This window comes from Arvicanthis niloticus, chromosome 7 (assembly GCF_011762505.2).
Source record: "Arvicanthis niloticus isolate mArvNil1 chromosome 7, mArvNil1.pat.X, whole genome shotgun sequence".
In the NCBI taxonomy this organism is placed as follows: Eukaryota; Metazoa; Chordata; class Mammalia; order Rodentia; family Muridae; genus Arvicanthis; species Arvicanthis niloticus.
The window spans coordinates 55,471,353-55,543,178 of record NC_047664.1 but is presented as its reverse complement, the minus strand read 5'-3'; the positions used below and the strand labels follow the sequence as shown (position 1 = coordinate 55,543,178).

General features: G+C 42.4%; 1 protein-coding gene and 1 long non-coding RNA gene across 4 annotated transcripts; one reads left to right on the top strand and one right to left on the bottom strand.

The window, feature by feature from the left end:
- Positions 1-26,327: 26,327 nt before the first annotated feature.
- LOC143443103 (uncharacterized) lies at positions 26,328-29,501 on the bottom strand. Its single transcript, XR_013111842.1, has 2 exons — positions 29,368-29,501; positions 26,328-28,903 (listed from the first exon to the last, which is right to left on the bottom strand). It is a non-coding gene; the product is annotated as an uncharacterized LOC143443103 (long non-coding RNA).
- A 98-nt stretch (positions 29,502-29,599) lies between these two features.
- On the top strand, positions 29,600-59,159 carry Sepsecs (Sep (O-phosphoserine) tRNA:Sec (selenocysteine) tRNA synthase). Of its 3 annotated transcripts, none has more exons than XM_034509351.2 (11): positions 29,600-29,732; positions 30,258-30,412; positions 33,337-33,455; positions 34,065-34,223; positions 35,202-35,355; positions 38,866-38,968; positions 43,511-43,640; positions 43,773-43,864; positions 51,602-51,695; positions 53,269-53,359; positions 54,971-59,159. In XM_034509351.2, the coding sequence occupies exons 1-11, from the start codon at positions 29,619-29,621 to the stop codon at positions 55,272-55,274; spliced, it is 1,515 nt and encodes a 504-aa protein (XP_034365242.1). In that variant the 5' UTR covers positions 29,600-29,618; the 3' UTR covers positions 55,275-59,159. The 3 variants fall into 3 exon arrangements, with proteins under 3 accessions (XP_034365242.1, XP_076794614.1, XP_076794612.1); XM_076938499.1 differs by lacking the exon at positions 29,600-29,732 and adding an exon at positions 29,812-29,941; XM_076938497.1 differs by lacking the exon at positions 29,600-29,732 and adding an exon at positions 29,958-30,140.
- Positions 59,160-71,826: the final 12,667 nt, after the last annotated feature.

Here is a 71,826-nt window from a genome sequence, read left to right as displayed (position 1 = left end):
TTGATTTGTTTCTACAATGGGCATGTACTAATTTTATGAACAGAAGAAATTATTATTTTTGTTTTTTGAGACAGGTTTCTCTGTATAGTCCTGGCTGTCCTGAAACTCACTCCAGCTGGTCTTGAACTCAGAAATCCACCTGCCTCTGCCTCCCAAGTGCTGGGATTAAAGGCGTGCCCCACCACTGCCTGGCCAGAAGAAATATTTTTAATGATGTCTTGAAAATAGGCAGAAATATCCTCAGTCTCAAGAGATGAACTTTGGAGCCTGGTAGTAGGTTATACACGACACAGGTAAATCATATAGTACAAAGGTTACCTCAGATAGCAGGGTTGACCATGCTTACTTCCTGCTCTGATTGACCTAGCTAATTAGATCCTGGTACTGAGGTTTCCTGTGTTACATAGAATTTATGGGGATTCCTAAACCTGACTACTAGAATATGATTCTATGTGGAGATAGACATTTATTTTTACTCGTGTGTGTGTGTGTGTGTGTGTGTGTATGTGCATGTGTATACTTGTGTATCAGACACATGAGTGCAAGAGCCTGAGGACATATGACACAAGTAAATTTTCACAAGAAAATAGTGATTATCTTTGGATTCACTATTTTCAATGTTTGTCTGTTGAAATGTGGAAATGGTCATTGTCACAAGTGGTGTCTCTTCTCTATTCCAAATACCTTTTTTCAACAAGTATCTTTAGGGCTGGAGAGATGGCTGAGTGGTTTAAGGGCACTGACTGCTGTACCAGAGAACCCAGGTTCAATTCCCTGTACCCACATGGCAGCTCACAACTGCCTTTAACTCCAGTTCCAGGGGATCTAACATCCTCACACCATATTATAGTATGATTTATTGGATTATATCAGTATAATATCACATATTACATATTTAATATATAGTATATGATATATATAAAATTAAATAAATTGTTATGAAAACAAGTATCTTCTAGGCAAAACTATCTCAGTTTATGATTTTATGTAATTATATGCCTCCTCCATTCTGTTTGAGAACATGAATTTGTTCAGTAGGAAATAGGTGGTTAAGACAATGATTCAGTGATTCAGCCTTGAAGTTGTGATAGGCAGTAACATGATGCCAACATTATATGCACCCAGTTGAAGAGTCAGCCTTTAATTTGGTCCATATTTCCTATACCTATATTGGGCAAGCCAGGGCTTATTTCTTTTGTTTTTATTTTTGGGTGATGCCTTGAGATTCTAGGTAGTCACTATAGCCCTGAGTTATATCACCAGGATGCAGCTTGTTTCCCTGTTTACAAATCATGTTTGATTGGCTATTTTGGTACTTTGTCTGCTGAGTAATTGATAGGGAAAGGTGTCAGTTCTATTACTTATCAGGAAAATGACAATTCAGACTCACAGTATCACTACACAGTAATGGACAAGTCATGAAGACTGACACTTCTAAATGCTGACAAGGATATAGTACAACTAAAATCTGTTGCATGTTGCTGGTGAGAACACAGAAATGGCAGGGACTAGCAAACTGGATGACATCGGTTTCGTTTGTTGGGTTTGGCCTGGGGATTGAACCCAGAGCCTTGTATGTGGTAAGCTAGCACTGTGCTACATCCCCAGCCCTGACATTATTTTTAAAAGTTAGATTTGTTACTATTCAGTCTTGAAATTCTACTTCCAGGTATCTAGACATGGGAGATGAAAACATGTCCAAACAGGCATGCATGCATAGCAACTGTATCATAACAGCCCCAAGTGGAAACAACCAAACATCCATCACTGTTGAATGGGTAAACCAAGTGTAATAGATCCACACCATGGAAAACCACCCATCAGATGCAGAGAGCAGCTCAGTGGCTGATCAGGTGCCTAGCAAATTCAAAGCCAGGCTCCAAGGTCAGAACTGCAAACAAACTGACAGCAAGAATCTATCTCATAAATAAATAAATAAATAAATAAATAAATAAATAAATAAATAAATAATAAAAGCTGTATTGATATAGATAAAACAAGTACATCTCAAAGGTATGACTTTAAGAAAAAATTCAATCAGAAAAAACTCTATAGAGTATAAGTCTATTTATATGTAAAACTATAATAGCTAGATATGATGATATATTGGAAGTAGAGGCAAGAGAATTAGGAGTTCAAGGTTACCTTCAGCTACATAGTGACTTTGAGAGCTTCTGGGGCTATATAAGACCCTGTCTTAAAATTAAATTAAGCCATCAAGCAAACAAATCAAAACCTATGATAGCAAAAAGCAGATCAGTGGTTGCCCACAGCCAAAGTCGGGGGACTAAATATCTTCTAGTCAGCTTTTTGTCACTGTAACAGGTTCAAATAAATTATCAAGAGGAAACATGAGGCTCACAGTATTGGACGGTCCAGTCTATGACCAGTCATTGTACATGAGAACAAAGATGAAGGGACGATATCCCACAATTCCCTTTGAGAGGTTTTCCCCAAATGACCAAAACCTTTTACAAGGCTGCTGATTCCTCCTCCTCCTCCTCCTCCTCCTCCTCCTCCTCCTCCTCCTCCTCCTCCTCCTCTTCCTCCTCCTCTTCCTCTTCCTCCTCTTCCTCCTCCTCTTCCTCCTCCTCCTCCTCTTCCTCCTCCTCCTCCTCTTCCTCCTCCTCCTTCTTGTCCTCTTCCTCCTCCTCCTTCTCCTCCTCTTCCTCCTCCTCCTTCTTGTCCTCTTCCTCCTCCTCCTCCTCCTCCTCCTCCTCCTCCTCCTCCTCCTCCTCCTCCTCCTCTTCCTCCTCCTTTTCTTCCTCTTCTTCTTCTTCCTCTTCTTCTTCTCCTTCTCCTTCTCCTCCTTCTCCTTCTCCTCCTCCTCCTCCTCCTCCTCCTTCTTTTAAAGGATTCTGAGGAAAATAAAAAGCCAAAAATAAGGAACAATCCCCTCCACTCCAATCTGACCCTGATTGGGCCTGTCCCAGTGTCTTGTGATACCCTATATGATCAATTAAAATCTAACTTCCAATTGCTCCTAGTGCCTCACCCCAAATGGTCAGTCTCAGGAAAGACAAAATGGTATTAGAAAATTTACTACCTGGCAACAGAAACTTGGGAGTCAATGACATGTAACTTCATTTAGCTGCTGTAAAAAGGACTCCATTCCCCTCAGGCAAGGTTCTCTCTTTCTCTAGCATCTTCCAATAGCTAGGGACCAAGCATTTAATACATAGACCTTTGAGGAACTGTCTAGATCCATATATATACATGTTGCCGCCTGCAGCAACAATGTTGAACCGGGTTCACCTGTAAGAGAGGCTGAGAAAGGGAAACGGGCGGGAAGAGATGAAGCCAAGACAAAGTTCTCTGATCAAGGCTTGAAATTTAATAATTGGCTTTCACATATAAAGGGAAAGCCCCACCCCCAGATTCTCTTCTCGGTTCAGCCCAGGGGCTGGGCAAGGAGATAGCAGTCCGGAAGGTGTCAAGGCTAGCTCAGCAGGCAGTCCATTCTTCTTAGCTCAGGTAGCAGGCTCCAAGGTGCCAAGGCTGGTAATGCAATGCCTCTCCTAGGTCCTACTGTTGCTTGATTTCTAGTGGTAAACAGCAACCTGGACAGGTTGGCAGCGTGGGGGAAGGGCACATATACAGATGTAAGCAAAATTTCTGTGTGTGTGTGTGTGTATGTGTGTATGTGTGTGTGCGTGTATGTGTGTGTGTGTGTCCATAAATGTGTGTGGTGGTCAGAAGCTTAGCTTCTCTCCTTCCTCTACGTGGGCTTCAGAGATTAAACTCAGGAGATCAGTCTTGGTGGCAAGTGACTTTACTTGTTTGAGCCATCTTGCTAGCCTGGAAGTATATTTTTGTATGCAACATCAGTACTGTCACAATAGTTGTTAATTCACTCATTCTGCATATGTATAAAGATATTTACAAATTTTTTGCAAGTGAAGTTTGTTTTGGGTAGCCAGAATTATGGTTTCTGACAGAATGTAATTATGACTTAGGTATGTACCACATTTAATTGCAGACCTATCTTTTTAGTACAAACACCAAGTTTTTCAAAATTTGTATTTGTATTGAAACCACAAAAAAAGCCTCATTTTCTTCAATCTTGACTCCATTTATTTAACCTTCAAGAAAACAAATTTTAAAAAAATGATTTTTATGGACTAGATGGGAAAAACACAAACAGTAATCAAGATGAGCTGGTTTTCTATCTGAGGCAAAGGACAGTGACATACATCTGACACCAATAACCTATAGGGATTTTGTTGTGCTTATTGTTTTCAGACAGGATCTTGCCATGTAGCCTAGGCTGGCTTTGAACTCATGATCCTCCTGCTCCTGCCCCCAAGGGCTGACATGTGCTATCATGCCCTCTAGGTTTTTCTTCTTCCCATATTCTTTATCACTTTTTCTACATACCCACAAGAACAAAACCATCTATCACTGAATGACAGACAAGTTCTCCCTCTGTAGCTATGCATTCTGAATGTCATATTGGAGGTCTTTACATTTCTGCATACAAGTCGTTGTTAGATATGTGTTAGAAATTTTTCTCTAGACTATGGCTTCCTGTTCAGTTTTTTAAGAGTAGGAGTGTAGAATTGTGATACAGTCAAATATATCAGGTTGTTTTTACACTTAACACTTTTGATGTCCTGTTGAAAATGAGTTATTTTTTTAAAAAGAAATATTTACTCTTTATGTGTGTTTGTGTATGTGCACACCCACGTGGGTGTACGCTCTAGCCCCCAGAGCTGCAGGTGGTTGTAGGCTTCTTGACATGGGTGTTAGGAACTGAATTGGGGTCTTCTGGAAAGAGTAGGAAGCACTCCTGATCATTTCTCAAACCCCCAAAGTAAGACACATTCTTAAAAGCACTTGGTGATCACAGTGTTAATTTTGATGGAGTCTGGGGTATAATTTTTTTTTCTTTTAAAGTTAGTGCTATTGTATTTGGTAAGAAATTTTGCCTACCCCAAGACTAAAAAGCCACTGTCTTATCATATTTTCTAAAAGTATTATAGATCTGTTTGGGTATATGTTTAATCTCCAATTGGTGACTTGTTGGTGACTAAGGTGAAGTAGGGGTTGGAGTAGTCAATTCTAACATAGTCCAAGTATCTTATTTACAGTCTGGGACTCATTTACATATCTGCAAAGGGTTGTAAGTCTGCCTCTGAGAGTAAACATGGAGTTAAATAAGTCAATAGAATTTGTTACATAGTAGGTGTGATGGTGTGTATATGCTTTGCCCAGGGAGTGGCACTGTTAGAGAGTGTGACTCTGCTGGAATAGGTATGACCTTGTTGGAGTAGGTATGTCACTGTTGTTGTAGGTTTGAAGACGCTCATCCTAACTGCTTGGAAGTCAGTCTTCCACTAGCAGCCTTCAGATGAAGATGTAGAACTCTCAGCTCTGCCTGTACCATGCCTACCTAAATGCTGCCATATTCCCACCTTGATGATAATGGACTCAACCTCTGAACCTGTAAGCCAGCCCCAATTAAATGTTGTCCTTTATGAGACTTGCCTTGGTCATGGTGCCTGTTCACAGCAGTAAAACCCTACCTAAGACAGTAGGTTTTGACTAAGCAGTTCAATCAAGATCATCTTTGATTTTAGTGGATTTCCCAGGAAAACGATTCAAAATCATGCTCCTGCCCATTTTTCTCATGTTCCAAATATTAGGCAAGACCACCAGTTATTATTAATACAAATCCTCAAGTTTCCCTCTGAGTACCATGATGCTACTTGTATACACTGCACCTGCTCTTGGAGGTTGTACAGTCTGTATTGTTAAGATTAAGATTGATGAGAGTATAGGACCAATGTGCCCAAGGGGGTGGCCAGCAAGTGCTGAGACTTGGGTTGTTGGAGTTCGACACTCACCACCTTTCCTAACTTCATAGTTGGACTTGACATTTTAACCTAGACTTTTGGAATCCTTTGAATGTGCTATGATCTGTGCCTCTCTCTACCTGGATAGTGATGCTCTGTTAGTGGTGGTGTGCTGAGCCTCAAGTGCCTCCTCTGATACTGAGCTCCTCAGTTACATCATTCATCACTTTCCCCCTTTCTCTTCATTACTAGTTCTCACCTAGTGAAGTACAGTCCTTTGGAAAGATTTGAAAAATGCATGGGTGGAGAGGTACAGTTTATACCAACCAGTACTGGGTGGGCAAGACTCAAGGAATAAAAAAAAAAAAGAAAGAAGAAATCATGCGAGACCCTTAGGATAAATCTTCCAGTTCTGAGTGCCAAGAGTTCTCTCTCCAAAATGTTGACTGAATCCTGATTATCTCTAGAACCAGTTCAACTCCACCAGACTTTGGGGGTCAGAAAGCCATTAGACTGGGGAGTCAGTCTGGAGCAAGAATGACATTCAGATGTGTCCAATCCCAGAAAATCTCATCCACAGGAGTAGGACTGCTTCCTCCTTGGTCTGGGCCTGCATGACCCAGAGCACATAAGCCTGATGACCCCCATCTCTGCCGCCCTTGAGGTGGTCACATAGCCCGGTGGCCAAATTACAGGCTAAGCTTCCCTATAAGGACATGGCCAGCAATGTTAAGAGCCGCGTGAGCATGACAACATTCGCCATTACAAGATGGCGCGGGCATCCTGTCCTCCCACAAGTAAACAACTAACTACGCAGGTGCAAAAGGCAAAAAGCACGCCAAAGTCACTGCCCATCCCGGGGCGTATTATGGGTAATGAGTGAACAGCCAATCAGAAGTGAACACGCCACTCTAGGGTACATATAGCAGTGCCTTTTCTGGGCTTGGGGTCTTTCCGCTTCTGCTGATACAAGAATAAAGCCTTGCTGTGGTAACCACCCGAACACTGCCTCACGTGTCTCTTTAGCGGGCGAAGGGGACACGGAGGGGCTCGGAACATCTGGCACCAAAACCCGGGATCTTCAAGGCGCCGCGGAAGACCCCCCCCGAGACTCGGGGCGGGTTAAAAGACTACAGGATCGAGGTACGTCTCTGAGAGATATGTTTGGGGTGGAAGCTTTCGTTGCGGGCGGATTCTCACCTATTGCTGCCACAGCAATAGTTGGCCTCTTGCTTGCGTTGCTTTCGTTTTTAGCTTATTTGTGTTTTAGAGATCCAGCTCACAACACAGCTATTAGTGCAAGTCAAGAGGTTTCAGGAGAGTATCAGAAACAGGGCATGTTAGCCGGCATCAGGCCAAAGAGCCTGGAAAGGAGAAGCAGGCAAAAAAGCCTGGGCAACAGAAGCAGGCCAAGGAGCCTGGTCATAGGAAAGAGTACTCAAAAGGAACAGGGGCCACTGCACGGCCTGATAAGGTTAAGGACCCTTCAACAGCTGGTGAAGAGAGAGTGGAGTTCGGGGGGAACCCCTGTACCCCATTAAGGAGCCTGCTTCCATAGACCTTAGCAGCTCCAAGGAAGACCTAACGCAAGGAGAGGAAGAGAGCTTAGAGCAGGAAGCAGCCGCCTATGCAAAAAATAGCTGTTCTGGGATAAGACTAAGAAAAACCTTGAATCCCTCAGCCCTGCCCTTGCCTCCGGCCTATGCCTCAGGCAGCGCCTCTAATTCATTTCTCAGACCAGGAGATCGGAGACAACTACAGCTTGCATTTCCGGTCTTTGAAGCGGCAGAAGGCGCTCGTGTCCATGCCCCAGTAGAGTATAGACAGGTCAAAGAATTAGCTGAGGCAGTACGTGCATATGGAATTGGGGCTAATTTTACTATATCCCAAGTGGAGAGATTAAGTACAGCTGCTATGACACCAGGAGACTGGCAGGACACAGTGAAGACGGTACTTAACAATATGGGCCAATACCTAGAATGGAAGGCCTTGTGGCACAAGGCACTATAAGCACAAGCCAGGATTAATGCAAACACTGAGGGACAACAATTATGGACTTTTGACATGCTGGCTGGAGTTGGTGTACAAACGAACGACCAGACCGCTCATCCCTGCCAGGTCTACGTACAGATAGATCAGCTGCAATAAAGGCATGGAAGTCCCTCCCTAGGAAGGAAGGCAGTAACCTTTATTTGTCCAAGATAATTCAGACATCTAATGAGTCTTTCTCTGACTTTGTGGCCCACATGACTGAGGCAGCTGGCAGAATCTTTGGGGAACCAGAGCAAGCAATGCCATTAATTGAACAGATGATCTTTGAAAATGCCACAGCTGAATGCTGTGCAGCCTTGCGCCTCGGAGAGCCAAGGGGCTACAAGACTGGTTAAGAGTCTGTCGTGGCTTGGGAGGTCCCCTTACTAATGCCGGACTTGCAGCAGCTAACTTAGAAATGGCTGCAGTCCTCCTTAAAGGTCAGAATCGTGGAAAATTCCCTCACTGCTGCTGGCCCATTACACAGATGACATTATTATGTGTCATAAGGATTTAAGTACTTTACAGACCTCATACCCCTTATTATTAAACACCTTGGAACAGTGGGGTCTGCATGTTGCTACTGAGAAAGTTCAATTTTCAGAAATTGGCTCCTTTTTAGGGACAACCGTCCTAAAGATAATTCCTCAGAAATTGGAGATTCGTAGAGACCATTTACATACTTTGAATGATTTTCAGAAATTATTAGGTGATATAAATTGGTTAAGACCATTTTTAAAAATTCCCTTGGCCGAGCTAAAACTTTTATTTGATATTTTGGAAGGGGATGCTCATATTTCCTCACCGAGGGCCTTAACACTGGCTGCGAGCCGTGCTCTGCAAGTAGTAGAAAATGCTTTACAAGATACCCAGTTGAAACGCATAGATGAAACCAAAACCTTTGACTTATGTGTTTTTAAAACTAGACACTTACCAACTGCTGTATTATGGCAGGAGAGGCCCTTGTTATGGATTCATCCCAATGCTTCTCCCGAAAAAATTATTGAAAGGTATCCAGATTCAGTCGCTCATCTTGCCCTTCGTGGACTAAAAGCAGCCATTACTCATTTTGGAAGGGAGCCTAAGGTTTTGATAGTGCCTTATACTGCCCATCAAGTTCAAATATTAACGGTGACCTCTGATGTTTGGGCAGTGCTGGTTACTTCCTTCAATGGTCAAATAGATAATCATTATCCTAAGCATCCCATCTTACAATTTGCCTTAACTCAAGCTACCATATTTCCACATATTGTGTCTCAGGAGCCACTCCCAGATGGAATGGTAGTTTATACGGATGGGTCAAAAACAGGAGTGGGTGCCTATGTGGTTAATGATAAGGTTACATCCAAACAATACCATGAAACCCCACCTCAAATTGTGGAATGTTTAGTGGTGTCAGAAGTTCTGGAAATCTTTCCAGGTCCCTTAAATATTGTTTCAGATTCCTTCTATGTGGTTAATGCAGTAAAAGCATTAGAAGTTGCTGGGTTAATTAAGACATCTAGCAGACTTGTAGAAGTTTTTCAAAAGATTCAGCTTACCCTGGCTAAGCGAAGATTCTCTGTCTTTATAACTCATATTAGGGCTCACTCAGGCTTACCGGGACCTATGTCCCGTGGAAATGACCTGGCAGATCGAGCCACAAAGTTGATTGCAATTGCCCTTTCGCCAAAATTAGATTTGGCTAAAGCCTTTCATAAAAGGTTTCATGTGACACCTGAGATGCTACGATGCCGATTCAACATCACTAGAAAAGAGGCTAGAGATATCGTGACTCAATGCCAAAACTGCTGTCAATTCCTACCTGTTCCCCATACAGGAATTAACCCTCGGGGAATTAGGCCATTACAGATCTGGCAAATGGATGTTACTCACATCCCATCCTTTGGCAAATTACAATATTTGCATGTCTCCATTGATACCTGTTCTGGAGTTATGTTCGCCTCTCCATTGACTGGAGAAAAGGCGGCCCATGTTATTCAACATTGTCTCGAGGCTTGGAGTGCCTGGGGAAAGCCTAAAATCCTTAAAACGGACAATGGACCAGCCTACACTTCTCAAAAATTTCAACAATTTTGTCGCCATATGGAGGTGACACACCTGACAGGTCTTCCTTACAACCCTCAGGGACAGGGCATCATTGAGCATGCTCATCGTATCCTTAAAACTTATTTGATAAAACAAAAAGGAGAAGTTGAGGAAGCTCTGCCCACGGTGCCACGAGCTACTGTTTCTCTGGCACTTTTACCCTCAACTTTTTGAATTTGGTCAGAGCAACACTGTGGCTGATCGCCATTGCCTAGAACCAACTAGGCCAAAAGAAATGATAAAATAGAAAGATGTTTTGACTGGTCAATAGAAAGGCCCCGATCCTATTTTAATAAGATCCCGGGGAGCGGTTTGTGTTTTTCCACAGGAAGAAGACAACCCATTTTGGCTGCCAGAGCGACTGACTTGGCAACTCTCGGTTCCTGAAAATGACCCCCCCCCCCCCGAAGGATTCATCTGCAGACGCTCTCAGTTCTCATTTGGACTCTCCTAAATCGGGTTCCTAGTATATATAGTGAATTTAGATGGCTATCCTAGCTGCTTTTCCAAAACCTATGCCCTTGCCTTCTTAAAAGGCGCCGCTTCTGCTAACTTGTACCAATATAACTTGCTTTATGTCCCAGTGCTGGTCTGCTCTTGTCTATAAGCAGGCCCTAATAGCCAGTATACCACTATGGATCCCTATCCCCGTTCAGACGTCTGGGACCTTGACTTTATTTCGACAGAAGAGAGATTTTGATATAACTGCAGCCATTATCACTGCTATTACCATCTCTGCAGCTGCAGCTGTGACAGCCGTCACAGCCTTGGCTAATCAAGTTACAGCAGCTACTGTTGTTAATCAAATTTCAGAAAGGACTTCTGAGGCTTTGACCACTCCACAGAAAGTGGATGCACACTTGGCATCAGACATTCTGTTGGTCAATCAGAGAGTTGATTTGCTCCAAGCCCATGTAGAACAACTCACAGATGTGGTTCAAATGAGCTGCGTGTCAGCAACCCCACATCTATGTATTACACCTCTGAGATTTATGAATGATACATTTATTCAAAGCCATAATCTTTCTGCTTATTTACAAGGGAAGTGGACTAGGGAGCTGGACCAGATGCAGCAGCAATTGCAGATCCGGATTTCGAGCCTTAATGGAACACGAGTGGACCCCGTTACCCCTGGCGATTTTACTTCTTGGCTTACCTCTGCCTTTTCTTTCTTTCTTAAAGGGTGGGGATAGGCCTGTTTGGTGCAGCCCTATGTTGTAGATTAGTGTTCATGTTATGATTGGTCTGCAAGCTCAGAGCCCAACAAAAACATGACAAGGTCGCTATCGCCCAAGCACTCGTAGCCTTGAGCAAGCATCTTCCCCTGAAATTTGGCTATCTAGGCTAAGAAAGTATCTGATGACTGAGACCCTCAGTTGATGCACCCCAAGGGTTCAGCCCATTGCACTGGGTCGATGAGAGGTCTAAGTCTAGCCAGCCCTTGCCTGAATAACTGTGATACCTGAATATTTAGAGGTGTTGCGAGTGGGTACTCGACAGGGAATGTTCCACAAGTGTGGATAGATTTCCCAAAAGTATGCCTGATTGCACAAAGGTTTGATGCCAAGAAACCTCCTCCCCTGGTGGCACCCCAGGGTGGAGGCTCCCTTTCCCCGTCAAAAGGCATCGAGATGGGTATGGGAAGTATTACTCATTGCACAATGACAAGAGAAGAAACCCATTACAATATCTCATTTTGCACAGGGGATCAGGCCTCTGCTTTCCCTCACTGAGTTGGTGCCACACTTGATAGGCAAAAGGCTGTTCCATCTTAATAAAATTGATAGGGGGAGATGTTAGGAGCCGTGTGAGTGTGACAACATTCACCATTACAAGATGGCGCGGGCATCCTGTCCTCCCACAAGTAAACAACTAACTACGCAGGTGCAAAAGGCAAAAAGAGCGCCAAAGTCACTGCCCATCCCGGGGCATATTATGGGTAATGAGTGAACAGCCAATCAGAAGTGAACACGCCACTCTAGGGTATATATAGCAGTGCCTTTTCCAGGCTTGGGGTCTTTCCGCTTCTGCTGATACAAGAATAAAGCCTTGCTGTGGTAACCACCCGAACACTGCCTCACGTGTCTCTTTAGCGGGCGAAGGGGACACAGAGGGGCTCGGAACATAGCAAGAACCTGGAATTCCTCTTTATGCAAATGAAGCATCCCCAGCACCTCAGTCCCAGCCAATAATGTACGCTCAGCCCAAAACTCCCTACCCACTCCCCCAGGTTTGTATAGCCCTTGTTCACTCCAATAAAGAGAACCGTTTCACTGAAAACCATCTTTGGAGAAGGCTGTTTCTTCTGCACTCACACAGAACAAGTTCCTGTATCATCCACCTGCCCAGCTAAGCTTCATTCCTTTAAGCTCAGCCTAGTGCACAATGGTACTTGGATACCCTGAGTTGGCAAGACTCAGGGTGCCCCAAGCTCAAGTCACCTCTCTGCAAAAGGCACTCCTGTTTTCCTGCCCTCCTTCTCTTCTTGGTATAAAGGCTGTCAAGGAACACTGGAGGCACTTTGGCCTCAGGAAGCAAGTCTGCAGGTGAACTCTATTCAACATACCAAGAGCACAGTGCTACATTTGCTGAGCCACCCAGTCCAAAAAACAAAACAAAACAAGATTTGGAAAGGCTTCAGTCAGTTGAGCTGTTGAGATTCTTTTAGAGGTTGTATTGAGAGAGAAATGAACAATGGCTTTTCTGTAAGACTGTGTGTGTATGTGTGGGTGTGGGTGTATGCATGTATATATTTATGTATGTATGCTATCAATGCCTGAGTGCCTGAGAGAGCTTCGAGGAGCAGGGGAGGTATGTATTTGCGATTTTACCAGTATCTGATCCTTGCCTGGAGCTCAGAATAACAACAGAGTCAGGAGAGAGTAAAAACAAACCTCTAGTTAGCACTCCATTCTGCTCTGACAGTCACTGTGATTCATGTACTAGGTCATTAATCCAGTAAGAAGTCACCAACCTGGCAGACGAACAAAACCAGGAATGCCCTGTGAGTCCTGTCAGTCATCCCTCCTAGCACTTTTATGTACCTGAAAGTGAAGGGGATTCCAGGGGTATGTGGAGAGTACCCGGAACTCCAGTCTCCAATAGCAACCTGGGATATTTGATTCAACTGCTAATAAATTGAGGACTTATTTTATACAAGTGGCTAGGCTGGCACAGGGATGAATAGAAAGACTGGGGTTGATCTTTAGGAGATCAAAACTAGAGAGAAGGTCTTTGTGTCCCGTTCTTCTCTAGAAGTGAACACCGACAGATTTTCTTTCCTGAACACCGACAGATTTTCTTTCCTATAAGCAATATGATCCTATCATGTTAACTGGTAGGAAGACCTTCCCTCTGGTTTTAAGGAAGAAATTCAAGCTCCTTGCTAAGGCCCTTCACCTTCATTACCCTGCTGGCTGCCCCAGCCTGTCCATAGTGGAACTCTCTCATCCAGAGAGCCTCTTGCTGGTTTCGAGGTGTATTAGCTCCCTTTCCTGTTGCCATAATAAAATATCCTGACAAAAACAACTTAAGGGAGAATGAGTCTCTTCTGGCTCACAGTTCAGTGTCACAGTCCAATATAGTGGGGAAGTGACATCAGGAGCTCCAGACAGCTACTCACCCCAAGAACCAGCAATGAACACTCGTGCTCAGCTCACTTTCTGATTTGTATGCAGCTAGGGAATGGCACCGCCTGCAGTGCCAGTGAGCAAATCTTCTCATTCCGATCAACCTAATCAAGATAATCCCTGAACGAAAGCACATCTGGAGGCTTGCCTCTCAGGTGACTCCAGATTATTTAGTTGACAACAGAGACTAAAGATCACACCGGACCTCTATGTTCCAAGCAGCTGTTCCCACTACAATATACCCCCAACCCTCATCCTGCTAGCTAAGACTTCAAGACACACACCCCAGCCCCATTTTCTTTTACTGCACCCTGGGTGAAGGTGTTTCCTACCTGCTTTCTCCTCTATCACATGCACTATGCCTGAGTCCTACTTGTCTCAGTGAACCAGACTGCAAGAATTCGGATTCCTCTTTGCCCACTCAGCACCTGGTGGAGTCCCAGGCACCTGCTCCATGCCCAGTGTTTGCTGACTGGACTTGAATGAGTGCCCCTGCAAGGTCATAATAAATAAGACAAAAATGGCTTATTCAGGGACAGCTGTAATGTGCACTTATCTCTATGTAATCCCTGCTTTGCTTCTAATACTGCACTTAGAAAAATTGTCATGGGCAATTGAACACCTCATTGTTCCTGACTGATGTATGGGAGTGGTACGTTCTCAGAAAGGAGACAAGATGTATTATCTGTGAGGAAATCAAAATACAAGTCTTTGGTGTCATGCTGCCTTTTAATGACGTGAGCACTGGTGTTCAAGTGGCACTTGTATAGAAGGTGTATGTCCTAGCAGATTGAATATTTACATAAGTACTTGAGTTTAAAACTTTGTGATTTCATTAAACACTTTGCCTTATTTTGACTCAGTTTTGCTTAACAGATTAAAAATCAGTTTCCATGGGCTGCTATAAAAAAGAACGGCACAGGTTTGGTAGTTAAAGACCTATTCTTTGGGGCTGCAGAGATGGCTCAGCATCAGGAGTACTTTGCTGATCTTCCAGAGGACCTGCGTTCAGTTCCCAACATTTCTGTGTAGCGGCTTATTAATCACCTGTATCTCCAGTACCCTATTCTGGCCTCTGAAGGGCAACCGCCCACATGTGGCAGATACTCACACATACACGCAAACAAACTGACAAGTAAACAAGCAAACTGTCCTTTCACAATTCTGGAGGCTGGAGACCCAAAATCAAGGTGCCAGTAATCTGTCATGTCCCGTGAAGGATCCAAGAGAGAAAGTTTCACAGCTTCTTCCAGCTTTGGTGACTTCAGACAGCCTTTGGCCTTTGACTGCGTCAATCCAATGTCTGTTTTACAGGACTTTCTCCTCTTCTTCTCTTACAAGGATACTTGGCATTGGACTAAGGTAATTATCTGAATAGCCCAGAGTGACCTAATCTTGAGACACTTAATTATACCTGTAAAGAGTTGTTTGGTTTTTTTTTTTTTTTCCCCAAGTGAGGTTATACTGATGTAGACATATTTTGAGGGCCACAATCCACCCCTCGATTAGTAGTCATTTTTTTGTTTGTTTTTTGATACATAGTTTATAGTCCAGGTTGATCTTGAACTTGTGTATTTGAGGATGACGTAAGCTCCCACTTCTCCTCTCTACCTCTCAGCTGCTGGAATTGCAGGTATACGCCGCCGCACCTGGCAAACTATTCATTTTGAATAGTATATATCTGCTAAGGCCACCGGGATGATGCCGGCTTGCCTTATTATTCTGTCTTACTTGCAAAGAGCTACCCTTGCTTACTTAAACTTCAGAGTCTTTGGTTTGGAAGGAGCCACAAGTTGGGAAGCATGTAGCATCAATTGTTAATAAGAACGCCACCTACTGGTTGCTAATATTCTCACATAGCAGCACTTAGAAGTGACTGATGCAGAAAAAGCCAGAACAGCACAAGTAAGAAACAGGAGCTTGTGGCACCTGCCAGCACATTCAGCAACATAACTGGCTGCTCGGATGTGGCTCCCTTTCAGCCTTCGGTGGTCAAGGTGGGGCCTCACATATGCCTTTATTTATTGAAACACTATTATTTGCTTCTCCCCTAGGTGACAGCAGCTGGGAATACAATGGCGAGCCAGCAGGATCATGCTCCCTTTCAGCTATTAATCCCCTTTTGTTGAACTGTTGTGTGGGTAAAAGGCACTAATTCAAACATAGGGTCTCCTGAAGCAGTTATGGCTTCATTACTAGCCTTAAACCCTGTGAGATCCAAATGTCTGATTACAGCAAGATGACTGGCACTTGGTCTTATTTGTTGAAGAGCCCCAGCTCTGAGGTGGCTGTGGGACGGCTGGGGCTTCCGTTCTGCTACTTTTCCTGTCCCCGTTTAGCTTAGGTAACGCTTCACATCTCGACAGAGATTTTCAAAGCAAAAAGAAGGAAGCGGAAATTCCAAATTCTGATTCTAAAAAAACGGCCCCGTCAGACCTCAAACTTTCTTGGAAGAAAGCTGCTCTCTCCAATGGTGTTGGGGAAACCATTGTTTAGGTCTCAGAATTTTTTAAAAAGTGTATTCATTTTGTGTGTATGCGTGTTTTACCTGTATGTCTGTTTGTATGTGTACCACCTGCCTGCCTGTAGAGATCAGAAAAAAAAAAAAAAAAAGGTTTCGGGTCCACAGAAACTGGAGTCTTGGGTGGTTGTAAGCCTCCATGTGGATGCTGGAATTGCACTCTCTGGTCCTTTGCACAAGCAGCAAGTGGTCTTAACTGCTGAGCCATCTCTTAAGACCCAAGTTTTAGGATTGTTAATCCCAAACACAATTGTTTCTTTTCCTTTCAGCTAAGATCAAGCATCCTTCCTGCTCCTTATCTGCTATGTCCTCTGTCCAAGGGCAGTAGGTTCAAAGCGCTAGAAAGGCGTTCAGTGGTTATTATAATGTTTTCCTGAATACACAGTACCTATAAACATGCACCATTCTGATGTGTACATTTTGAAGAACCCCAATGCAACACCATTTCACGTGGGCTTGGAATTTTCTTTGATGTTTTTATCACCTGCCAGTGAGCCTTTTGCCTGTGTCCATGCTCGCTCCTACTTCAAATCCACTCCCCCAAGCATCATGAGAAGATGTTCCTAAGCTCTAAAGAACTTGGAATGTATTTTTCAAAAGTACATCTTCCAACGTTCGAGAAATTTCATCCCATGCACAGTCACCTAAGCTAGACACTGATGTGGATGGCTGGAAGTGCATGCTTACAAGAACATGATATAGCTGTCTCCTTAGAGGTCTGTCAGAAACTGACACATTCAGAGGACGATGCTCACAGCTAACCACTGATATGATCAAGGGTTTCCCAATGGAGAAGTTAGAGAGAAGACTGAAGAAGCAGAAAGGGTTTATGACCCATGAGGAGAGCAACAATACCAACCAACCAGAGCCCCACAGGGTCTAAACCACCAGCCTGGGAGCACATAGGGAGGGACACATGACTCCAGCTGTATATGTAGGGGAGGATGGCCTTTTCGGGCATAGGTGGCAGAGGAGATTCTTGGTCCCATGAAGGATGAACACAGAGTGGAGGGGAATGTGAAGGTGAGGAGGGGGCAGTGGGGGTAGGTAGTAGGTGGGGGCACAGCCTCATAGAAGCATGAGGAGGGGGGATGGGATAGGAGGTTCCTGGGTGGTGGTGGGAAGTGGGGTAAGGGGATAAAATCTGAAATGTAAATATAATACCCAATAAAATAAAAAAAAATATTAAAACTTAAAAAAAAAAAAAGAAATTTTGTCAACCCCGCCATTTGCCTCGAGGCAGATGATTTAAAACTCTCCCCTGTGATAAGTGGGGAACCCAAAAGCCGATGTGTGAGCCGAGGACATTGTTATTCCATAGTGCTGCTTCAGAGGAGGAAGCTAGTTAGGGGAATAGTTTCCTTCTAACATTTTATACCTGCCGAAATCAGCCAAAACGCCCAATGTTCTTTGTATTCAAAGGTGACACCGGTACCAGCTCGGCTGTCAGATGCTGTCAGTCCCCAGTTTTGGAAGCAATGTCATCATGCTTTTAGTTTGCTCAGCATGTCTTTGAAGCATGACTGGGCTGTCTCTTCCACAGCTCACTGTTCAGCCAAATTGCACTATTTCAGCAGGAAGTCAGCTAACTACTTAAAAGCTAGTGGGACAGCCTTTTTTCTTGTTGAAAAATTAATCCTGTGTTTTCCAGAGTGTTTCTCAGAGAAACAGCATCAACATCCCCTAGGGGTCACACACAGTACAGAGTAGATTCCTGTACCTCATCTGCACACCAATAGACTGAAAGTCTGGGAACAGACTCAGGTGAACTGCAGTTTAAATAAAGTCCCATGGTGACCCCTCTACCCTGATGGGTTTGATGCCTGAGTTGAGGGGTTCCACACTCAGCACCCCTACTTGGTTGACTCATCTGTCTCCGTTTACACGAGGGTCATCAATTTTCAGATGCCAGTTGCCAGAGTGTCTCCACAAGGAAGGCACATTCATCTGATGTAAGCCTTCCTCCCAACACATTTCCCCTTAAATAAAATCCTGTACAATCAAATAACGTCTTCCTAAATGACCAGGTAGATCCTGAACAAAGAAAATAACCATATTCCAAATGTAAATGTATTTTGAAAGAAGACAAGTTTGAATAGTAGGAGCTAAATTATGTGTAGTCTTCTACAGCAAGAGAAAAAAAAAACCCTTCAATTTGGGGAATAAACAAAACCCTTTCTGGTGTATATTAAAAAACCACAATGACCCGCTGGGATCATCCTTCTGAGATAAGTGGACTCCAGGTCCAGCCAGGGCATGTTGCTCTGATCTATGGTTCCTTAGATACCATCCTTCCAGCTCCAGCTCAGAACTTTTTTCCCAACCAATGTGTGCGTATGTGTGTGTGTGAGTGTGTGTATGTATGTCTGTCTCTCTGTCTGTCTCTCTGTCTCTCTCTCTCCCCCCTCTGTGTGTGTGTGTGTGTGTGTGTGTGTGAGAGAGAGAGAGAGAGAGACAGAGACAGAGAGAGACAGACAGAGTCAGACAGAGACAGACAGAGAGAGAGAAAAAGAGAAAGAGATTTTCTAATGTCCTTGGATGCTTTTGTAAATCTTCTGATTTTGTGCAATTATAGATTTGCAGGGAACTTACAAACAACAAAATCAATAGTGTATAGAGAAGTCTCATATATCCATCTTCTTCAATAGAAACTGGTGTGGCTATAGTATCATATCAAAGTCAGGAAACAGATATCAGTCATGAGAATGATCAATCCACAGGGATTATTAGTTTTTATCAGTTTCATGTGTGTATCACAGCATGGTGTCTATGTGTGGTGTGTTCTTTGCAATTTTATCAGAGGTGTGGATGAGGAGAGCCACCCAAAGGTCTCCTTCATACCCATGCCCTTCCGTTTCCACCCCCCTGCTTAGCCTTAGCAAAGTCTAATCTATTTTCCATCCCTGTAACTCCATACAATCTTTTTAATAGCATTTTAATAGCCTTGAAGCAAACTCCAACCAAGCAGTGCTGCCTGCCTGGACCATCCAAGCATCTCTCAAGATACCAATTACTATTTTTGTTAACACTCTAGTTACAAAGTTGCGTAGAATTTTAGTGGTCAAACTACAATTCCTAAAAGTGTTCTTCTTAATGTATAATTTTGCTGAGTGTGTGGTTTTCAACCATATCAGTTCTGTGTCACGGGAGAAATATTTGCATGGCCACTGAAACAAAAAAAAAGTTTTTACTTGGAAGAATCGAAGGGAAATGTTTAGCAAGCATTTTGTCTTCATTTGTGTTTGTTTGTTTGTTTGTTTTTGACAGGGTTTACTTTGTGTAGCCTTGGCTATCTTGAAACTAGATCTATAGACAAGGCTGGCCTTAAACTCACAGATGGACTTGCTTCTGCCTCCGGAGTGCTGGGATGAAAAGGCATATGCCACCACCACCCACCTAACTTTTTTTTTTTTCAAGTCAGGATCTCATGGTGCACTTGCTGCTTAGCTAAGGCTGGCCTTGAACTCCTCATTTTTCTGCTTCCATTTCCTATGCTGGATTTATAGCCGCACCACTCCACCTAGTCATGGTAAGCAGCTTTTTAAAGTGCTATTTTTGTTCATGAACTTGCAGACACGCTCTTTGTTATTGATGTAGTCCATTTCTGCTGCAATGACAGAATGTAAGAGACTGGGGATCGTGTGTGGAATGAGGTGAACTTCCAAACATGTTCTTTATTGCTGCTGTAGCCCATTTTTCTTACAATAACAGAATATCAGAGACTGAATAACACATATGCAATGAGGTATATTTTAGCCTGTGACTCTAGAGGCTGGGAAGTCAAAGGTTGAGAAGCCATGTGTAGCAGGGACTGGTGTTGACACACTGAAGTCTAGACATAGCAAACAGTATCACATGGGCAACGGAATGCATACAAGAGATAGAGCCAAGTTGGCTTAAAACAGACCCCCACATAGATAACCCATTAACCCATTAATCCATTAATCTTCAAACGGATTAATCCAGTGATGAGGAGCAGAGCCCTCCCAACCTAATCCTCTCTTAATGGGTCCACCTTTTAATACCTAACAATAGGGATTACATTTTAAATATGAATGACGGTGGGGCCATTTAGACCATAGCAGTTATCGTTAGCTTTCATCACAAACTCTAATATTACTTTTAAAACCGTACAGATGAGGACTATCTGCAGTTTTCATTTCAGCAGAAGTACTCATCAAGAATCTGTCTTCCAGAAGAGTGTTTCTAAACAATGCTCTTAAGAAACTTCTAAGCAACAGTGATGACCAAATTTTCCAGGATTCATCCCTCCCGTTGCTACCATCCATGCACCTTAAAATCCTTGTTCTTTATTTAGTTGTTGATTTTGGTGGTGCTGATGTTGGAGAGCAAACCACAGGCTAGTGTGTGCAGAGCACTGGGTACTGCTGAGCTGCACAGGGCAGTCTCTGGTACTTCCTATTAAGCACACACAGCTTCCCTACCTTGTTCCAGACTCTCACTCACTCCTGTCCTTTTCTGGATCTTGCAGAGGAAGCAAGCCTTTGGCCATGCCTCTAACAAACTGTACCCGACAAAGGTAACATTGGGACCTATAGCCTCCTTATCCCACCTCCTCTCAGAGTCTTCTGTAGCCCAAGCTGGCCCTGAATTTGTAGGAGTATGATTCTTAGCCTCCCAGAGTGCTGGCATTTCAGGTGGTGGTGGTGGTGGTGGTGGTGGTGGTGGGGAGCCAGTTTTAAAATGGCTTGGAGCTGGTGAGGTGGCTTGTTGAGTAAAGGTACTGTCTGAGGATAGTCTGGTGGCCTCGGTTTGATCCCCAGACCCATCTTAAAGGTAGGAGGAGGGGACTGACTGCACAAAGCTGTCCTCTGACCATGTGTTCTGCACAAATGTACCTCCACTCTCACCTTCACAAATAAACTGGTTATTTTAATTGCTTAAAAACCTACTTAGGGAAAACAATTGTGTTTGTTGGTTTCTATTAAAAATTTCTAAGAAACACATACACTTTTAAGGATAGAGTAACTTTTGTTTATTTGGGCTTCTGTCTTGTTTTGTTTGTGTTTGAAAGAGTGTCTCTCTGTGTAGCTCTGGCTGTCCTAAAGCTCACTATGAAGACCAGTGTGGCCTTGAACTCAAGAAGATCCTCCTGAGTGCTGGAATTAAAGGTGTGTATACAATGCCATGCCCAGGTTTTTGTTTGCTTTTTGATTTTATAAAAAAAATAATAAAATTACAAGTGCACAACATCCTGGCACTTGAGGCAGAGGCAGGCCACTTACTGTGAGTTTATGGCCAGCCTGGTGTACAGAGCTATAGAAGCCTGAGCAGGGCTACACAAAAAGAAACCCAGTCTCAAAAATCCAAATAAATGGGCTGGAGAGATGGCTTAGTGGTTAAATGGTCCTGAGTTCAATTCCCAACAACCACATGGTGGCTCACAACCATCTGTAATGAGATCTTATGCCCTCTTCTGATGTATCTGAAGACATCGACAGTGTACTCACGTAAAATAAATAAATAAATCTAAACAAACAAAAAACCTACGGGAGGGAACAGGGAGAAGGGAGTACCTAGATATCAAACTAAAAAAGTCTCATGAGAAAAGAGATGAGGGGAATGAGGGGAATACTCAGTGTGGTCCTGATGGTATTTTACAGATTCTCTCTTGCTTGTCAAGATGTAATAATGGCCAAGAAATTCATGAGATCATCATAAGTGAGGTGTGGGGATTGTAAGAGCCAGAGCAAATGATTGTCTGTAGTGAAACAGTATCTGCTGGACATGACAACATGGTTGCACACGTGAACTCACAGACTGCATGCACGAGACATGCACAAGATCAAGCAAGCCAAATCCTAGCAAGGACCGTGGGGGGCTCATGAAGTCCCAGCCCTAACCCATTGGCAGTCATCGACTACTGGGAGAGAGAGCATCTCAATTCCTTCAGGATAAAGGCCCTGAGATGCTACTCCTGCTCTGGTGGACGATCCTACATCCATGCACATACAGGCAGCATTATATGAACTCAGTGGGTGTTAAATTTAAAAGACAAAGAGACAGACCACACGAACTTGGGAGCAATTGGAAGGTAGAAAATGAAGGGTGGAGTGGATCCAAACATATATGCATGTGTGAATATTAAATTAATACAAATAATGAGTGAGGATCGTCAGATCTGGGATGGGGCTCCTACATAAGTTCTCAGTGATGCAGAGACCTTAAGTAGAAGGCTGAAATATCAGGAATTACTGTCATTTATTCTCAGTAATCACCTGTCAGCTTATTTATTTTAGGGCATATTTACATTGTAATTATTTTGATATCTAATATGTGTCTCAAGTTTCCCAAGTGCACAGACCCCTGGGTAGCAGTTACCATTCACTCCTGTTGCTCACCTGCCCACACCTTTTAACAGTTCCCTGCTAGCACCAAGCTTCATGGGTAACTATGTGTGAGTGTGTCTGATGTGTGTGTGTGTGTGTGTGTGTGTGTGTGTGTCCATGCCCATGGAGCATGTAGCATGTATTGTATATGCAGGTGTGTAAAGTACAGAGGTCCAATCAGGGTGTCTTCCCCAAGCGTTTCTACTTTATATTTGTTTTGAGAACTTGTGGGTTAGCAATTAACTCCTCTAGACTGGCTCTTGCCAGCCAGCCCCAGGGATTCCTGTCTCTATTTCCACAGTTCTGAGATTACAGAGGCTAGTCACCACACCCAGCTTTTTACAGTGCTAGAGAACTTGGGTTTTCATGTTGCCATGGCAAGCACTTTACTGACTGAGACATCACCCAACACCCCTCAGCAAGCTTTGAGAATTTTCTAAAGATACCTGAATTTAAAAAGAAAGAAAAAAAGAAAGGGAAAGGAAAAGGAAAAGGAAAAGGGAAGGAACAGGCCTGCCCTTAGGTATGGTGGGGGAGAAAGTTTATTGCAGATATGTGGGAGAGCATAGTTAGAGGCAGGGACATTCGGGAGAGTCCAGATGAGGTCATGACCAGACTGAGCTGTGTCATGTAGGGAGGGGGAGAAGGGGAAGGGGAAGGAAGGGGAAGGGGAAGGAAGGAGAAGGAGGAGGAGGAGGAGGAGGAGGAGGAGGAGGAGGAGGAGGAGGAGGAGGAGGGAGAAGGAGAAGGAAGGAGGAGGAGGAGGAGGAGGAGGAGGAGGAGGAGGAGGAGGAGGAGGAGAAGGAGAAGGAGAAGGAGAAGGAGAAGGAGAAGGAGAAGGAGAAGGAGAAGGAGAAGGAGAAGGAGAAGGAGAAGGAGAAGGAGAGAGAGGAGGAGAAGGAGAAGGAGAAGGAGAAGGAGAAGGAGAAGGAGAAGGAGAAGGAGAAGGAGAAGGAGAAGGAGAAGAGAAGGAGGAGAAAAGGGAACCTAGTGCAGCAGCCAGGAGGCCCAAAGGTACAAAAAATGTGGGTCACCAAAATGGTTGGGAAGAGCATCCCAGAGCCCTGGACTGGAGAGTTCAGGGTAGGAGGCAGGGCAAGCCAGCCAGGGAGGCCCTGTTACAGGTAGAGGCTGTTGCAGGGAGATCCTGGTGGCCAGGTCCACTTTGACATGCTATGTAGCACCTCAGCCATTTGCCCCAGGCTTGAAACCTAAAACTACCCTAAAATTCAGTGGTTTAAAAATGACCACCGTTTATTCTGGTCACAGCTCTGGCCTGGGCTCCATTTAGTGTTTTTAACTGATCCTGACCAGGCTCACCAGTGCACCTGAGGCCAGCTCTAGGAAACTAGGTCGCTGTGACTGTCAGTGCTGGTTGTTGACAGAGACATTACAAAAGTTGGGGGGGGGGGGTGGTCACATGTTTCCCATCATTCAACTGTCTAGATCAGGTTTGTTCCCATGATGGCAGAAAGATTTCAAATGGGTCAGCGTCTGCCCTTAATGTGCAAGCTCTTTGTTCAATTCCACTTTCATCCTCTTGGTCAGACACACTGTTGTGACCAATGTGACAGGATGGGACAGGGAACAGACTTGCCTAAGGACATAGATGCTGCAAGCAGGAAGCATTTGCCTTTGAAATCTGACAACACAAGTTCAAGTTGGCCTTTGAAGCTGGCCCAGAAAGGTCTGCTGGGCTAGTTTGTGCAACACACTGTGGCTCTCTCACTTCCTTCTTGCTGGGACTTTCTCCCTCTTACCTCCAATCTTTGGCCAGACCCCTTGTGTGTCTGAAATGTTTCCTTTATACTGAATGAAGGTTTTTTAGTCATGTACCACAACTCTTTCTTTACTCAGGCCTTGTGAGTTACCCGAATATATTTTCCCACAGGAGACCAAGTGTTTCTCAAGAGCTTTGCTCATTTTTCCGACCTGTAAGGCCAAGCAAATACTAACTACTACTATCTTATTTTATTTTTCACGCAATATATTTTGATCAGGTTTTTCCAATTCTCCAATTCTCCACCAGAACCTCCTCACTTCCCTACACACTGAACTTTGGTCTCCTCTAGCTCTTAAAAAAAAAAAAAAAATCAAAACAAACCACATGCAGGTGTGATAGTGCATGTACTTAATCCCAGCACTCGGGAGGCAGAATCAGTTCAGATCTCTGAGGTTGAAACCGGCCTGATCCTCTGACTGATTTCCAGGACTAAGGCTACAGTGAAACCCTAAGAAACAAAACAAAACCCCCCAAAGGCCAAGAATGAAAGTCAAAACAAACCACCACCACCACCAACAACAAAAAATCAGTAAAACCAGAAATGACAGAACAAAGCAGAAAGTCTATAAAACAACAACAGCAAAACGAAAGCAAAAACTACCACCACCAAAACCACCATGGAGTTCATTTTATGTTGGTTTTATTTTGTCATTTCTTGTCTTCCCTTAGTGCTGGAAGGTACTCTGCATGCTACCAGAGGAGGTCTGTAGTCATCAATATCACCCAGCTACAAAACCTGTGACCTTCAACAGCAGCTTGCTTGCAGAATACCCTCGTACAATAATGGCACAAACGCTATGGGAGTAACAGCGATGGCTGAAGAAATTCCATTTTGTGCTAGGCATCCATCTTGGTACCAACTAGTCTTTTGTCTCTGACTCCAGCCACTGGACGACAAGTTCCCAGTTACCCTGACTTAGTGACCCCCACCCAAAAATTACAGCTATGACTATCTACTTGTTACAATATGACTGACTGCTTTTTTGGCTTCTGTAATGTGTTTACACAGATACCAATGATTGTTTTGCGTCGTGTAACTTGGCAAAACAGACCAGTTTTTGCTTGCTTCAGTGTAGACATTGAAGGTCTTCTTGTGGTGTTCCCCTGTAAGAATCTTTTCCTCACCCTGCTTCTCACAGCAATCACAAATTTGGCTCAGAGATTGTTCCTTTGGCTAGCAGCTGATCAATAAATCTTTTAATTACAATTGGACTGCGTCTGTAGCCTTTTCCCAGGGGTCACAAATTCCTTAACAGTAACCGACCACTTTTTTGCTTGGATTTAAGGCCTACTCCACGAGATGGAACCATACCTGATACTGCTAGAGTAGTCAAGAACTAATTCCCACGATTTATATAGGCCTGTTATTTTATGCATTTTAAACTCCATATCAAGAAGCTATTCCTACTGATTTATTTAAAGGACAAGGTACCAAAAGCCAGAGAAGTGAAGTCAGTTCCCCAAGACAACTAAGCATCCTTTGAACTCTCCACCTAATTTTGACCTTGAGCCCAGCTGTTTCAGTTAGGCGGCTAGTTGAATGAAAGTTTTTGAATAAGCCACATATAGACAATTAAGAGTGCTTTTGTGCAAGTTTTGACTGTAAGTCAGGCTTTGTGGGAGTAGGAGACAATCAGAGGGCAGTGAATTCCCACCTCAACCTCAGATTTTGTACTTAAGATTTATAGTTTAATTAGGGTAAAGCAAGGGGTTAGAAGATTGGGAGACAAAGTCTCAAAAAGCAGCTGAAAACTTTTCAGATGCTAATATGTCAGCAAGCAGTTTGGGCTGAATAGATGGGACACATCTTTGATCTCAGGACTGCAAGAAACAGAGGCTGGTATAGTCCAGGCTCTATAGTTCCAGGGCAGCCTGGTATATATAGTGAATTCTAGGCCAGCCAAGAATACAAAGTGAGACCCTGTCTGAAAGAGAAACAGACACACTCGAGTGTGTGTGCATGAGCATACACACCATCACCACCACCACCACCACTACCACCACCACCACCACCAAAAACAAACCACAAAATAAAAAAGGGCACAACCTTAAGATTTTAAACTGGCCTGGGAGCTAAGAGAAACTGATTGAAGTTGTTCCCTAGGACGAAACAATCCAATTCAAGCCAAATTAAAGTATATAAAGGCAGGTTTATTGGGAAGCCACTCTAGGGCAGGTTTACTGGTCCCAAGGAAGGGCAGGGAAGTCACCAAGGGGAAGGAGGAAGAGAAGTGCGCACAGGCAGGAAGAGAGAAATTTGGAGATAGGCCTGGGGGTGGAGTGGCGATGCAGGATCAAAATGTCTGGATTAAATAAGCAAGAGCTTTTGGAAGAGGGGAAGCCCACTACCCAACATGGTTAGCTTCAACCTCCTGTAACTCCATGGATTAGACTCTTCTGACCCCTTGGGACACCCATACATGCATGGCATACATGCATGGCATACGTTCATGCAAAGTCACATTCATACAAACAAAAATAAATCTTTAAAAAAAGAAAAAAATTACAGCTTGCTCTATGATTAAGCCCATTTGTCGGAGAGAGGGGGGAGGGAATCCCAAGCCCCAGGAAGATGGGGAATTTGGGGTGGGGGTGGGGGAACTACACTATATACTGCACAAGCACCCAGCTAACAAGAAAGAACAGATACAAGCAGATATGACTATCAAAACCATTGTTCCGGCCAATCAGCATACCAGGCAACTTTTTGTCTGTTTGTACTAATGCCCAGTTTCTGTAGAAATACATGCAGGAGAGTGGGAAGATGTAATAGAAGAAAGAAATGTTTTAGGTGTGCCAGGATCAGGGACTGATGGTGGCCTTGGGAAGCTGGAGGACAAGAAGTATGAGCTTGAAGCAAAGGGATTAGGTGTCCTCTCCAAGCAGAAGGTGGATTCGGTGGGAGATAGATGGTGGGGACTATGTGTGACTCACAACACAAGGTAGAGAGTGAGGCTTTACATTAGCTGGGATACATATTTGAATCTCAACTCGTCATTTCCAGGTGGCAAGGATTTGGCCCATTACCCTACGAAGGTGATTGAATTCAAATTCAGAAACACCATTGGTCTGATCAATATTGTTATAATTTTTTTTTTTCCGGGGAGGGATGGACACCAGTGAAGTGATGATGCTGAATCGTTTATAGTCATTTGTTCATATAATTGTAAGTGGGAGCACCAGTGGCGGAGCGTCCCTCTAGTCTTGTTTAATGAGGTTGAAATTGCTTGGGTGTTTAAGTGATGGAAACAGTGATAGATGCCCCTGTAGCAGCCACTGTGCTAAGGGAAGTGAATGGCATTAGAATGAGTATGTCCTGTCCTACACCAACACAAGAATGAAAAGAAGCCAAAAGCCAGGCTCCACTTAATATGAGAAGGACGAGAGCAGATTTTATAGTGACAGGAAGTAGATGGGGACTTTGGTTTAATGCCCCAAAAGGAAGCTGTCTACTTTGACGTCATTTCCCATTTAGCCTATAGCTTTAGAAGATGGGCTGTTTCTGAAAGATCTCTTTAAAACCCTCAGTTTGAAGTATCTTCTTGGGTTAACTTTTCATGCTTACAGAATTCTAATCTGCTTTCTTTTCACTTAAAAAAAAATCATTAGTACACAAAGTAGTGGGTTCCATCCATACTTTGCTTTGGGTCCTCCTTCCCTCTCGCTTCCTCCACCCCTTCCTCCCTTCCTCCATCCTCTTCCCTCCTGCATCCCCTTCCTCCCTTCTTTCATCTCCTTCCCCCTTTCTTCATTTTCCTCTCTTCCTCTGTCTCCTTCCTCCCCTCCTCCACCCCTTCCTCTCTCTCAGTGTTCCTTTCCCTTCTCAGTTTGTGTTGAATGTGAGCATGCACTCTGTTACCCTCCTTTCCACCTCTGTGACAGGGTAAGACAGAGCAGAGGGCCTTCCATCTCCTATTCTTGCTGAGGCCATTTTAGGTTTGAGTAGAGTTTGATCTCCTTGATAGGAGTAAGTGGCTTGGTCATTGTTAGAAATTTTTTTTTTTGACCCAAGTTAAAATAAAATCAAAACTTTCAGAGACTGTACAGGCTGTATCTTTTGGCAAGGAAATACCATAGACCACCCTGAAAATGGACATAGACTATCTAAAAGGCATTTTTTAAAAAAAAATCAATCTAAAAATGGTGAAATGGCCATTGAGGTCATGGTTCAGCCCACTTCTGTAGATTTTTTTCCCCCAGACTATGTTGTAGGCAGGTTACAATGATCCCCAGTTAACCTCAGTGATCTTTGGAAAGCTTCACAGTTAATGTTGACTTGGGAGAGTAACCAGCTTGTCTATGTTGCAATGCTTGGCACCCCAAAAATATGAGGAAGTCTTCTCCCTCAAACATTTCAAAGTCATGTAGAATTTGCAGCCATGTTTGCTCGCTTGCTGACATGCAAGTACATATGTTCTGCAATTGGTGAATTCCTACATTTAGTAGACTGCTACTACATTCTAAAGATACACTATTCATGGACAAATATTAGTACAAAGTTCTTAAGAAAATTTTGTAGATCTAAATGAAGTACAAAAGCTCTAGATCTCAGGTAAGACATGAATGGGGTTCCTCTTCCATAGTATGCTGGTGGATGACTGGAGCTGAGCCTTAGTCATCATTTCTTGAGAAGCTCACACAATGGCCCTTCTGCCTTCTCTGCCGTCTCTTGAAGTACCGGTGGTCTTGATTATAAGAGGATTTTCCTATACAACAAAGAAGTAATCTCAGGCAAGAATCTAAATATTAGGCTAGAACAAAGAAGTAATTTCAGACAGGAATCTAAATTTTAGTCTAGAACAAGGAAGTAGGCTTCAGACATGAAAATGACCTTGGGCTAGGACAGGGAAGTTGGCTCAGATACTTTGGTCATCCTGATAAGCCCTTAGAAACAGTGATCATGGGAATGTCCACATAATTGGGTTTAATGCCTTACTTTTTCTTTGACTATTTGTGTTTATTGTATTGCTTGTTCCTTGACTATTTGCATCTATTGTATTGCTTAGACCCTCAACTTAGAACTGACCTTAATACATGCATGTAATCAAAATGGCATAAAAGCATAAAGGAAGAGGGTATAGGATGGAGCTTCTGGGGAGGGGAAATAGGGAAAGGGGATGACATCTGTATTGTAAATAAATAAAATATCCAATAAAAAAAAAGAGTTTACCTAGCCCAAGCCAACGCCCTTTTCCTGTCTCTGGAAACCTGCTAATCTTGCCAACTCATAAATACTCAAGGTTCCCAACTTCTTCCCAGGTGGTTGTGGTGCTTGGGGTGGAGGAGAACAAGCAAAACGACTCTCCGCATGCGCGGAAGCCGAAGGCGGAGGCCTAGGGTGTTTTGGGTCCACGGCCGCCCCGTACCGTCAGGGCGGCGCGCTGCATCCTGGGCCTCGGCGTGTGCTTAGTGGGCGCTGTCATGAACCCCGAGTGCTTCGCGGCCGGCGAGCGGCGGGTGTCTCCGGCTTACGTGAGGCAGGGCAGCGAGGCTCGGCGCGCACACGAGCACCTCATCTGGCTGCTTCTAGAGCAGGTATTCCGCGGCCTCGGCACTCAGGCTCTGCGTCTGCAGGGAGGGGAGGGGCGGCGCGCTCCTCAGCGTGTGCGGAACTGTCAAAGTCCAAGTGTTCGTTCCGCCTGGGCCACTGGCGCGGTCCGGAAACCTGCTCGAGCGGGCAGCTTTGCGCCTGACCTCTCAGGCTTCGCTCCTTGACAGTGGTCCTGAACTTTAGTGCCCCCAAGGTTTGCCAGCCCCTAGTTTGAAAACTCAACTGAGGACGTCACCTTTTTCAGATTCCCTAACTTGCCTGAGGTTTAAGAGTCCGAGCAAACTTCAGTGGCTGTATTCCATACATTCGCCACCTCTAGTTTGTCGTCGAATAGAATATGCACGTTTGGCCAATTGGCAGTTTTCTTCATAGTTGCTGAGTTTATGTCTGATGTGAGGAATCAAGGGGTCATTAAAACACATTAAAAAAAGAATTCAAGTACACTGATGTGGAGATTTCGGGACCGATGCTTTTCCTGAATATAAATGTCACTACTATTTTTTTTTAAGGGCAAGTGTCCAGAGGATGGCTGGGATGAAAGCACACTGGAACTCTTTCTGCATGAGCTCGCAGTCATGGATAGCAACAATTTCTTGGGTAATTGTGGTGTGGGAGAAAGGGAAGGGAGAGTGGCCTCGGCTTTGGTTGCTCGTCGTCATTACAGGTATGGTTCTTAAACTAGTTGTGAAAACGTTTATTTATTTTTTTTCTGGGGATGGGACTTAAAATAATAGTGATGGCATTCCTTCTAAATTATAAAGTTTCCACTCAGAAGTAATTCCTTCCTTCATCAAATGGCTATGGAAATCAAATGGAACTGAGAGATGGAGACACTTGGAGTAGGCGCTTTTTATGACAATAGAACTGGAGTTCTGATATGTGGTGGTTTCCCTTCGAAATGCTGGCTGGTCAATAGCACAAGTGCTTCGTTCTGATAATATTTAAACTAGTACATCTGTTCTAAAAGATTAATTTAAAAAAACAAAAACAAAACATAGTTTGGGCTGGGGAGATGGCTCAGCAGTTAAGAGCACTGACTGCTCTTCCAGAGGCCCTGAGTTCAATTCCCAACAGTCACATGGTGGGTGGCTCACAACCATCTGTAATGGGATACAATGCTCTCTTCTGGTGTGTCTGAAGACAGCTATAGGGTACTCATATACATAAAATAAATAAGTCTTTAAAAAATACAGTTTACTTCAAAAGGAATAAGAGATACATGATATAAGTGACAGGTGACCCCCAAATACCATGTTCTGGAGTGGTAACTATTTCATGAAATTTTTATATAAAATAGTCGCAGAACAAAATCATAGGCCAAGACACTTTTTGAATACACTTGTAGAAATATAGAGGTAGGGAAGTTTCAGGAAAGCAAGGAAATCTTGTTGCAGGCCGAGTGTTGTCTGATGATGTTCTTAGCTTTGGGTAGGTGAGGCTAGGGGGTTTCTGTCACTTCCAGAAGGATTTACCTAATAGTCCTAGAGGCAATAGGTCACACAGAGGGAAGATGTTTTGGTTCTGTACCAGCAACTTGCTGACTTGCCACAATCATAGAAGTTCAGCCAGCCTTGTAGAATGTTTAACATGGGTGTGGCCTTAAAAAAACAAACAAAAACTTGCTGGCAGTGGTGGCCCATGCCTTTAATCCCAGCACTTGGGAGGCAGAGGCAGGTGGATTTCTGAGTTCGAGGCCAGCCTGGTCTACAGAGTGAGTTCCAGGACAGCCAGGGCTACAGAGAGAAACCCTATCTCGAAAAACAAAACAAAAAAGCAAAGACAAAACAAAAACCACCCCCCCAAAAAACCTTCAGTTGACATAAATCATAATTGTTGTGTGTTGTGTGGGTCCCCCCCCCCTTTTTTTTTCAAGTTTTAAAGACTATGCAACTAGCTGGCTTAGACCTTACTATGTAGTTCATGCTGTTCTCAGACTTATGTAGAGATTCACTTGCCTCTGCCTCCTGGGTCATAGAATTTAAGGCATTTGGCACCATGAGCAGGCATATTTCCTTTTTAACATACAGGTTTTATTGGAGAGTAATGAACTTGAAAGTGTGGTTTATTACTTTCTGAATCCCAACAGATAGAGGAACAGTTGGATTAGATGATTACATTATTTGTGTTATTTTTGAGATTTTAAGCCATTCTGAATTGATTAGAGACCCACCTGCCTCTGCCTCGTGAGTGCTAGACCCAAAGGCAGGTGACACTACCACCTGGCAAAAATATTTTAATCATTTATTGGTAGTGCTTTTGGATATGACTGCTAATTTCTGTCTTCTACTCTTTCTGTGAGAAATATTAACTCTTAAAAACTTTTTGGTTTTTTTTTTTAAATCAAGGTGAAATATTTGAGGCATACTAAAATTTAATTTTAATAAAAACATTTGTAGTCAGAACTGATGACAATGAGTAGGATGTAGGTTTCCTGTCTAACAGTGCCTGGTACCAAGGTCAGTGTGTAATATATGTGGAAGTCTTATATATAAGAAGTACAGTGCTAGTTAGTGCTCTGTAACACTCTCCTTATACACAGTTTCTGATCTAATTAAATGTAAGAGATGGAGCAAGCAGAAGGAGTTGTTTATTTTTAATTAGAGTATTCAGAGGTGTTTTTAAGTATATAGGACCATCTAATTTAAGACAAGTGGATTCGTACACTCAGTTTCAAGAAACATAGTTTAAAAATTAGGAAAGTTTTTGCTTGGGATGGTAGCACTGCTTATAATCCCACACTTAACAGAAATGGGGGTGGGTAAAGTATAGGGTCAGCCAGGGCTACTTAGTGAGAGCCTGTCTCAAAAGAGCCTGCCACCACCACCAACTAATTAGGACAGCTTCTAAAGCATCAGCTCATTCAGACTGGAATCTGTCCTGCTGCTCTGGTAGGCAGAAAAGCAAGAATAGAATGTTGACCTGTACTGTGGTTTTAAACAAATCAGTCCAAAGGCTAATGGCTTAAAATGATCGTTATTCCTCCTGGTTCTGTGTGTTAACTGAACCCAGCAACTGAGTGCCTTGTGTTTCTGGTGTAGTTGTCAAATGTCAGGTAAGAGTGTAGTCTCACTGACGGTGAGAGTGGGCAGTCTACTAAGGTTGACTTGTTTACATGGCTAAGGGCTCAGATCCCGTCTTCTGTTATGTTAGCTCCTCCCCAACGTGGCAGCAGGATTTTGGAAGGCAGTGCACACTAGCAGACTCTTCAAGAAGCCAAGAAGACTTTAGTGCTTCTTATGATCTTTTAGGCTCCAGATAATCACTTTTTATGTTCTTCCCAGTCAAAAGCAAGTCAGGAAGGACACCCCCCAACCCTAATCCAGTTGTAGATATGGAGGACAATTAAACGGTATCCCTTAGTGTGGATGAACATGAGGAAAGAATCTGATAATGATGGTCTTTGGAGATTATCTATATAACATATTGAAACTGTTTCAACTTAAGGTATTTCTGCATTAGTCATTTATGAAGTATACTGACAACAGAAAACTGCCTCTGCTAGTTTTGGGTTATTTATTTGTAAACCTGCATATTGATTACTTGAACACTGAATGTGTTTGTATGGGTTTTGTCTTATTTTTTGTTTAGATTCATCCATGGAATTGGACGATCTGGTGATATTTCTGCTGTGCAACCAAAAGCTGCAGGCTCTAGCCTCTTGAACAAAATTACTAATTCTTTGGTGCTTAATGTCATAAAGCTGGCCGGTATGTATTATGTCAGTCATAATGTGATTGATGAGTAGATAGCATACACATTTCATACACTTTGTGTCTTCAGAAACAATATGAATGGCTTTTAAAAGGACACACATGTAAACCTGTTTCAGAATAAGACAGAAAATAAGAGTTATAGCCCCAGGAATGATTGGTTTTTGTTTGGTTTTTGGAGGGTTGCTGTGACTTCCTGACTGTCCTGGACCTGCTTTGTAGACCAGGCTGGCTTCGAATTCAGAGATCTGCCTGCCTCTGCTTCCTGAGGCCTATCACCGGGCAAATTGCAATGTTTCTGTCTTTTTTTTTTCTTTTTTTTTTTTTTTTTCTGAGACAAGGTCTCACTATGCAGCTCTGGCTCTCCTGGGACTCACTGTATAACAGGCTGGCCTCAAAATCACAGAAATCCACCTGCCTCTGTGCCTTCGAAGTGCTGGGATTAAAAGTGTGCACCACTACCCCCTGGCTTCAGCAATGAGTTTCATGAGAGCAAATGAGAAGGAAACATCAGGGTTGCAGTCCATGTTGTTTGATAAAGGAAATATATCATTTCTTCCAGAAGGTTTTAATTGGATAATACATTGTTTTATTTTTTATTTGTAGGTGTTCATTCAGTGGCCAGTTGCTTTGTAGTTCCTATGGCAACTGGGATGAGTCTAACCTTGTGTTTCCTAACACTACGACACAAAAGACCAAAGGCCAAGTATATCATATGGCCACGGATAGACCAGAAATCCTGCTTTAAATCCATGGTCACTGCAGGTAAAAGAAGACATGCAGCATATGTGATATTTTAAACATCCAATGGGAAAATTCAGATTTTTATGTAGAGATAAGTAAATGAAAAATTAAATGTACTCCATATTCATGCTTTAAAGAATTTGTAGTGTTCATAAAATTTATTATATATTTTGTTTTATGCAACTTTTAAACTTAATTTTAAAAAGTTTGTATAATTGTGAGGTGATCTTTAATTATGTGCTAGTTAAGTACAATATTTCAATTAAAAATATGTAGGACTCTTGGGACATGAGATGGGTCAGTGACCTCCAGGCTACTGAAATTAATCGTAGTTTTTTTTTTTTTTTTTTTTTTTGGTATGTGTGTGTATATGGTAAAACAAAGTTTATGGGTGTGATTTATTTTAGTGCTTGAATTTTGTTATTATTTATATCTATCTCTGTAGTAAACTCAAATGAAATTGAAATGTTTCTAGAGAATGATCAGGGTTTTTTTTTAAAGCTTTATTTATATATATTAAAGACACTGTAGCTGTCTTAGACACACCAGAAGAGGGCATTGGATTCCATTACAGATGGTTGTGAGCCACTATGTGCTTGCTGGGAATTGAACTCAGGACCTCTGGAAGAGCAGTCAGTGCTCTTAACTGCTGAGCCAGCTCTCCAGCTCCGAGCAGGTTTCTTTTTGATTATCAGCATCTAAGCAATTAACTTCTGTAGACCTCTGGTTAATATGTGTTCTCCTTACAGTATAAGATCCTTTCTGTATCATTTTAAAGCATTAAGATCCAGTCCTTGTTATCTACTTGTTCTTCACACCCTTTCAACTTGTTTCTTGTTTAATGCCAGCTCTGAGCCACCATCTTTATTACTAGAGGAAAAGCTTGTTAGTTTAATAAGTATTTAGAGTTCTGTGTGCCATTGCATTGGTGCTTAGAGTTCTAGAACCATCTCACATTTAGTTGACACTAATGCTTAGCTCTCTGGTTGACTTGATTAGGTTTTGAACCGGTGGTAATAGAAAATGTATTGGAAGGTGATGAGCTGCGCACAGACCTGAAAGCCGTGGAGGCTAAAATCCAGGAGCTCGGGCCTGAGCATATCCTGTGCCTTCATTCTACCACAGCCTGTTTTGCTCCAAGGGTGCCCGATAGGTAACTGACTTGGAATATCGGTCTTTAGATGCTCACTCAGCAGTCTTTTGACTAACAGGCTGTCCACTGAGTCTCAAGCACACTGAGGTGACATTTGGTAGTGAGTAGTGAATCTACTGGCCAGGTCCTAGTCCATCCTAGGGACAGTTATTGAAGGGAGCTGGAAAAGTTTGTTGCTGAAGGAAAATCCGTCTATCCAGACCTTAGTTCATCTCATTTGTCTGCTTTCCTGCTCTTGCCCGTTCAAGCCTCTCCGGGGTTTTTACTCATTACTTAAGCTTTGTCAAGTGAAACGCTGGGCTTAGCGTTTTCCCCATCTTTGCTTTGGCCTTGCAGTTCATTTGCTAAGTAGGAACTATAGTCATTAATAGACTATAAATAAATTAGTGTAGGATCGTTTACATTTCTGTGATTGGGAGATTAAACTAGGTGTTTACAGTGCTTGTCCACATTTTGAAGATAGTATAAATTAGAAAGTTAAAGCTGTGGGGGTGGCAGATGTTCACTTTTCTAAATGATAGCCATATTTTGAAAATGTCATAGGGCTTAGGTTTATTAACAGAATTTTTATTTTTGCCAGAAGCTCCAATTTGGTCTCATTTCAATATTTTTAACAGAAGTCCTAATGAATAAGAATCATGTTGACTTTGGACGCTGGTTGCTAAGCTCTGATGTTTGTACACTCACGTTGTTTGGCAGTGATGGCCACTTTAGCTTTTATTATCTCACAGGCAGATTTTAAAAGATCATCTTGAAGCCGTGCTTTTGAAAAATTTCCTTGTGTCATTCGTGAGCCCATGAATTTTATTTTAAGATTATGTTGCATATGCTGTAGTAGTTTATTAATGACCAGTCATTTAAAATTTCCATCAAAATATGAAAGAAATGCTATTCTTTTATAACCTTAATCTCTAGAAAAATTTAATGGGATAGAAGTAAACTTCATTTCCCGAGACAGCTTGTGAGTGTTTGTTGTAGCTAAGTTATTTCTCTCTGGGGAGCCTTGCTTCATCTTGAGCCATGGTTCCAGTATGCATAGTGCTGCATCGGTTTCACATGGACCTGCTATGGGTTTATGCAGAAGGCTTAACAGTTAGCAAACTGTCATTTGTTACTTTTGATTTGTATGATGTAATGAATGTTTTTGATTAGTGAGGCTTAGGAAAATGGAAGTGTAAAGTTAGTCTATTTGAATTTCTGATTTTATAGGTTTTTAGTGGTATATCATTTATTTTGTTTTTATTGGTCAATTATTGTGGCGTATTGAATAGGAAATCTATGTAACAAATGTTAAAAGAATATCAGTTCTGATGGCTATTAAAATTCTGATCTAGAAATCAGTGGGGTTCACATGGAAAGTCTGTTTTCTGCTTTTTTTGCCTTTCATTTAGTATATTTTTATGTCTTGATTAATTTAAAGTTGAAGTTATTTTTTACACTTAAAGTTACTTACAAGTTTTGCTTGTTTAAATAAGTTTAATATTATGATACCTCATTTTCAAGGAGGTTATTAGAGAATTCTTTCTCTAGAACACACACATGAAAAAAGTGTCTTTTATCTTCCGAAGAATGTGTGGTGTGTGTGTGTGTGTGTGTGTGTGTGTGTGTTCCAAGTCTATTTTGTTAGTAACAGAAGACGTTTTGGTATTGATTGTGAGTCAGGTGTGTTGTGTGTGTTTGTTTGTGTGCGTGTGTGTGTGTGCCCCAACAACTGATTTTGGATGTCTTTTTCTATCACTCTTTACTTTGTTGTTTTGAGACAGGACTTCTCACTGGAGCACCCTGTTTCAGTTAGCCTGGCTGGCTCTTGAGCCCCAGAGATTGTTGTGTCTTTGCTTGCCTGTTACTGAGATTTCAGGCACATGCTGCCACACCTGACTTTTTCTGTGATTGTGAGGAATTAAACTCAGATTGTCATGCTTGCAAGGCAAGCACTTTACTGACTGAATAATCCATCTCTCTAGCCCTAAAAATTAGGTTTCATTCATGTCTTAGTCAGTGTTCTACTGCTGTGAATAGACAGCATGCTCACAGCAACCCTTACAAAGGAAAGCATTTAATTGGGGCTGGCTTATGGTTTCAGAGGTTTAGTCCATTGTCATCAGGGCAGGGAGCATAGAGTCACATAGCTAGACATGGTGCTGGAACAGTAAGTTGAGAGTTCTACGTCAAGATCTGCAGGCAGCAGGAATAGACACTGGGCCTGGCTTGGGCTTTTGAAGCCTAAAACCTACCTCCATGACACATCTCCAACAAGGTCACACATCTGTTTTTTCTTAAGTAGTAACATACCCTGATGACTAACCATTGAAATATTTGAATGTATGTAGACCATTATTACCTAAACCACCACCACAATTTGTAATATTTGAAGGAAGCAAATTAAAAGTTTCTGATACATGAATACAATCTTATTCCCATTTATAATTTTAAAACATACTTTCTTACATCTAGAAAAGAAGATACATCATGCATAGCTTGGTAATAAGACCATACCACTCATTACTTACTTGGATAAGGTCTTGTGTATCTTCTGACTGGCCTGAAATTTACTGTGTAGAACAGGCTGGCCTCAAACTCACAGAGATCCACTTGCCTCCTGTATTTAAATACCTCCTTTTGGAAAGAAAATTTAAAATGCTTTATTTCCAAATTATTCTGTGAAACAAAACATTAAAAAAAAATCAGTTTAATTGCATCACAGGATTTAGTATAGTTTTGCAGTGTGCTGACATTTTTACAGTTAGTTTTAGTCACAAGGACCTCTACTGTGTTGTGGGTCATCACCATATTTAACATATGTTAGACTTTATTGTCTCTGTATGAGGAGTGTGAAATGAAGAGTGAAGAAATGTAGATTTTAAGCTAGCAGTTTTTTAAAGGATGTATCCAGGTTGTTAGGCAATGCCAGTGGTCAGTGACTTTTGGTACAGGAATGTTGTAATTTTCCTTCTGTGAGCTTTCTTGTTGCAGACATGCTCATTGTCTTGCCAGCTTAATATGGTAAGCAGTCAGAACAGTAAGACAAGAGTCACAGCACTCTGTGAGAGTCATCTTTGTCTTGTTTGTAAAAAGTTTGGAAAGTTTGTTAAAAGTTACCAGCATAAGCTTTTGTTGTTGTTCTTTTCCTTTTAGACGGGCTCTTACTTTGTAGCCTGGCTGGCCCGGAATCTGCTGTGTAGACTTGGCTTGGAACTCACTATGTAGACCCAGCTGATATCAGACTCACAGAGATCCTCCTGCCTCTGCCTCCCAAGTCATTAGCTTTTACAAATACATTTGTCTCATGTATTGGTAACATTAAAAGGTATTCTAGGTCTCCTAAAGTGCTTGCTTTGTATTTCCAGGCTGGTGAATTACATGTAAAGATACTATACAGAGGGAATTCAGCTTGTCATCCCCTCTCCCTTTCCCTGGTATACCTTAAGACTGGCTGTTAATAAAAACTTTCCATAATTATTTATAAAGCACAGTATGAGTATGTCTTTCTGTAAATGTTTATGTTTATAGATTAGAAGAACTGGCTGTGATTTGTGCTAATTATGACATTCCGCATGTAGTCAACAACGCTTATGGATTACAGTCTTCAAAGTGCATGCATCTCATTCAGCAGGTGAATTATTATTAATTATATACTGTAGGATTATGGTTTTTTTCTATAACCCAATACAGCAAATGTTATTTAGCTCTCTCTACTTCAGGGAACATTAGAAACTTGTATACAGTATTCTATTAGTAGAAGTCATTATTCCTAGGTAGTATGATGGTAATTGGATAGTAGCTTTTAAAGACTTATTTGTTTATGCATATATTTTATGTGTGTGCGTGTATCTCTGTATGTAAGTGTGTGTGTACCTATGTGTTTGTGTGAGCATGCTAGTTTGTGCAACTGGGGATCAGAAGAGGGTGTTGAGTGCCTTCTGTTTTTCCCCTGAGGCAGGATCTCTCCTGAACCTGTAGGTTGAATTTTCTCAGTGAGGCTAGAAGCCAGCGAGCCCTAGTGATCCTCTGTTTTCATCCTCCTTGGAGCTAGAGCTTTACCGATATGTGAAGCATGCGGGTTCTGGGAGTCACACTCTGATCCTTATGGTTGCACAGCAAGTGTTCATAGTGGACGAGCCATTTTTTTCAGCCCTGGTGAAATGTGATAGTCCTAAATCAACATAGAAATATTTCAATGGCTTTCTTCTGATAATTTTTTTAACCCAGGATGTTCATTTTTCTAATGTATTGAATTACAGTATTTCAAAAGCTATATTGATGATTATATTTTATACCAAGGAAAAATGAACATAGGAAGAGTAAGAAACCATGTGCATATATAAAAATACATTTTCAAATCTTAAAAAAAAATTAAACATTTTTCAGGATTTTTTTTTTTTTTTTTTTTTTTTTTTGAGACAGGGTATCTCTGTGTAGCCCTGGCTGTCCTGGAACTTGGTCTGTAGCCCAGGCTGGCCTCGAACTCAGAAATCCACCTGCCTCTGCCTCCCAAGTGCTGGGACTAAAGGCGTGTGCCACCACTGCCCAGAGTGTTTTTTTTGTTTGTTTGTTTTCAGGATTTAAAAAAAATCCTTTAGTAGCTTCTGCCCTCTGATCTCTCCTTATCCACTCTTACCTTTGGAATCTTTTCATCATCCCTTAACTTTTCAGGACTGTCTCACAGATCCATACATTGGATCAGGTATGATCCAATTCTAGGATTCTTCTAGAGCAGAAGAAAAGTGCACAAGGGTCTGTGATAGAGCTTTTGAAAACAATGACTCACTTCTATGCCCCTCCTTCCACATGTTCTTTAGTTTTTAATACTTAAAAATTACTACATTTGTGTGTGTGTGTGTGTATTTGTGTACACACATGTGTGCCATAGCGTGTATATGGAGGTCAGAGGGCAACTTGTAGGAGTCAATTCTTTGCTTCTACTGTGTGGGTTCTGGAGATTAAACTCAACCTGTCAGGGCGGGTGGCCCATGGGGCATCTCACTGCCTCTCCTCCTTGTATCTTTAATGCTTTTGAAATTCAAATGCATTAGCGTCTCTAAAGGTTTATGAAAGGAAGGAGCAGGTGATCATAGCTATCTTATAAGTGCCGCTAGTCATTTATAATGAACAGTCTCGGTTCCTGTGGACGTATTATTTTCACATAGTGTAGTCATTATGTACAGTTTACAAAATACTTTAGGCCTTGTTAGTTATATGTTTAAACTTTCTACCTGGCTGTATTGTTTTCACACACATCATTTTAAAGGTTTATTTTGATTTATTTATTTAATGTGTGTGAGAGAGCTAGGGGAGACCCATGACTTGAGGAGCAAGAAGAGGTATTACATCCCTTGGAGCTACAGTTCAAGATGTTTTGTGAGTGGCCATGGGTGCTGAGATCAGAATTCTGGTCTTCATGCTAGAACAGCAGTTGTCCTAATTGCTGAGGTCTCTCTGCAGACTCAAAGGAGTCATTTACACAGGCGTTATTATTCCCTGATTGTTCAGTGTTCTGGGGCTCACAGCATACTTTTGAATACTAGAAAATGGAACTGTGGAGCCGATGGGAAAAGTATCCTTGGGACTTCTCTTCCTCTTGCCCCACTTCATCATCATTGTGTGTGAGATGGTTCTCAAATGCAGGTTCTGTCTTGTAGGTATTATATTGCCTTCTAAAATCGATTTATCTTTAAATAATATATAAACATTTCTGCAAATTGGCCTATATGAGGAGAGGTCATGGCATTGTTGGTTTGAACCACGTAAATCCAGTTGTTGAGTACTATGACTGACTGCTATGTCATGACATTATAAAGTTTACTCACTCAGAGCTGTGGTAATGCAGGGACCCACCATGTGTGTTAGGCATCAGCCAGGCTCTTAATGTCTTTAACCTTATCCAGGTAAATGAAGGTGTTCTATTGATTGTTCCCGTTCATATATGAGGAAACAAGCTCAGTAGTTTAAGTGACTGGCCTGAGCTTTCATAGCTGCAGAACAGTTTGTATGGCACAGTCAACACCAGGGCCCAGATTTTCCCCATAAACACAACACACACAAACCACAAGTCTTTAGACACAGTAACCATGTGGTCAGTGAAGAAAACCATTATATCTGAAATGTAGCATTTTCAAAAGATGCCCCAGAATGACTTAGTTCTGTACAGATAGGATATTCTGTATAAGAAGTCTCAAGAAATACACATCTCATTTGTTATATTTACTGAAATGCTTAATTTGAGCGGTTAGGACAGAGTAATAGAGAGGCACATAGAGCTATAAAAATATATGTGGGATTGACTGTTTAGAATGGAATGTGAAGTTCCAAACTGTGGGAAGCAGCAAGTTCACTTGTTAAGAAAGAACTAGAGCAGAGTGTGACTGCTGCTTCAGCTCAGGCCTGATTGTCATTTCATTCAGTAGGTCTACTGGGTTCCCATTAGTGTGTCAGCCACCAAAATACATCATACAAAATGCACACTGATGTCCTATTTCCTGTCAGCCTCTGCCCTGTTGGTTTTTTCTTTTCCTTCCTTAGTAGTAGCGTTTTGTTAGTGTGGGGAGTGTGGCCCTTGAACATTTCTGAGATCTAGTGTGGCCTGCTTGTGTTTTTGTGGTGAAGTGTGCAGTCTTCATGGTGAGAGGGTGCTGTAGCAGTCTGGAGTATGTATTCCTCCTTGTCTCAGCCTTCCCTCTCCCAGTTTAGGTTCAGGTTCCTCTCAGAAAGCCTCGGTAGTTATTTGTAGCCACTTTTTACAGGGACAACTTGCTGTGCTTTCCCAATGTTTATTTTGTTGGTGTTTGTGCTACTTCCTCTTCCTGAGGCGAGGTGGCTTTGCCTCTGTTCATAGTTTGTTAAGAAATAAGAGTCACAGCAAGAATAGGCTGAAACAGTCAGGTGATGGTCTGAGTGGTCTGCTCCCCTCCCCAGCTACTGCTGCCTCTACCTGTTGCCCACATCTGGTCTGTCAGATTAGACCAGCTATCACGATTTCTAGTCTCTGTGAGATACAGAGGTGGGCAGGAAGCTTGAGAACGAAGGTCAAATGTGGTTATAATATTAATAGGAATGTAGATTGTGAATACAGATTGAAAATCTGTGGCTGCAGATAAAGAAAAAACTATGTGAGTTGAAATTTAGATAGTATCTCCATTTTTAAGAGTAGGAAATTGCACCACATTAGACAGAAGGTCACAGCTGTGTCGGATTGGAAGCAGAACTTGGTTCCACATTTCCAGTTGGTGCATGTTCTGCTCTGTGCTGGGATATTAGGCTCTGTTTGAAGTTCACTTGCTGTGGGGTGAGACTGTCTAAGGTCACAGTGTTAAGGACCACAAGTTAGGGAGAAGCATCACTTTTGGAACTGCCAGGATTATACAAATGAAACTGCCATTTGTCGATGATAAACATAAAATTTGGCTTCTCTTCTGTGAACAGGGTCATTATGGAAGTAGAGCTTGTTGTTTAAAGTCTGAGTTTGGAGTCGATTGCTTGCCTGGCCCTAGAGTCAATCTTCAGCACTGAGAAACAAACAAACAAACAAATAAACCTAAAAAAGAGAAAAGTAGATTATCTCAAGTATCAGAGAGAGGCACTTAATTTTCTAGCCGCTTGGTACTTTGGGCAGCTGTAGTTTATTAGATTGTGATGCCAGTATTTAAACTACTTAATCACTGCAGACCTTATTGTCAAATAAAGGACACAGGTGCAGAGCATGGGGACATGCTTTGTCTCTTTCTCAGTTTTAAGGTAAAAAACTGTTACACAGGAATTCCTACTCATACTGGTAATGAAATCCCACCTGCTTCCCAGAGGTTATGAGTTGGTGATTAATCTGTGAGAGCTGTCGTGACTGCAGAGTGCTGGTGTTCTGCTTATAATGAGCACTACTCAGAGCTGTGGTTTAGTCCTGTAAACCCTGGACTTGCCCTGCTGCAAAGCGAATCACAGTCCTTCACCTGCTTTTGAAAAACCATCTATGCACTGTTTTAGGGGTACTCATTTTTACTTTATAATTAAGGTAAAATTAGTAGCAGCCTTTGCAAATGTGAGAATGAAGTTAAATTTGTATGTATCATTCTGTAGAACATGATTTTGTTGTTGTTCTTGTGGCCTTTACTTGTTAATAGCAGTTGCTTGTCCTCATAGTGACCCACGTGTTATTTGATTCTAGGGGGCTCGGGTTGGTAGAATTGACGCTTTCGTTCAGAGCTTGGACAAAAATTTTATGGTTCCAGTAGGTGGTGCTATAATTGCTGGCTTTAATGATCCCTTCATTCAGGAAATCAGCAAGATGTATCCAGGTAAGTAGATAACTTGGTTTTGGGGAAAAATGACTGTGGATAAAAATGCACATGCACACAGCCTTCTGTGGTAAGTCTGATTTTCCAGAGCCTCCGTCAGCTCCTTCATGTTCCCTGTCCATCTGTTTTCAGGAAGGGCCTCAGCTTCGCCGTCCTTAGACGTCCTCATCACCTTGTTGTCACTCGGCTGCAGTGGCTACAAGAAGCTGTTGAAGGAGAGAAAGGTGAGGTCTGCCTGTGCACTGGGTGCTGCTCCTCTAGCCTGAGTGTATCACTCAGATGGGAGCCAGCACAGGTGTTTTGTCCTCTCTAATGTAAAGATCATCATCCTGTCTGTGCAGATGCTGAGGAGTCGTTCACACGCATTACTTTACTGTTAGTCTTTGCTTAGAGACATCTGTATTGGGAATTATTTGTTCACCTGTCACCTAAAGGTAAAGAAGCTCCCCTTTTTATTTATTTTTTTATTATTATTAAACATGTTTTCTTTTACAAGTATCTGAGTGCCCATGTGCATGTGCCATGGCATGTGTGTATGGACATCAGAGGACAGTTTGTGGGAGCAGAGACTGAGTCAGGTCACCAGGCTTAAGAGGAAGGTCTTTGACCTGCTTTGCTGTCTCACCAGCTCTGCTTCGGTTTTTTTGAACAGGGTCTTGCTGTGTTGCCATGGCTGGCCTGAAGATTGCTTATATAGTCAAGGCAGGCCTCAAACTTGGGGCAGTCCTCCTGCCTCTGCTTGCCTCTTCTGGGAGTACAAGCATCTATCACCACTTCTGGCATAAAAGCTCTTGAAAAACAAATGGAAAGTTTTCTTTTGAGTGATTTGGAAACATGAAGGCTTATTTTGTTATAATAGGAGTTGGCCACCTTCTTACATTAAAGCAATAAATCTCTGCTTCATTGTTGCTGAAACACTGGACTCATTACTTATATTGACTGGGGAAAATAAAGTGCTAAACTTGGAGGTGTTGGCCTGAAGTAGTCCCAGCTACTCAGGAGGCTGAGGCAGGAGGATCATTTTGAGCCCAGGAATTGTGAGCAACATAGTGAGACCCAATCTTTTTTAAAACAAACTAACATAGCAAAGCTTCATTTGAGACAGTTCCATAATTGTTGATGGGTTAGGTCAGATTAAAGTGCTTATTCATCTATCCAGGAGTGCTAGAGACCACTGGCATGGCGTTTGTATCTAAGAAGCCTTATAGCATCAATTAGAAATGAAATCCTTCAGATGTGCTTCACATGTTTTAAAGCACATGGACATAGCTGTTATCACATAGCTCCTCTAACAGTGTTATCCTAACACAGAATTGGTGTTGAAGTTTTTGTGGTATTTTACTCCAATCTTCCTTTTCCTAATAGTTTAATCCATGGGCAAGTAGTTATTTACTGTTTAAATTGTGAGGATGTTTCTTAAGATTTTACATGGTCATTCATTAGATATATGCAAATTAAAACCATAGTGAGCAACCTTACATCACATACACACACACACACACACACACACACACACACACACACACGGTAAAAACAAAACCACAGGTGGATGGAGAAATGGCTCAGAGGTTAAGAGCACTGTCTGTTCTTCCACTATCTGTCTTCCAGAGGTCCTAAGTTCAATTCCCAGAAACCACATGGTGGCTCATGACCATCTATAACGAGCCTCTCCTGGCCTGCAGGCAGAATGCTATATACAAAATAAATAAACAAAATCTTTAAAAAACAAAACAAAACCACAACTAAAACAACAACAAAAACCTGACAATACTCAATTTTGTCAAAGAGCTGAAACAAGCTGATATTGTTGATATGAATATCAAATGCAGCATTGGAACCTACTGTGGCAACACCCTAAAAGTTAGACAGAATCACCCAAAACAGCTCTTCTGCATCTAGCGGTTTACTCAAGAGAATGAAAGCTTGAGTCTGTATGAAAACCTGTAGTTGGGTGCCGAGAATGACTCAGTTTATAACTGCCCAAACATGGAAGTAAGTATCCATCATCTGATGGACAGAGGAACACACTGGTACATCTCTCCTTAGCAATAGAAAGGATCAGACTCTAGATGTACAACAAATGATGACTACAGTGCATTATAATAAGTGACTCACGAGACTCTCATGCAGCCTCATCTATATGTCACCTTAGAAAAGCTGGAAGAAACAGGGACAGGAAACACAGATGAACACTGGAGGCTCGGATCAGGGAGGCACTTTTGGGTGGTGAGATGCCTCACAATTATGTCCTTAGTGGAAGTGGTTTTGTGGCTCTGTGTGTTTTTCAACATTCAGAGAATGTGAACATTTGGAAAGCGTATACTTGAAGTTTTACGTGTATAAATTATATTTGGCTAAACCAGACAGCAAGCTTTTACACGTAGGAATTAACCTATAGTTTTATACTGCCATGAAAGCATCACTGTTACAGACTGATCCTCAGGTGGTAGGTTCATGCTTGTGGGTGTTAGAGGACAACTCTCAGGAGTCCGTTCTCGCCTTTCATTCATTGTGAGTTCCAGGATTGAGCTCAGGTGGGCAGGCCTGCGCGGCCTACTGGGCCACATCACTGGTCCTCTTCTAGGTTCACTAGATCTGTTCTTAAGTGTCGTTTTCATCATGTGGTAGGAATTGTCTCCATTATACATGTGAAATTGTGATCTGGGAAGATGTACTGGCCTGAGGATTGGCTGGCTATTTGCAAGTCCCAGAATGCTGGTAAAGACAGAGTCTGGGTGCTGTCCAGGCCCCTCTGTATTCTGTGTTAGCACTGTCTTCTCTTATTTGTGTTAGTCAAACAGCACTGAGGGAGTGGAGTGATCAATCCTGTCATGCCAGGCATTTGAGCTGTAAAGATGATGATTGATCCTGTGATCCTCCCGTTCTATCTAGTGGAGGTATTTAAAAGTCCAGAAGCTCACATATGCACTAATTGATTATTTAAAATTCTTTGTGTAGAATTTACATAGAACAAAAGCTGTCTAATGAAGTAATTTTTAGAATAGTAAAATGCTGTTCTGAGAACTCTGACATTGCATGAAAATAAAATTGTTCTTTAATGTTTTCACCCAGTAGGTCTTCCTGAAGAAACTGTCTTATTGGATTTGATGCAGAAATGTAGTGGGCTTTGTCTAAATGGACTTCTCTCTCTGTGAACATTTCATCTTGGTAGTTTATTGGTTCAGCTGTGGAGAAGCTGAGGCAAAGCTATTTTGCACCAGCCAGAGCTATTTATAAACCATCACTGAGAGCCTTTTTTTGTTATTGCTGTTATGTGTACTAAAAAAAGGAGTGTTAAAGGAAAACTTAGGATTTCTTTTTATTCTGTGCCCTTATTCCCCACAATGGTATTTTTAGAGGTTATTTCTTCTAGCTATCTCTTCAGAAAAGGCTTTACCTTTGTCACAGTAGAGGCAGACAAGAACTCAGCTTGAAGCCATTCCCTTTCTCAAGCTTTCCTTTTTGAAAGGTGAAAGGATCAGAGAGTGGAACTTTGTGTGTGAATTGAGCCTCTTTGCCCTTAGCCCCTTCCTGATCAGTGCATCCACTTCATAGTGGGGAGGAATGACCAGGAGTTAAATGGAAGACGCCTTTAAGAAAAGAGGTTAAAATACAAGAGCTGTTTCTCTGAGTTTCTTTATGCAAAAAGAAAAGATCAGCCTTAGAAGTTTGTCCTCACTTCCGCTTTGCTTCCAGAGAAGCCCATTATTCTGCTCAGCTCTTCTTAGAGAAGAATGCTTTGCTGAAGGGTAGCAGATGATTATTTATTGTTGCAAGTATCTGCTGAATTGGGCAAACACAGAAGAGGAATGTAGTAGACCGGCTGTTGTGAGCTGAGGCTTACAGGACGAACCGTGTTCTAGAACACCGGACTCGTTAACTTAGTGTCTCATAGCAGAGCTAAGTTTCAGAAGCAATGGTTCATTTGTGCCCTGAAAGTGGAATTCCTGAATCTTGCAAATGTCTGGTTTGGATCCTAGATGTGGGGCTTCAGCACCTTGAAGGGAGTGTTTTTCCACTTAGTAAGCCTTACTGAGTTGTGTGTAGATACTTGGTGCCAGCCACAGTGGGGACCACAATATTTAGTACCATTTTCCATAGCTGTGGCATCTTTGTGTGTGGGTTATGTATCCAAGCCATTGCCCATCTGTCCATGCTTTGGTTCCTTACACACTTTTTGAGACATGTGGATCACCATTCCTGTTCACCCTGTCACATGAAGCAGCATGTTTCACAGACATCCCAAGACCTTCTCTTGGAAGTTTAGTGAACTATGCACATCTGGACTCTGGTGAGGGATCATATGGCTGTTGGCTTTCATGATTGCAGGTTATTCTGCAGCAGACATACAAGATATAATGCTTAATAGGATTCGGCTCCTTTTTCATTAACATCATGAACTATGGTGTAAGGTTTTGTGTTTTTGTTCTAGAAATATAGCTGACATTAGCATTCAGGTGTATAGTTCAGTTTATCTCTAGTGAAAGTCTTCTAAAATGAAGTTAAATACAGCACAAAGGGCATAGAAAATCAATATTATTTCATTTCTTGAAGTAAGATCTTTCTATATACATTTGCTTGGGCTGCTTATAAATTTCTTCCATTATAGAAGTATTTTATAATAAATGTCAGTTATAGATTTAACTGTAGCAGAAAATAGTACAAGTTCTGTAGCACCTTCATGCATCAGGTAAAAATCGCTTAGCTCAGTGTTAGCGTAGGATAGCCATACAGTATCCTGAAAGATCTTTTTAAAGTGTGGTGATATTAATAGAACATTTAGTTCTAATACATGGACTATTGTACAGTTCACTTTGAGCTATTAGTTTACCTATTACAACCTCCACACTCAGTAAAGATACTGAAAATATTTGCTGTTAGGTGTGAACTTCATTTGAAAATAATTTTTAAAAATTGTGTTACTTTAGTACTAATGATGCATGAGATTTAGTTACTTTATAATATAAAGATTTCCATACTGATATTAATTACTGTTAAAACTGAACTCTGGCTAGGGACGGAGATAGGTACCTGTAATCCCAGCATTCAGAAGGGCAAGACTATGTAGGCTACATAGTGAGACCAGGTCTTAACAAATCTGAACCTGTCAATTTTGTTGGCATTAGCCAGTGATTGATAGAACTGGTTTAAAGTAATTTACTAATGAATTAGCATAGAAAATGCACAGATTCAGTTTTCTAATAACCATATATGCATGGTCACATTTGCAGGCACTCTCTAGGGATGTTACTGAGGAAACATTCCTCTTTTTCAGAAGAAAACCTAGCTCAGGTACAAACCAAGTACTGATTAGGTTCTGCTCTACAGCTGTGACAGCCACGCTAGAGAGAAGATTATTTTGGCTTTCAGCACTGAAGTACATAAACTAAAGAACTTTGTTTCTTTAATATATGCTTAATAATAAGTGAACAGTGAACAAACCGTGTTGCTAGGAGGACATAGGGATCCATAAAGGACATTTCTTGGTTACCAGGTTTATTCCTCCTAATGAGAGTTTGGAAGTGTTAGACCTACTGATGAAAGTTAGGATTTTAGTAAATAGTACAAATACTGAGACATCAGCATCTCATATCTATGTGGAAATAGGGGCTTTTTTTAAAAAAATAAAAAGTTCAGAGCATTTAAAATTAGCAATCTGTGTACTTTGTAGGAAACGAAAACATACACATGAAATTTATGAATTTTACTTTTAGGAACTGATACAGTAGTAAGAGATTTTGAGTTGTTCTAATTGCCATAAAAATTCTTGATATTTTTACTACTATATGATTCTTACATGTTTTACTTTTTGAAGGAGTATTAGAAGAATGGTTTGGAAATGATCTAGGAAAATCTTTATATAAAATGTACAAGAAAAGATAGCTTTTCACATATTTTTTCCACCCCATTTCTGAAAATGACCACAGTTGTCTTAAATATTTCTCAAAGAATTTATTCAAATTGTGTTTATAGTTTAATGAAGTTATGAATTATACAGGAAAAAAGATATAAAAGATGTAAGTAGAAACTTAAGTAGAATGTTAATTCTTCAATACAGGGTGGAATGTTTTTGGTTGTATATGACAGTTGTGACTGTCATTGTCAAACACAATGTGCACATAGGGATGCATTTTGAGCTACAGGTAAGCATTGAATGTTAATAAATGTGCTTGAAAAAGATAGTGCGTTAAAGATGTTAGCTGCGAGCTACTGCTCTCCGTAGCTCTGAAGACACAGGCACTGCTGAGAGCAGACCTAAGGAATAGGAAGACTGAGAATGGCCTTGGAAAGAAGCTCTTCCAGGGGATGTGGGCTTAGTTCCTAGCACTCATATGGTGCCTCACAGTCATCTCGAACTTTAGTTTCAGGGAAACCAACACCTTCTTCTGGCCTTTGTGTGCACCAGGCATATACACATACATGCAGACCAGGCACCCATATATAACATTTTTTTTTAATTGAAAATAATTTATATTTTCCATAGCTAATAATTGTGATTTATTTATTTATGAATGAATGACAAGAAGAAGTCTTACCCCATTTAATAGATATCAGTTATGGTTTGTTTGTTTGTTTGTTTGTTTGTTTGTTTTTTTACTTTTTGGTTATAAAAAGAACTACTTTAGTGATCTAATATTTCATGATTTTTTACATGCCAAGAATCGTTCTTATAAAATACTCCCAATTTAAGAATTATTATTAGTATAACATTTTAGGTGAGGATATAAAATACTGTTGTTAGCATGGATGAGGTCTTTGTAGCTCTAAGGAACCTGGTAGTTTATAATACTGGACAGCATTCTTCCTCCTCTCTCAGTCCTGATCTGTTACCAGGTATAGTTGTTCATCTATGGACTTCAGTGAGAAAGCTACCTTAGGGAGGATACAGAACCAGCTTTTGTGGCCTTTGAACTTGAAAAGTATCATTTTCTCTGTTAGCCCTGGCATTTCTTTAGAACTTACGTTTGGCTATGGATGGAGGTCAGTGAAAGTAGACTTATGCTACTGCAGATGGACTTGGTAGGTTTTCAGTCTACACCATTTCAAAAGCAGACACAGAGGAAAATAACTTCAGTTTAATATCTGCTCACTCAGTTATACTGTCTATATGTGTGACATTTTAGACTTAGAAACATTACATTTTTATGCTATTGGCAAAGTAGTTACAAGTTTTAGTTTTAGATATTGTAGTCTGTGAATTAAAAGAATTGTTAATTTTAGCTGTTGCACCTTAAACAGAATAGATTTGGGGCTAGGGATATAGCTGAGAGGTAGAGCATTCCCTGGCACACATAAGGCCTTGGTTTGACCTGGGGTGCGCACATGTACACACACATACATGGCACTTTTTAAACTACCACTTACTGTGTGACTTGCATATTAAATGAATACATTTTAGCTTTGAAGACATTGTTTGGTAGTTGCAAAAAGAAATCACCCGAGAAGGACAGGAACCGATTATGGTGTGGAAGAACCACTCTGGTTCCTGTGTAGAACAGTGCAGAGTGCTGAAGAGTTGGAGGAGAAGTCATCTGCTGTGCTTGTATTGTGTCCAGAAATGGATGGCTATTTAGGGGGAGTGCTTGCTCTTGCCAGGTGTGTCAGTACATATAATCCCAGCTACTTGGGTAGCTGAGACTGGAGGATCAAAAGGTCATCTCTAGCCTGGGCAATTTGACAATATGCTCCCCTTCCAACCAAAATAATTCTGAAGTGTCATAACTCTAAAAGTTCTGCAGAGGTGAAATATATTATAGCCAAGACCAGAAGTAGGCCGGGGCTGCCTTTCCCCCAAGTCCCATGGTTCTGCTGTTCACAGTGGCTCTGAATCTCACAGTATTGTGGTAAAGGAGAGTCGTGGATGAGATAATAAACAGCATATACTTCATACCAGCCAGATTTTGTATTATGGTTTGAGTTGGATTTATTTAACTTTTAAATGTGATATTTTGTTATTTCAGGAAATGTTTGTCTATTTATCCACCCAACTAAAGAAGTTAGCAGAGGCCCACAATGAAAGACTACTGCAGACACCTCACAACCCCATATCCTTAGGTAATTTTCTTCTTTTAATAAAAAAATATTTGAGATATTCTTAGAAGGATGTTATCATTTACAGAAACAGTAAGTTGTTTAGATTATGCTGATACCTTTAAATTCATCCCAGTATTAATTGGTAACTTGGTTTACTTAGCCTTTAAAATGCTTTAATGTTTCTGTAAGGTAAAACCTATCAACTGAGGGAATCAGATCAGTAGTAAGTATAATAAAAATATATATAAATATATTAATATAGAAGCAAGCTCTAAATTAATATATATATATTAATTTAATAATATATATATATATATTAATTTAGAGCTTGCTTCTTATCATGAAAATTTGCTCGGTTAACAAAGTACCAACACAGCCTTTTTGTGCCTTTGCTTGTCAGCTTCTGCATGTTAGGAAGAACTGTATTGTGAATTGATCTGTAGTTCGGGAACTATTGAAATGAATATAGTGGGCTAGAGAGATGCCTGGTGATTAAGAATGCTTGCTCCTCTTCCAGAGGATGTAAATTCAGTTTCTAGCTCTGGCAAGACCAGCTCACATCTGCCTTTAACTCCAGCTCTAGGGAATCTAACAGCCTCTTCTGGCTTCTGAGGCACCTAAACACACATGCACATGTCTACAAACAAATATATAAATAGAAAGCATTTTTAGGAAGTGAATAATTGAGCCAGCTTGTGGTAGCACATGCCTTTCATTCCAGAGGCAGCCTTGAACAGGCCAGCATGGTCTATAGAGGGAGTTCCAGAGCAGCCAGGGATACACAAAAACCCTGCCTCAAAAAACCAAAAACAGTGAGCACTTGACTTTTACATACTTAAGTAACTTAAAAGCTTCATAATTAGTTTATGGAATATATGAAATAGAATATGTTTTATATTTCTCATCCAGTTGAGGAAAGTGAATCATTTATAACTAAAGCCTTGTTGTAATGGGCATCCATGGAGAAATGTGAGCCCCAATACTTAAAACATAGCCCTTAATCCTTTGCCCACATAGCAGATCACGCTGGGTAGTTGGAGCATCAGTTTTACTGTGTTTTAGTGCCCAATCCCTTTTCCCTACCTCTGATATGGAGATAATAATCCATCATGTAAAACTGCTTAAGGTTGCTCCAGATGACAAGTGAGTTTTTGGTAAGCAATGGCTATGGCAGTGGTGGGTGCAAGGGTGAGACTTACCACACATTGTCAGAGTGACAGTCTTATATCCGTGTGTACAGAAGTTGATCTTGGTCTTACTGGACTGAGATAGATAGAAAACTTCACATTCTCATTGTGTAAGTTCTTCCAAGTTGGTTGAATTCAGTTAACAGCTCCATTGATCACTTCATTGTTCCATGTATTTAGCCAAAAATTAACTTTCTAAAAGGGAGATAAGGGAATTTTGTCCATGATTGTGAACATGTTTTCTCAAAATTAAATTTATCTGATACGGAAATAATCCTTGCTATAATTTGTCAAGTACAGTTGAGCTGTTGTGCCGTGGGACAACGCATGAAAACAGTTTCCTTATCATTATTTGTCTTGAGTGGCTTTGTAGTCCAGAAGCTTGCTGAGTGTCTTTTCTCTCCTAGCTATGACACTTACGACACTAGATGGACACCATGACAAAGCTGTCACTCAGCTTGGCTCAATGCTTTTTACCAGACAAGTGTCTGGAGCCAGGTAAGTGGGTTTAAGAGATGAGTTTATCTGCTTTCGATGTCACCTGTAGGACACTATGTGTCTGTCCCTCCTCCAGCAGGGACATCTGTAGCTTTGGACGCTGTTTGTTTTCATCCTGTGGTTTCTCTAATGGATGTTCAGAACTTGTGTAATCCTGTAACTTCCAAGCTCCACTTCCTAAACTCTAGGCATTCACAAGTTCAAATGGAAGGCACCGCTTAGGTGATGCCGCCCGCAGAGTGAAAGCCCAGTTGTGTGACTGTTCTAAGAGAACGAGGCTTTTGCCCTCAGAACCTCCTGGGTTTTAGTGCTTGGCTTTTTGCTGATTCCAGCTTTTGGGCTTTTCCTTCTCCAGCCCTTCTTGCCCTTTGCTGTCCTGTATAGTGTTTTGGTGAGATCGATTCCTTTACGCCACCTTACCCTACATAATGAGTTTCAAGTTTTATTACAATAAAAATGCTTATGTTGGCTTTTCTTTTTAAAAAAATGTTTAATCAAGAATTCTCATCAGTAGTCCTTCACTATATACTGACCCTTACCTGAGAATTCACTGGTAGTCAAAGAACAATAAGGAATCAACCCTGTGAGGCTGTTAATGCCCCACCTCTGGACTCTGAGATAAGTATAGGAAGACAGGATTTCAGTGCCTCTCTGGATAGATCGTTGCTGCTGCTGCAGTGCTTCTAGGATTGATTGAACCTAGGACCGAGGCGGTGGTAAGCATATGACCACAGATACATGCCAATTCTTGATTTTCAGACAGGGACTCACTAAGGTCCAAACTGGATTTGAACTTACTATATGGCCCACTTAGGTCTAGAACTTGCAAGTCTCTTTTCTCAGCTGTTGCCACATAGTTTTGATGCCTTTGGTTTGTTTGTTTGTTTGTTTGTTTGTTGTCAAACTCACCTTCCCTCCCTCTATTGTTCCCCCAGACAGGATTTCTCTGTGTAGTAGCCTTGGCTATTCTGGAACTTGCTTTGTAGACCAGGTTGACCTTGAACTCACAAAGATCTTCTTTCCTAATTCTATGTTAAAGGTGTGTGCCTTCACACCTACCCTTTAACTGATTTCTTAAAAAGTGAAAGATTAGAAATCTGCTTGTGTCTAAGGAGGTCGTGGAAGTCTGCCTTAAATAATGCATAAGCTGTTGGTGGCTGTTACTGTCTGCTGGCTGCCTCCCACTGAAGCAGTTACTAGTTCCTAGATCCTGCTGTGAGCGCTTTCATCACATGACTGAAATTTTCATTTGTTGATGGTGAGGTGACAGTAAACCACAGCATTTTGCCTTACACGGTTGAAGTCAGGGTCTAGGTTTGGCAGAAAACTCAATTTCTTATTACTTCTTTGGAGAAGATCTGAATACTAGCTTCTTGTTCTCTACATAGAAGCTGAGTAAATGGTCATCACCAGGCAGGACTTCACAATTGTAGTTGACAATTTCATTTTAGGCTGACAGTTTGTTTTGCACCGGCCACAATTTATGCCTGTTTCTCAGCTTCTTAACTGGTAGCTCTATAGCTTAGAGAGACAGTTTCCTTGTTTCTGGGTGGGTGGTATCTATTTACATCACCAGACACGTCAGGTTGATAAAATCTTTTTCCCTTTCAGGGCTGTGCCTCTTGGGAATGTGCAAACTGTGAGTGGCCATACTTTCCGAGGCTTCATGTCCCACACAGATAATTACCCCTGTGCTTACCTCAATGCAGCAGCAGCCATAGGGATGAAGATGCAGGATGTGGACCTGTTCATAAAGAGACTTGACAAGTGCTTAAACATAGTAAGAAAGGAACAGAGTAGAGCAAGTGTGGTGTCTGGAGCTGACGACAACAAAGCTGAAGATGCGGACATTGACGAAATGGCTTTGAAACTCGATAATGTGCTTGGTGATGTGGACCAGGGTCCTGCTTTATGACACAGGGCTCTTTTTGCCGGTTCATACAAGCAGTTTAAACAATATATGTAAAGTGGAATCGAGAATTTTATAGAGAATATTCCATCAAGGAAGAGACTGGTCTGAGGGTAGTCATTGGTGATTGTTCTTTTTAATCCTTAGATTGCCTCAGTCTTTATGATTCTTAACAGGTTATAACATGCAGTTGCAGTGAACACAATTCAGATGATTCTTACTAATATAAAATATAAAGCTACATGTAATTCTCATCAACTTCAAAGAGCTTCTTCTTAGCCATTCTTCAGCATTCAAAGATTTTTTTGTTTGTTTGTTTCCAATCATACAGAATTGAGAAAGATTTGTTTCTAATGTTGCTAAGTACCAGATTTAGCTGTCTCTGTGCCTATTGAGGGGACACTTCCCGAGGAAACAGAGCCAAGCCATAAGCTTAAGAGCAGTTGTTCTCAACTGGACTGGCTTCATAATACATGAACAGCATGTAAAGACTCTCCAAGCGTGCTGGTGGCATCAAATGGTGGAACCCAGCAATTCTGCTCAGCACCTTAACCTACTGTCCAGCACATGGTTCCACAAAGGAATTCTCCAGTCCAGAATCTCAATAGTGATGTGTTTTGAGGAAGTGCACTCCTCAGTTAAAGAGGAGTTTCCACACGTGCTGCCTGATACCATTGCTGTTTGTGGTGGGCTGCTTGGACATCAGTGGTCCTGTGAGAGCAGTGCCTAGCAATGTGTCGGGGTCATGTTCTGTTCAAGTACATGCCATGCTGTTCACATGCCTATAAGATCCGCTAATTATATAGTTTTAGACCATATCTCAGTGATATGTGACTGCAAAAATTAAAGTTAACTCTGTGAATGTTAGTAAGGCTACTTCATAGAGTCTGATATTGACAATAAGAGTACTAGTTGCAAACAAGTTGTTACAAAATGTTTTCTATACTACCTGCTCATTTTTCCATTTGGGCAACTGAAAACTTTATTCCACATACTGTTTGAGCTTTAAGCAGCCTTTGTGACTACATATATATGAATGACTAAAATTCTAGGCCCAGTACCTCTGACTGTGATTTTTGTTAGTTATAGAAAATAAAACAAACAAACAAACAAAAATCTAGATTGAGGGCTTAGTGAAGCATCTTGGAAACAACCGTGCCAAAGCTGTGTTTCTTAGGACTGCTCTGTAGAGTATCACTCTACGAAAAACATAGTCATGGGGAAAAGTGTCCATGGAGGAATAACTTGGGGAAATGCCTTTGCAAATTTTCTCATGGTGTATTAAATGGTACAAGAGGATTTCTTTAGTAAAATTGGCCTGCTTTTCTAAAGAGGAGCCAGTTCTCTGAGTGAAACACTCACATCTTTGTGCACTTGACTTCTCTTTGTACATACTCTCCCAACACAATGGGTCAAATGTGTTAACCTCTGGATTCTACTCTTGTATTGGTTTGGCACTGAGCTGTATATGAAAAGGGAGTCCTCCTTGTATAAGATCTTAGAGGGTTGGTAAAGGTGAGCTTAGCCAGAAGCTGTTTTGAGTGTCTGAGTTGGGTCATGTGAGCCACTGATGCATCTGCAAGTCAAGGCTGGATGGAGATAAAGAACTCACTTGCAGATATCTAGGTGGTTCCCAAATGTATGCTACCTTTGGGGACCAGACACTAAAATGGCTCTTAGGTATCTATAGTAACCCGTTACATGGGAGTAAATCCTGGATTGAAAAGCTCTGTGCTGTTTTCTGTGTGGCTTCAGGACTGCACCGGTGAGATGTAGCCACAGAAGCCCAGTCTCTGTGGAGCCTACGAGGGTCATCTGATGCTGCCGATGGAAATGCTGGCAGTGCAGCTTCCTACGCATCAGGCCAGAATGATTTTCTAGAACAACTAATCTATATTGTGTGTTCATCATTTTGCTTAAGAAAGGCCAGAGTCCAGAGACTGGAGATGCTTCCTCATCTGCCGAGTATCAGCAGTTCTTGGTCTTCAGCTGCTGAATAGATAATAATTCTAATTGAAGATAAATTACATGAACCCACATGTGAATGATAGATATGGTATAACATTTTATTGCTGGTGCATAAAATCTGCTGCAGTTTTGGTTATTAACCCTTTCCTTTTTAAAGCACTTTTAAATTCTAGCTCTGTTCCTCCTGGTTCCATGCTTGACCTTAAGGTTACAGAACTCAGGGTTTTTTTTTCCTCCCCCAACCCTGTATAACTTACCTAATTCTCTCTCCTGTTCACATGTACATGTTCACAGGACTATTCCTAACTCTGCAGGAAGCACTGACCTTGCTTGGGATGCTTCCTAATTTGCCTGTGTTGTCCTCAGGCTGTGGCTATGGAGGACACAGTACAGGCCTTGCCTAAGACACTACTACTGCCTTTATGGCCCAACTCCTCTTGTAATAGGCCATAAAGTAGACTTTCAGAGGTTGGTTTTTAAAGTCACTGGGCTGGAGTAGGCTGCCTAGAGAAGAAAACTGAATCACGAGATGTTTGGTCACTAATGCATCTTACATTGCAGGGAGAAGTGTTTTCAACTGAGTCTTAATTTGACCCTAGGTCCCTGCTGATGTGTTCTCACTGTCAGGGGAAGATGTGACAGAGCCTTGTAAGCCAGTGTTAACTATGAATCTACCTACTGGCTTGTGATATAGTTGAATTCAGTTATACAAGATGAGTTATGTAATATAGTTCTGTTCCACTAGTATAGGCCTTTGATGTACAAATGGCAAATTTAAATATTATTTAAATAAATATTTTTTCTAATATCTTGACCCAGCACATAATTATTCACTGATTTTATTTCTTTAACCACAGGATAGTAAGAACAGTCACCGAGGCCCTAGATACAGAATATGTCTATGTTATGGTTTCCATAGGTGTTAGTGGAAGCTAGACAAATATCTCTGTGTTTCAAACAGGTGATAATATTGAGTAAGTGACCTCATCCTGACAAGTTCAGTTTTGAGTCTTTTCACTGAAGTAGGCAACCAACAATTGAAAGCAACAGCAATGAAAAATAATGATGAATCTCCTTCATATTGTTCTCAGAGAAAAATTTGAAATATATACACATTTGGTGCAGATTAAAATTGGATTTCCTTTACCTCCCAATCTAGGATGCACTAATTTTTGCCAAGCTGGAAAATGGTTTTGTTTTACATTGATGAGATCAATTTTATATATTGAATTGAAAGAGACCCAGTTTTATATGCACAGAAGTTAATTTCAGACATTTCATAATCTCTGAATAATTTGGTAACCAGTTGGCCGTGCTTTTAACAGAAGTGCATACATGCATGCACATGCGTGTGTGCATTGGGGACTTATCGGACAGGTGCTAGGGGCTTGCCTGTCTGTTTTTGTTGGTTCTGCTCTTTGGCCAGCCTTAGTCTGCAGGTCTAATTTGAATACATCAGCAAGGACCTAGGGACCTCCTTTATGCCTTACATTTTACTTTTATTTTGTCCTCATGGTCTGTGTGACATAAGATGATGATTTTACAGCTAATGAATATTACTTTCTAACTTACCAGCTAATATTCTTCAGTCAAAGCTAAGGCCTTGGACAAAGTCAGATTGTGTTGATACCATCTTTCTTTCTTTCTTTCTTTCTTTCTTTCTTTCTTTCTTTCTTTCTTTCTTTCTTTCTTAAATCAAATAATGCCAACAGGAGCTTTTGGGGAAAAGGTGAAGGAAGGCTAAGTTTAACTGTGTAATCTGGGGTGGGGTTTAATCTATGAGACTATGATGTGCACATCAACCTCCTGACCGGTGTATTACCAAAAGGGAGAAACAATTCCAGAAATATTTTTGGTATAGACTGTTTAAAAATAAAAACAAATTGTATAATTTATTATATGAAATAAATTTTTAATAAATCATTGACAGTTCCTTATATTATTCTACTGAATTATGACTACAGATGAAATCTGAAAGTACAAATAATCTACACTGGTTTTGCACTCTTTATTTTCATCATCTCTGCTTGCCCAGAAGTCAGAAAGAAAAGTCTGACTTGGGATGGGAATCACATGTCATGGCTATTGACTGTAGAAGGTTGGTACTTAAGAGTACTCAGTCAGTTTTAAAGGAAACATTCAGGGGCAGCCAAGATGGCCCAGTGGGAAAAGACACTTGCCACCCAGTCTGACTTACCTGTCGTCACACATGATGGAAAGAGAGAACTGACTCCTGACACATACACAGACACACACACACACACACACACACACACCATTGTGCACATACACAAAATAATAAGTTATTTTAAAACCTGTCATTTGAAAATAAGACATCCCTGTCAACTTCATATTTTATTGTTGACCTGTGCTTTTTAAAATTAGGCATCTGCCATTAAGTGGGAGTTTGAGTCTCCTTGTTACTTCCCTCTGAACTCATGATATAACATCTCCAGATCTCGGTCTCATTAGATGTGGAATGGAGACCACCCTAAGCAATGAGGACCAAGTAGGTAATAAATGCAAAGATTATTAATAAATATTTTAGGGACTGAAACAACATGAACCTGTAAGTAGCGACTTTCTTGTTTTTGTTTTGTTTTGTTTTTTCTGTGTAGCCCTGGCTGTCCTGGAACTCAGGCTGTAGACCAGGCTGGCCTCGAACTCAGAAATCCGCCTGCCTCTGCCTCCCAAGTGATCTGGGATTAAGGCGTTCACCACCACTGCCCGGCAAGTAGCGACTTTCTTGATAAGCCATATTGTATTAAATTGTGCTACATTTAAATGAAAATGTGTTGATGAATTTTACACATTTTCTAGTGGAAATTCCAAGAACTAATTTGATTTTCGATGACCCTTTTTTTTTTTTTTTTTTTTTTTTTTTTTAGGGTCTTTCTATTTTGGCTTTTAATGAGTTTCCTTTGGTTTTACAATTACATTTGAGAATTAAAGAACGTATTAAAGTGTACTGACTAGTTTTTGCATCTGAAGTTACAGATTATAACCTAAGAGAGATGTTCAGAGGAAGTTCATGTCTCAGTGACTTCCACAGGGATGTGTTAGCCTACTGCTGGTTTTGCTATAGGCATCAGGGTTACAGACATGACTTGTGCAGTGCACATAGCCTGTTTCTATATAACTTTACTGTGAAAGGCGGCTGGTCATGCTTCTACATTCACACATGTAACAGGCCCTCCCGAACCCGACTTTAGTACACATCTTTTGGAGGTATAGTCCTTTAAGGCAATTCTTAGATCTTTCTCCTCAAAATATGTTCACCCTCAGCCTTCCCCCCCCCTCCCGTCAATTATTCATACTCCTCCCCACTGTGAGGCCAAAAGTCTGGGAGCCTTGGCTGTCTCACATTCTGTATTTACATCAAAAAGTTATGCAAAGCCGGGCATGGTTGTGCATTCCTGCAGTCTTCACAGCCAGGAGACTGAGACAGGAGGATTGTGAGTTCAGGACAGCCCTGGGCTACAAAGTGATGAGATTCTGCCAATCAGTCAAATAAGTAAATAATAGTCATGTTGTACCTACTTTTAAAAACCTCCCCAGAATCAACTGCCCGTGGTTTTGCTTATGTTATTATAGGACCTACTTCCTGCTCCTCTTAAAAAAAAAAGGTACTACCACATCTAACCTTGTCCCCTTTCCCTCCATCGTTTTGACTCTTCCCCTTTGGCCTTATTCCTGTCCAGCCAAACAGGTCAGCTTGCCGATGCTCAGTTCCCCAGAACACATTGCCTCAGAGCTTTGCCTCTGGCTCTTCTCTGCCTGGGAATGTCAACCTAGACCCTTGGTTAACTCACTTTCCTCATGGTTTTATTAAATCTCCTTGTGAAGGCCATGGGAAGTCTACTCCCATGGCCTTTGAAGAGCTAGAGCTGTCTTCACTCCCTTGTCTTCAAGGGACTCTGTTGGTGTCCTGCAAGCCACCTGGAGCTTTGGCAGATTATGATTCAGTGTGTCAGGGCTTATGCTGTGTGTAGCATGTGCCTCTGTCATAGCCGTCCTAGTGGATCTAGCCTATTGGCCTTGCCTCATGCTGAGGAGAAGAGGTCTAACACAGCATGAAATGTACAGGTTAGTGAAAGCGTGGTTTCCCCTATGCCCCTGGGTAGGCCATCAGTACCACCAGAATAGCGAGCATGCTGTTCACTCATATTCCAAGCACCTAAGCAGCAGCTGCCACAGGACACTCAACTATTTATTGTATGAAAGATTGAAGAGGGATTAAATATTTATGCAGCCGTGAATCCCATCACGTCTGATTGAAACTCCAATAGTTCCATCTCTAAAACATTCCAGAATCTTTCCTTGAGGGGCAGATGCAGAGGTCCTGCTCAGCTTTCCTTGGGCAAGGGGAGCCTCACATACCTCCTCCCTGCCAACTGCAAGGAGCAGCCTCACCTGACGGCCCCCTTGCCCTTTCTTACCTTCAAGGGCAGCTGTAGCCTGTCACGGCAAAGTCACTGGCCAGTGTCTGAACATGACTGTGCTATAAGACCACCTGCCACTGTGCATACCTCCTAAGGGGCCGCAGACTTTGCTTGGGGACTTTCGCCTGGCTGGCAAGCACACCGGATCAGTCTGGTGACTCCTCTGCCTGGCCTGCTTTTCCTGTTTGTTTGTTTGTTTGTTTGTCTGGCAGCCATTGCTCTCTAGTAAATCTTTTCTTTACATGGCTGCCCACCTGCTCATAGTGTCTGAACTATAGTACCTGTGGCCTCCACTCCCCTGTCTACCTTTCTTCTCTTTCCTCTCTTCTTTGCACTAAACCAGCCCTGGGGTACAGCCACTTACAGTATTCAGATAATGCTAATCTATCCTGTTCTTTAGATGGATGAATCTCATTTGGTAGCCATTGCAGATTAGGACATTGTTTTAATCTCCCATCTCTCTCTCTCTCTCTCTCTCTCTCTCTCTCTCTCTCTCTCTCTCTCTCTCTCTGTGTGTGTGTGTGTGTGTGTGTGTGTGTGTGTGTAGCGGGGGTGCACTCACTTGTGTGCATGTGTGGAAGTCAGAGATTGACTTTGGGTATCTTTCTCTATCACACTCCACATTATGTTTGAGACAGGGCCTGTCCCTGAATCTGTAGCTTGCTCTTTTGACTAGACTGGCTGCCCAGCTAGCCCTTGGTATCCTCGCCTGTCCTCCTCTCTTGGTGCTACCATGCCTAGCTTATATGTGGATTCTGGGGAACGGAAGTCAGGTCCCCATGTTTGCATAGCAAACACATTACTCAACGAGCCCTTTCCCAGCCCCTAATCCGGCATCATTTTGTAAGTTATGATTTTAAAATCCCAATTGCTATTTTCAACCATGTGTCAAGGCTTGAGGTTTAGCACATTTTTTTTTTTATAAGTGACCCGTAGACCCCGAATGAGAGATAAATCATCCAATGGAGAATCTCTATAAAGACTTTCTGTCATGATCAAATAATAACTACAAAGAGAGAGACCACCTTCATCCTTAACCTGCCACACAGTGACAGAGTGGCCTGCTTCGGTTTTATTGTCAACTTGATTCAACCTAGAATCACCTGGGAAGAGGGAACTTTAATTGTAGAATTGTCTCCATCAAATTGGCATGTGGCCATGTCTGTGAGGGACTGACTGGATGTTGGAGGGCCCAGGCCATTGTGGGTGGTACCATCCACAGGCAGGTGGGCCTGGGCTGTATTCATAAAGGAAACAGAGAAAGCTAGTAACCACCATTCCTCTGTGGTTTCTGCTTGAATTCCTGCCCTGTCTGCCCTCCATGATAGACTGTGGTAGAAGCGTAAGAGGAAATAGACTCTTCCCGTAGATTGCGTTAGGTCAGAGGGTTTTATCGCACTAAGCGACCTGACCTTCGGAAAGCTAACTCTTGACTCATCCAAAAGGATAACAAGACCTCCTGGGACTGAGATAAACACCAGTAACGGTTTATGTGTGTGAAGTGGCTTGGGGAGGATGGATGTGTAGCCCCTGGTCTGATAGTAGCTATCACCGAGTGGTTGTTAACACAACACACCAAAATGGAAAAGATCTTTAATGAAATAGCATCGGAAATGGGCTTTATGCGGTGCAGCTGTGTTGGCTTGGTATTTATCACGTCCTATCTATCGCAATAAAAACCGAGACTGCAGCTATGGGAGATGAGCCTCGGTCTCGGAGCTGCCTTTCCTCCTGCTCTTGCCTCCTACTGCTGGATTTTCTTCTTTGTCTTAAGGCTTTTTTTTTTTTTTTTTTTTTGTGCTGTTAAAAACACAGATGCCTCCGGAAACAGATAACTGCTTATTCTTATCAGTTACGGACTTCTTAGTTGGGGAGAGTTTATCAGATGTTCCTGAAGAATAGGCTTTTAAAAAAAAAAAAAAAAGGCTAAACTTTAGCATAGAAACTTTCAAAATCTCCTAGAAAAAGCTGTCTAGTGCCTGCTGCTCAAAGTGTCCAGCAGCACTTCCTGCCCATGTAACTGGCACCTACCAAGTTCCACTTTGTTTCACTGGCCCCACTAGTCCCACCTCTGGTTGCAAAGTACATCTGAGATATTTGTGGGTGGGGCTCAGACCCAACCAGACATGGCCCCAAGTTGAGGGAATACTGTTCCCCCCAGGATGAACCAAAGGTCTTATGTGGGCTCTGTTAATGAGATATCCCCCAGCCCTCTTGTTATTTTGAAACAGGGTCTTGCTAAGTTGCCCAGGCTGGACTTGAATTCATTCTGTACCCCATTCTCTTCAGGACCTTGAATTTGGATCCAGGCTCTTGGATAATAGTAGATTTTCAATGCCAATTCTCCTAATAGAATCCCTGTAGGATTGGGCTCTTAAGGTTGTGTGGTAGCAGTTGTCCTAGCTACAGAGATCACCTTTATTCTGAAATGGGTGGAAGGTGAATGGCGCTATGTCAGGCTTCACAAGCAGTGAAACCTGTACATCTTAACAGTTGTTCAGAGAGAAAGAGAGACAGAAAGGTATGCCTGGGACACATGAGAGGAGGGAGAGGGCTGGCCCTGGGCAAGAACCCTTCCTGATGTCTCCTGGTCAAACTAGAGAGACAGGAGTAGAGCTTGGAGCTTCTGATCAGACCAAAGCTGATATTCTCTACTCCCTTCAGAAAATTTGCTCATGGTCCTGGCCTATGGGACAGAAGCCCGAGGATTGGAGTTCATTCTCCAGGATCCACACAAAAAGCTGAGTGTGGTAGCACATGCCTATAACCCAGCACTGGGAAGCCAGAGACAGGAGGAGCCTGAGGTTTGCTGGCCAGCTACTATAGTCTATGTGCTGAGTCCTTGGTGCAGTGGGGTACCCCCATATCAAAAGAAGTGGATTGTTATGATGGAATGATCCTGCTGGTTGTCTTCTGACTTGTGCATGCACCCAACTACACGTACACAGAGGGAGGGAGGGAGGGAGGGAGGGAGGGAGGGAGAGAGAGAGAGTAAGAGCAGAAGAAAACTAAATCAGAACCTCCCTTTGGAAGAGTTTGCCTGGAAATCTGAATTCAGGGTCCTCGGGTATCTGTGAGTCTCCTGGAATTTCCCAGATAAGAAACCAGATGTGAAGAACTGCTCAAAGCTGCCTATGTGGGAGTTGAGAACAGAGGCCGGTCCTGGAGGCTGGGGCTTCTCATGGATCATGTCTGGGGCCTGAGAGGGTGCAGAAACCCAGATCATCTTTCTGGGCATGGCCCTTTCTTCCCTGTGAAATGCACCCTTTCTGTGTGTTCCTTCAGCTTCTGCTGGCCACACTTGCCCAGTTCACTTGATGTTATCACTGTCCACTTGCCCAGAGACTCTTCCTAGGGGGCTGGATGCAGTGGGGTAGGGGAGGGTAGAAGCCTTTTGAACAATGACTTCTGCTGTTGTTGAAGCCCAGTGAGAATGTGCCTGTTTTTATTTTCTTACTCAAAGCAAATGGACCTTTTTAACACTGGGAAATCAGCATTTTTGGTGTGCATTTATGATCATTGTCTATTTTCTGTTTATTTCCATTTATTTGCATCCACTGGGTTTTGGGGCCAAGTTGGTTTCCGCCAGTCCCTACGGGGGAGAAAAAGGAAAATAAAGTAGAACTCATAACCAACCACACTGCGTATAGAGCCATCCCCATGGAGCCCAGTGCTTCCTAGGCATGAAATTGACTGACGCGGGTAGGCAGCAGGTGTGGGGACACATGCCACTTGCTGCCTTTTTTTTTTTTCCACTGTGTTTATAATCAGTAAATGGCTCTGGATGTTTAAATGGTTCCCTAATACTGATGAAGAGCGGATGCCATTACAACCTGAACTTGTATTGCCACGCAGATGGCGGGGATAAACATCCAATTGGGCACACAGCTTTGTTTGTCTCACTTTTAAAAGATCAGCTGAGTGTCAGACATCCATGGTGCCAGCAGGGGGCTGCGGAGAGAGGAGCAGAGCACCTCTGTCGCTGTCCTTCAGAATACATATGTATTAAGGGGAGAAGGTACCACTGCAGCCTCCACTGGGAGGAGAGGAGTTCACTGCAGCATCTGCGATTCCCCTTCACAGGACCAAAACCTGTCTCCGTGACACGTGACTTGTAGGTTTTGGAGATTCCCCCACCCTACTCCTTGCAAGCTGATCCTGCCCGAAACGCTCCTGGGAGCTTGGGTTGTGCTTCTTCTTTCATGTCTTGAACATCTTGAAGCATGACAATGCCCTCCACACCAGATGCCACCTCCCACTCCCACCTGTCCCTCAGATTGCTGCCTTCTGATAGTCCATTGCTTCACTCCATTTTGTGGGTTCTCAGCAATTATGTTCTTCCCACTGTTGCTAGAAGCTGTGGCATCAAAGCTTACTCCAGAAGTAACCTTTACCACTTTTGAAACAACAGAATGACATTTTTGTAAATCTGAGCAGAAAGAGCAGGGTGACTTGAGTCAGAGACCCTTCCTAGTCGCTTAAGGTCACCCCAGAGAGTAAGTCCCCATTGAGAAGCCTGAACCCATTCTAGGGTGTGTTTTATACTACCTCCACCCCCACCTCAGCCCCTCTCTATATATTAACCTAATAACTTGAATCTATATTGAAATATCTTAGTAAATCCAGATCTGCTTTAAAAAAACAAAATCACCCGAAGGAGGAAGCCCATCCCCTGAAAGAAGGCCAAGGCTTGGAACACACTCCAAGTCTCTTCTGGGCTGGATACAGGGGACATTGATCCCAAGTGTCAGCACTGAAGAAGCAGTGCACCACGGAAGGAAAATGGAGGTCAGGGCTGGTGCTTGGCTACTGTGATTTAAATGAGATGTTTTCCATTGTCTAGAGTGTTTGAATACTTGGTCCACAGTGAGTGGCACTGTTCAGTTGGTCCCCAGTTGATGGCACTGTTCGGAAAGGTTTAGGAATGTGACCTTGCTAGGGAAAGTATGTCCCTAGGTATGGGTTTTGAGAGCATACATACTATTTCTAGTTTGCCTTTTGCCTTATGCTGGTGGTCCCACATGTGAGCCCTTAGCTTCAGGCCTTCACTCTGCCATCTTGGACTCTAACCCTGTGGAACCGGAAGCCCAAATAAACTCTTCCTTCTATAAATCTCTCTGGTCACGGTGTTTTGTAACAGCCACGGAAAAGTAACTAATATAGCTAGCTAGCTGTTGCTTTTCCTTCAGTTTGGGGCCCACAGCCCAAGGAATGTATTAGGAAGGGTCTTCCCATCTCAACCTAATCTAGAAACTTCTTCATAGTCATGTTTAGAAGACTGTCTCCTAGGTGGTTCTCTGTCCTGTCCAGTTGACAATATCCACCACCACAGTCTGTTTACCACACAAAAACATATCATACAAAAGCAGGACAGCACTCACTCACCTCCTCCAGATACCTTATTTCTTTTTGAAAATACTTCTTTTTGAGTTGTAAGTTCCCTCCCACATTTGCATCTCCTGATATCTTGTGACCTGGGGTGGGCTGGGCTGGGAGTATCATCTTAGTTTTGCAGAGATGTTGGGTGACTGAGAGGACTTGTTCAGGCTCTTGCCAAGGGTAGAGGCTGTGCTATCCTGTTTTCTGTTGCTATAAGAAAATATCCAAGACTGGGTAATTCATTAAAAACAGTTTGGCCCAGTACTAAAGATGGGGATATCTAAGACTAAGCATAGCACCAGCATCACTTGGCACTTCTATCCATGATGGAAAGCATTTACCAGAGAGGCAGCATGTAGCTTGCTTTAGAGCAGCTGGCTTTGTGTTCACTAGCCCAGGCCTAAAGATCAAGAGTGCACTCCCAGGCAGCATCTCCCTCTTGAAGACACCCACTTCTACCATGCATGCATCCCAGCATTGCTAGAGGTTGACAACTTTTTACTGTGATTTCTGAAGAACCCAAGCCCCTTTCATACTATGATGAGTAGTGAACTCTGGGCTCAGGCTGACTCTGGCCTTGGAGCTTCCCTTAGAAATATTGGAATACAGGGTTAGGATCTGGTACTTTGGGGTAGTATTGTCCAAAGATATGCCAGGTGGCAGATTTGAGGCCACCTTGCTATAGTCACCTGAGAGAGCCACAATCTAGAGATGAAGGAGCCCAGGGCAGCCCCGTGAAACGTTAGATATGGATGCTGAAAGAAGTCTTGTTGTATAGCAGTTTCCTCTAACATTAAAACTTTATATTGTGGAGGGAAACTTCTTAAGAAGGGATGTAAAGGGAAAGTTAAATGACAGGCTATTTTAGAACAGGATTGTAGAGTGAAAAATTATAAAGACCATTTTTGTGAAATATATGCAGGCTTTTTCTTTGCCCTTAGACCTGAGCAGAAAGAGTGCAGGTTCCAGAACGAGGAACCAGATGTAAGATTTCAGGCCTTTACTGCCACTGCCCCGGGATATATTCAGGGAAGAGCAACATTCCTCAAGCCTCAGGGTGGGGAAGTCCCAAAGCAAGAAGACACATTCCTGACCACAGAGAAAGATACAAGTCATCTAGGTGGGGCTATGGCAAGTGAGAAATAGTTAACCTGAAATAGTTGGTAATGACAGGGTAGGGCACAGTGACATGGTAAAACTATATTCTTGAGAAAAATGAGTGTGCAGAGTGATTTTCACATGGCTCTAAATCATTTGGGGTGGGTTCCTCTGAAATGTTCCACTATTTTTATGTTATGTATCCTTGACAACCCCTCACCCCCCTTCCCACTCCCCTGATTTGTGGTTTACCCCTTTAAAACCCCTCCTCAGACTGACTGGCTTTGTCAAACTCTACTCCTGCGTGAGTGTGCAGTTTGACCGCTGGCTGCCAGCTCTCTTCCCTAATAAATCTCTGCTGATTGCATGCAGGTACGGTGTCTTGGAGTTTGTGGGTGGTCTCGACTTCCTGAGACTTGAGTAAGGGTCTCCCAAGTTTGGGGGTCTTCAGGATGTTTACAAGAAAGTGAAACAACACAATGTTCTAGGAGGGGAAAGTGAAGCACTCCATCCTGCAAGAAGGCTCTGGTAAAATAGGAAGCAAATAACACAAATAGCTTCAGGAAGTCCCTGAAACTGACCAGATTCACTGGTTTCTCCCAAAGTAGATAAGAAAAGAGTACTGCGAGTCATTTCCTGTGGTGATTTAAATGAGAATGACCTTCATCTGCTTGTATGTTTGAATGCTTAGCACCTCCTTGGTGAACTATTTAGAAAGGATTTGGAGGTATGACCTTGTTGAAGGAAGTGTGTCACTAGGGGGTGGGCTTTGAGGTCTCAAAAGCCCTTTCTGAGCCCAGACTCTCTCTGCCTGCAATTTGCAGATCAGATGTGAGCTCTCAGCAACTGCTCCAGTACTATGTCTGCCTGCCTATCATGTTCCCCACCATGATGGTCATGGACTCACCCTCTTAAACTGTAAGCAAGCCTTCAATTAAATGCTATTCCTAAAATTAAGCTGCCTTGGTCATGGTGTCTCCTCACAGCAATAGAACAGTATCTAAGGTATTCTCCAACGAGCCAAATTGCAAAGATTAGCCTAGCAACCTGGAAGAGACAGAGTCCAGTTGAGCTGGACCGGAAGGAGCTCTGACCAACTAAGCCTCCTAAAAGGACTCTCTCCAGTCTGTTGAGCTACCTATAGTCTGTACAGTGTAGTCCAGGTATTGTGAGTGGTCACCCATGCTAGGGTGGCTTTGTTGAGGTAGCTGTCTTAGAGTCATTTCTGCTCCTGTAAATAACCCCCCACCTATATTCCTATAACCTCAGTAAAACTCAGTGGTTCACTAAACTGGACTATGGTGGTGGCCATGCTTTCATCTGTCATGGGCTCTCTATCTGGGCTGAGTAGATGAGAGTGTTGCATCTCCCCAAGAGAAGCTAGTCCCACAACGTGTTCGATCTCTCATGGTTCTCACAAGTCACACAATTTTCTTTTCCAGTCACTTAAAAGCATCAAGCCCATTCTGAGCTCTTGGGCCATCTAAAAGTAGGTATCTTGTTGGATCTTGTCAGTAAGCTAAGCTGGTTTGGTTGTCTGTCCAGCATGTCATCTTGAGCAGGTCCCATGATTTAGCCTTGAGATCATCGGCTTCAAGACTGAGCACAGCACAGATTGCTTCAGACTTCTGGGACAGGGATGTCTCAAAGGCAGTGACTCAGATGTAGCCCCAGGATATGGGTGGTACTGATTAGACCACACTTAGTTCATCTGAATTGTTTGTCCTTCCCAAATCCACAGATTGGACATCCGACATCCTGGTTCCTCTAGATACCTCAGCCTTTCTGTACTTTTGGTGCTCATGAAAAGGCAAGAGAGACAGCCCAGTGTGCCCTCAACTCAGAAATTACAGCTTTTTCTTACTGAGCTTTAAAAAAATACCTCAAGGGACAAGAGAGGGCCCAATGAGGAGGCACATTGTACCCACTGACATGGAAGGAGTGTCTACACTTTGATCTCAGTGTTCCCATCTCTGAAAGCAAGATTTAGGCATAATTTTTCTCCAAGAATGATCTATCCCTGATGCCTCACATACCAAGGAAATCACTGAGAGACCGAGTTCATGTCTGCACTGCTCTTGCCAGGCCAGCCTGAGATGTTGCCTCTCCTTTGCAGGTATCATCCTCATGAGAAAGCCATTTTATACCTCGACTTCCTCATCTGTACTGTAGGAGTGCTGAGGGATTCTACAGTGACAGTGCTGAGAAAGCATCGGGTACAGTGACCTGGTGACCTGGTTCCACAGCAAGAGTGGTGCTTCCAGTGTCCAGTGCTTCCTTGGCCCACGTCTCAGCTTCTGGACAAACTGATGGTGGGGAAGTTGACTTGGACACACACACACACACACACACACACACACACACACACACACACACACACACTTTCCATTCCTGAAGACTGAAAAGGCTGAGAACTGTAGAAATCTCCACTCCCAGCTCCTACGGAATTCAGTCCCAGGCCAGGGTCAAGTTCAGAGGTTGTGGTTGCTGGTAGGGAATGCCCAGACTATATGCAGAAGAAGCTGCCAGTGCAGGGACCCAGGAGATTTCCAGGTCCGTCCACTCAGCAAATGGGGACCTAGCTGGCCTCCTGTTCTGATGTGGTACTTGTGTCTGGAGCCCTCTGGTTCCCAGGTATCTCAGGAGAGTCTTCATCCTCAGACCTGGAGGCTAGAACAGGACTCATGGGACCCAAGCAGCCTCGTGAGCACTCCCCCAGCCTGAAGTTCTTCTGGTCAGCAGGATTCTGCATCTGCCCAGAGGACTGCTGACATCTTCACTGTCCATAGCTGCAAAGTGACAGTCTGCATCTCATGGAGGGTGGATGGTGACAAGCTATCAAAGAGCGAACCATAAGAAATTCAGCAATCATGACAGCCCTGTGCCAGCTGTCCCCCTCACTGGACAACATCCTCATCTGCCATTCATCCCTGTGGGTCTTGGCTGCTCTCTCTGGGACTGGCTTTGGGATGGAGACTGGCTTTTCCTGCATGGTCCTTTTCCTTCCTTCCCTTGGGCAGCTTTTGAACTCTCAAGCACATTGCTTTTCTTCTGCTAAAACCAAGTCGGGACCTGTCAGAGTCAACTGTAGTTTGATCTGCTGTGCTATGGAACCCTGGGGCAGGCTGGGAAGTGGGGCTGCTGGACCACTTGTCTTCCTGACTGAGATTCACTGATTTTGGCCAGAGGCTGACTTCTCAGTGTCCCCCTCTGGGGACCATGACTGTGAGTTGAGAGTGCTGGGCAGGAGAGGTTTGAAACCGACAAGCATATGGGATGCCTCCTGCCCCAGAGTCTCCCTGCCCCTTTACCTCTCTCCACTAGGCCCTTTGCACAGAAGAATCTTGGTCAGGGTCCAGGGCAGCTGTCCAGAAAGAGAGGGAGCAGTTGACAAATGTCCCCTGCTGAACTTTCTCTCTTCCTTTTATTACTTGACAATGTAGTCCTGAAAGGCCTCAGACTGGGTGGAGGGAAGGGATGTTATCATGAAGTTCTGGGAGTAAGTACAAGATCCTGCAGGCTGGCCCCTCCTGGCCTCTCTGATTTTCAAGGTTACTGGTCATCTTCAGGGATCTTGAGTCTACAGCTGGGCCTCCCCACATCTGCCTTCAGTTTTCTCATTTGTCTATATGTGCTTCTGGATCTAAAGGTCCCTTTTTATAAGGACACTA

Bases quoted from the DNA above. Each gene is read 5' to 3' on its own strand.
- Sepsecs (XM_034509351.2), top strand. From the start codon at position 29,619: ATGAACCCCGAGTGCTTCGCGGCCGGCGAGCGGCGGGTGTCTCCGGCT. The intron at 30,413-33,336 runs GTATGGTTCTTA...TTTTTTGTTTAG, and splicing joins GTTGCTCGTCGTCATTACAG to ATTCATCCATGGAATTGGAC. The intron at 33,456-34,064 runs GTATGTATTATG...TTTTATTTGTAG, and splicing joins TAATGTCATAAAGCTGGCCG to GTGTTCATTCAGTGGCCAGT.